This window comes from Mesoplodon densirostris, chromosome 1 (genome assembly GCF_025265405.1).
Source record: "Mesoplodon densirostris isolate mMesDen1 chromosome 1, mMesDen1 primary haplotype, whole genome shotgun sequence".
NCBI lineage: Eukaryota > Metazoa > Chordata > Mammalia > Artiodactyla > Ziphiidae > Mesoplodon > Mesoplodon densirostris.
Window position 1 is genome coordinate 102223566 of NC_082661.1, and position 72089 is coordinate 102295654.

The following is a 72089-nucleotide window of genomic DNA, read 5'->3' on the forward strand; positions in this document are numbered from 1 at the left end:
CAGTAACTGGCACATATAAGGCCCTCAATAAATGCTTGCTGAAATGACTGAACAAACACACCATTTTTCATCAACATGGTTTCCAGACTCTTGCCTTCCTTTGCTTGTAGGCCACTGGATGTTGTGTAATCTCCGTATGAACATGGGGGTGCTTAGAACTAAGCATAATATTACAGAGCAGTTCAGCCAGTAGTATTAGCCAACCCTTTGTGGGTCAATATTTGGAAGCCACAATGCAAGGCTCACATCTAACTTACCATCAAATAAAATGGCAGGTTTTCTTTTGTTTGGCTTGTGCTTTTGGTAATAAATTTATGAAAGTCATTTTTTTTCACTCTCTTGTTCATTGCCTTTTTTTTCTTTATAAGTTTGATACTTTCATTTCATTCCATTAGTATACCTTATTAATTTAGACCCATATCTTGGATTCTGAACCTCTCATTCAGTGTTATCACTACTCTCAGTTGAAGACATCTGCATATTAGATAAGCATTTATTTTATGTATTAATCCAAGTTATTAGAAAAAAAAATTAGGAACAGAATCTTGAAGGATGCTGCTAAACAACTGTCTCTAGATTAACACTAATCAACTAATCCTCATTCTTGGTGTAAATTTCTTTAATCTTTTGGTTTCAGCCCACACTCATGAGGTATCCTGAAAATACCTCTTCATGAAGTATCCTGAAAAAGCCCTATAAAATGATGCTGTGGCATGTAACCGATCTAAGTCTGTTAATTCTATCAAATGGTATTCAAGGTTAGTTTAACATGACTTGCTTTGAGTGAACTCATACACCCTTTCAGGTTCATCTCTAAAATTGTTTGGCAGTTAACATCAAGCTACCAATAGATGCCTTGAGGACCCACATCTTTCTACTTTCTCCAAATTAGCATGTTTTCTATCTCCTGGTGCCCCCCCTCCCCCTGCCCTCAGCCAGGGTTATCAATACAGTAAGTCCCCTACATATGACTCTTCAAGTTGCAAATTTTCAAAGATGCAAACATGCGTTACATCAATGTCAGGCATGAATGAAATTGCAGCTTGCCCTCCATGTCTTATTGCTGAGGATCCTTCAGCTCTACCATCTCCCACCTCCTCTCCCTCCTCCAGTCAGGAACTCTCCTGGCCTGTTCACTCGATGCCAGCCCCTGGATGCCAGCTATTGTACTGTACTACTGTACTTTTCAAGGTACTGTAAGCTTAAAAAATGTTTTCTTTATTTTTGTGGGGTTTTTTATGTACTATTTGAGTGAAAAGTATTATAAACCTATTACAGGACAGTACTATATAGCCGATTGTGTTAGCTGGGTACCTAGGCTAACTTTGTTGGACTTACGAACAAATTGGACTTATGAACATGCTCTTGGAATGGAACTCGTTCGTATGTAGGGGACTTACTGTAGCGTATTTCATCATCACTTCTCCAAGAACCCTCAGCATCATGGGATGTGGTTCCTCCAGGCCAAAGCCTTAAACTCATTTAACACAAACAGTGATTCCCTCACTATTTCTTCAGTTACCTCTTTCCAAAATTTTCCTGCCCCTCTGGTTTTAAAATCAATCACCTTCATGGAAAGGAGAGGAGAAAATGCAAAATTATATAGTTGTGCATTCCCTCTGGTCATCCGATCAACCCTGGGCAACGATGCCCCAGGCATTCTGGCTGCCCCACCACCCTGTCCTTGCTCCAGGCAAAGCCGAAAGGTCCATTAGTGAGGGTGCCTGGATGAACCAAACATTCTGATTCAGGCTACACTGGAGCAGCTTTCTCAGTTGGGCCTGTTCTATAAACTTTATTTAGAATTGTTCTATGTCTTCCTGAAGCTCAGTTTTCCTAACACTACATGGGCAGTTTCTTAGCACTCTTTTCTTTCAGTGGTTGGTTCATACACCCTCCTTCCCTCTGTCCTGTCCTTTTAAAGGAAGGATCCATCCTATGCTCCTTCCCAGCTCCATTAGCCTCTATTTCTGAGTCCAGCATGTTTCATTCACATTTCCTGTTAAGCCTAAACTGGTCATTTATCAAACATGCATTGGGCATCTTCCTCCCCGTATTTTCCCAAGTGCTACAAACTTCACTTCCTGTAACTACTGGCACAGGCTGAAAATCTGTCCTTATTTGTACAAGCTGTGCAGAATTTCTCACCCTGCTCGGGCAGTTCCCTGAACTGGGAATCTGAAAAAAAAAAAAAAAAAAAAAAAAAAAATCGTGTTCTGAACAATTTGTTCTAGGTCATTATTTTTCATTTAAACTTGGAGCCCCTCCTTAACCCCGAGCTGTGCTCCCTATCCTATAAGCTCTCTGTATCTTAACTGCTACAAAATATTATGTACATCTGATCTTGAGACAAAAAAGTGTAAGACTACTGTTCACAGTAGAGCAAAAGGAGTTTTATTATTCCTCCCAAAAAAGCTAATGTATGGACTTTCCTTTGTATCCCAGATGCCATTTGGGGCCATCCAGTCCTGGAGACAAGGATAAAATAGGATAAACTGGGCTCAAGCCTGCGTTACTTCTCCAGAGGAAACTCCAATGCCATGATCACTGCCAAGTCTCAGCAGGTGAACATGTCCTCACAACCCCTGGCTTCAAGTTTTTACATCCACAGCATTCAGTTTAGAGATGACTTCACCAATCAATACTATGGTTAACTTTTCTTGATTTTCAGTGACAACAAAAAATTTTCCCATAAGATATTTTGTGAGGCAGCCGCAGCCTTTGTGCTGGTAGCCTCAGGATGAAGCCACCTAGAGAAAAGACTGGGAGAGAAGAGAAGGAAGGGGGTCTGGAGCCCAAAGTCCTGTGTCTGAAGCCTGCCCTGCCTCTGGACCCCCTGCTAGATGCGTATCACATCTCCTCACTACACAGGCCAATTGACTTTGGCTCTAGCAGTAATGGATACTCTCTTCACCTCTTCTTTATCTCTGTTGCAGGCTGCGCACATTCCATGTGTTACCCCCGTCTGTAGCACAATTTGTTAGGTTGACAATTCCAAGCCATGCATACCTCATATGATACCAGGTCTCCAGAATTGGGTTTGGGGACTGGTCTTTTACAGGTTTATGTCTTTTGATCGATTGCTTCTACAAATGACGGATCACCTTCATTACACGTTTTGGTTGTTGGTTTTGTTTTCCCTAAGTTTCTTCTCAGAAAGTAACTTTCACTTCAATCTTGAAGGCAGCACGTTATTACTCCCATTTAATGACCCACAAGGGGTTCAACTAAATGTTCCTTAAGGTCCTTCCCAGCAGTAAAATTTATGACTCTATAAAGGAACCAGTTTCACTGTCTGCCAGAGATTACACATAAATGCTTTTCTTTTATCTGAGCTCATGTCAGGTGGGACATCCTCTAAATCTAAAAGCAAAACCATTTTATTTAGGATCCTTTTAGAACAAACAGAAACGAAACAAAACAAAACAAGTAGCTGGAAGATAAGTCTTCGCCTGCTGTAAAAACAAAGACATGAAGTACGTGTGTCCTTTAATATATAATTTTTACTGTTGGGGAAATTATTTCATACTGTTGATTTCCTACAAAAAGAGATTCTAACAAGCATTCAGAGTAACAAACATGATGGCTCATGTTAAGAGTAAAATAATAAACTCTCAAGTGAGTGAGGTCTTGTTTCATTCATCTCACTCTAAAACCTCATTTTATTGGGCCTGAATCCCGCCGGCAAAATGAATAAGGCAACGCCTAATCCTACACGAAGGAAATTTGGAAGTACCTTGTTCCATACCTAGAAAAATCTTGCAGCTACAGAACAGAGCAGTACTATGTGTGTTCTTTTAAGGAGATGGCTTTTTTTAGTCAAAGGGAGGAGAAAAACCATGGGTAGCACGTGTCTCTCCCTTGTTTTGAGCCGTCACCGAGGCAGAGGTTGCTGGGCCATTGAGGCTGATGCTGGGTGACAGCGGCAGCGTATTGCTTGCTGGATTGTGATGATATTGAATACAGTTCAGGGAAAACCTCTGTAGCCCTCATCACCTGCCGCTGTGCTCACTCCATGCCGCCTCTGCTCCCTTCAGAATGAGGGGGAATTCTTAGATATAATTCTACTAATTACGGCTTGGTAGAAAAGTTGGATGGGTCCAGAAGCGGTGCCCCAAAGGAAGAACCACATGAGGTAAAGATTGGAGGGCTTTTATGGTGGTGCCTGAAGATAATTATAGTCATAGAAACCAATTCCAGAGAGAGAAAAAAATTCAGCCAAGCCCAGACTGTTTTCATAAGGCAGCATAGCTCCCTTTTAATGTGAAACATTAATTGGTTTTCCCCGAGGGGGAGAAATTCTTGCAATGTCAGTCTCCTGGACCAGAGATTCCAGCTTAGGGCACCAGGAGGAAAGTGGGAACTCAAAAGCTGTAAGTAAGTGCCTGCTGCAATTTTCCGTCCTTTTACCAAGGCAGCCAGGATGCAGCATCACTTATTTTGCTGCAGGTTCTCCAGCGAGCAGACAGACAGTAAAGATATCAGACCCCTTCAGTATATCCTGCAGTTTACAAAGATGATGTTACCTGTAAATTGATTCACAGGATAAAAATATAGAACCAAAAGTGGATATTGTGAATAATGATACTGACTCATCATCATGCACCGGAACATTTAATGGGCAATCAGTTAATATCAGAGAATGTAGTCCTTCTCTTTAGAATATTATGACCCAGAATGATTACTCTAATAAGCATTCTGAAGCAGAGTCACTTTAATTCTACAAAAAAGGATTACAAGTACATTTTAGATGGGCTTTTTAATGGGCTTGGAGTGGGCACTAAAACTGCATGAGGGCATTTGCCATTGGTTGGCAATAACAGGCTCTAGGTTTTTTTTTGCAATTGAAGATTCTTCTGATTTTCTTGGATTCGGAGGAACAGCCCTGGCTATAGGTGGCCATTATCTGGATGCACCATTTGAAATCCACACCTTAAAAATGGGCCTGAAGCTGTGGTTCAAATCTGTGGCAAACTATCAGGAAAAGCAAGAATCCAGGCAGAAGAGTGTATACATGTGGAATAAAATAATTCAGTGTTTCCCAAAATGTGAGACATGTTCACAATAACATTAACCAATGAGGAAGATGGTTTTCAGTATCAAGTGAATGTAAGACATGGACTTAAATACCAATGAATCACAGGATGGGAAAACTATTCTCTTTTCAATCCATCAACCCATTTTATTTAACTTTATTTAAGTTTGGTTCTTCTCTTTAGCACTTCTCTAAAACTTGCTAATTCCTCATTTCATCGAAAAGATAGCAGCTATCAGGTATCAACTTGTAATTTAATAATATTGTTTTGTCTTCCTTGGATGTACTTTTTACAATGACTTTCCTCTTATGAAAGCTACAACTGTTCAGTTTATGATAGTAATATAAAGTCTCAACTTAAAATAAATATATTTAATTTTTTCGGAGTGAGTTCCATTTGGGGAAAACACTAAGCGAAAAACAATGCAGGTTGTATGTGGATTTCGCAAAAGTCGTGAAAATGGTAGAAACGCTACAATGCCCATTGGCCTCTACCCACTGGATGCCAAAGCTTCTCTCCTTCCATTGTTGTGACACCAAAAATGTCTCCAGATATTTCCAAATGCCCCCTGGGAGGCAGGATTGCTCTGGGTGGAAAATCACTGATTTAGAGCAATGTGATCTCTGAGCAATTCTTTTAGTCAGAAGACAGATAGGGAATAATGGTGGGCTTTGTAGAAGCGACAATGTGAAGAATTCCGGGGATGAAAGCCATCAATCAAAGTGGTATAGCAAGTCAGAGAATGTGGGGAAGATACATTGTAATAAAGAGAGAAAGTCCCTATGAGGGTTTCTCCCAACCACTGGCTCATTCAAATATATTAAGATCAGCCATCCTACTTCTAATAAAGGATTCCAGGTCTGAATCCCCAAAACAAGGTTGCTGATGGCCTTTGCCTTTGTAATTTATTTCTCCATCCAACAAGACAGTAGAGGGATATGTGAACTTTCTGGGGGAAAACACAAGCCCGAGCCTGCCAATCTGGCATGCCTCAGTAGGCTGAACTGGCCTGGCTTTTTTTATGAGGTGTTTGGCAGCCTGAGTACTAAATTTCATTCTTTTATGTTTTGGGTGCATATGCTTAGAGGCCTTTGGACAGTTGCCTCTTTTTTAAATAAAGCTAATAAATGCCCATAGGAAATTTACCTATATCTAAACTGACATACAAAGCTGATACATCAGAGGGGTCAAGCATGAGGATTCCAGAAATTTATATAAACGGAGGAAGCTGGCATGAATTTGGACTGCCTGGAGTTATTACTCAGGCGTTGGCTGTCTTCCAGGCTGTTCATAATTTTAAATAAATTCTGATCTTGATGATGTATACTTATTGATAAAGTTTTCAGAAAGTCATCACCATGCACCCTTTGACTTTGTATCAGTCTGAAATCTCCACAGTTCCTGAGAGAGGTCTGGCATTACATTAGCTATTATCTGTACCACGATTCATCCTTCTATTTGAATCAAGCTTGTGGATAAGTGACTCATTCTGTTCCACTTACCATGGAAGAGACCTGGATGGTTTCAGGAAAACAAAATTCTTGGATCCTGTATCTCAATTCATCACTAATTTTCTTCGGTTCTTTCATTTCTCAAACTCTCAGTTTCTCCTTAATATTAGAAAAGTAAGTGCCTTCACCTATGGATAAGACACTCTTGGCTTTTTCATTTCAAATTCCTGTTCAAAAACATGCCACTTCTTCCATGAAGATCCTGCTACATCTCACTTGGAACTCTTACCACCCAAATCTTCAAAAAAGTTTGGCTGGGGCCTCCCTGGTGGCGCAGTGGTTGAGAGTCCGCCTGCCGATGCAGGGGACGCGGGTTCGTGCCCCGATCCCGGAGGATCCCACGTGCCGCGGAGCGGCTGGGCCCGCGAGCCATGGCCGCGGGGCCTGTGTGTCCGGAGCCTGTGCTCCGCAACGGGAGAGGCCACAGCAGTGAGAGGCCCGCGTACAGCAAAAAAAAAAAAAAAAAAAAAAAGTTTGGCTGGCCTACAGGTAGTTTTACAGGATCTGAGAAGCAAGGAACAGGTGCCTGCTATGTTAGTCACTGGCTGTCTTGCTTTCAAAGAACCGGGCTGTATTGTCTCTGAGCCCCATTCAAAGCCCCTCTGCTCAAACCTCCCTGTTCTCTAGCTTTCTCCACCATTAAAATCTACAATTATTTATATTGTCCTTAATCTCAGTTCTTTATATTTTGTTTGATGATTGTGGTAGTAGAATAATGGCTCCCCAAAGATATCCACATAATTCCCAGAACCTATATGTTAGGTTACATGGTAAAATGGAATTAGGGTTGTTAATCAGCTGACCTTAAAAGAAGGGTATTATCCTGGATTAGCTAGCAGGGACCAACGAAATCACAAGAGTCCTTTAAATGTGGATGTGAAAGGCAGAAGACTTAGCGTCTGGATGATAAAATGTGAGAAAGAATTGACCAGCCATTGCAGGCTTAGAAAACAGAAGGAGGCCACAAGACAAGGAATGCAGGCAGCCTCTAGAAACTAGAAAGGACAAGAAAATAGATTTGCCCCTAGAGCCTACAGAAAGGAATGTAGCCCTGCCAACACCTTGACTGTAGCCCAGTGAAACCTGTTATTCATGTAACCTGCAGGACTGTAAGATAAGGAACTTACATCATTTTAAGCCACTTGTGGTAATTTGTTACAGCAGCCTTAGGAAACTAATACAGTGACGTTACTCCTGAAAAGGGTAATTAATCACACAGACAAAAAAAAAAATGATTTGTGAAAGCTCTCTGACTCCCTAACAGTTAAGACAGAATGAGTTAGAATGACATCAGTAGCAACTTTTGCAGGATCTGGAGTCTACCGCGTCGTAGGACGGTTCCACCTGGCAAACCCACTTCCTCTTCACTTTCCTATTCAGTCTAAGTCCAGGCTCCCTCTGTTCCCCAATACCTCCAAGCCTCAATCATTCTCACATTCCCAATCATTCTTTGACACAATAAAAAGTGAAACACTGTTCTAGAATATACAACAGTACTTAATAAGCATTTAACATGTTTTTTACTGTAAACTCTCTCTCATTTGTGATATCTCCCATGAATTCCTATTTCCTATGTCTTTCTATCCCCAGTAATCAAGTTCTTTGGAAGTTATTTATTACCAACAATGCTGTGTAGTCTAACAATTTTATTCAGTCAGTCACTTGGCAAACTTTGAATGTATACCTGGTGCTGAGTGGACGCAGGGACAAAGAAAATAGTTTCTCCACCTCAAGAAGTTTACAATTTAAAATGGCATAAAATAGGAGAAACATTCATTCATTCCACAAATACTTACTGAACATGTAGTTTACAACAGAGAACTCTAATGCAAGACAGAAACTTGAGTTCTATAACAGAGCTACAAACAATAGTGACAGTGAAAAAGAAAGTTCTCTAAATGACAGTGATACAAGAACATGCCAAAGCCAGCTACAGACAAGAACGAGAAGGAAAAACAGAAAAACAAGAAAATATCTCATGGTCAAAAGATATACAACAAATTCTGAACACTGAAACTCAAGTATTTTGCATATAAGAAGGCCTCATACACCTTAACTCAGTGCCCATTTTCCCATATTTTATGTACCATTATAAAATGTATATTTTATATATATTTTATGTACCATTATAAAATGTATCCCGGCCCACAGATGATTAAAGAGAGAAAGTTGGAAGAGAGAAACTGCTAACAATAGTCACACCAATAGCAGAAATAAATAGCATGTTAGTGTGGCAGCCTCAGAGGAAAAGAAAAACAATCAAAAACAAATGTTTGCAAAGTGGCCAAATACGTCATAGGCGCACAGCCTGCACCAATCAATAAACCCTAAGACCATCCCATTCATACATACTACACAGTGACTGGGTTTCCAATGATCCTAAGCAAATGTTCAAGTTCTGTTCCACATATTCTATTTAGGAAAGCAAGGAAGTATGCAACCACTTTTTATAGAAACTGTATCAGAATTTGTTAAGATCTATTTTTTTAATCCATAGAAAATGTTATTTATTTGAAAACATTAATGACATTACTATAACCTTTTGGAAAACCTTAGTAAGAACAAAAAGACAACTGAAATGTCATTAGAAAAGAGGTGGGGTCATAAATACCAATAGAAAAGAGAGTAAATGTTAGAATATATATAATATTTTACAATAGCATATTTGAAAGATTGCCTGATATGAGTAATTTTCTAGGAAAATGGGAATTATACAAAAAAAATCTCAAAACAAAGTAGAAAACCGAATAAGTTAACAATACAGTGTATTGAAATGTTAAAAATCTTTTAAATTGTGGGGCTTTCTGGAGGAAAATGTTTCCATGTTCCATGCCCTATGAGCCCACGGGTCACAGACAGCTAAGGAGCATGGGCAGTGGGTCCAAGCAAATGGAAAAAGAAGATTTATTCCAGCACTAAAACATATGAAATATGTCACTGTGTCAGAAGCCAGGCAACAAGGATACCCAGAATATCAGGGCCTGCAATTAGAAAAATCATAGTTCAGAGAAAAAGATTTAAGCAATCATCCTGGGCTGGGAGCTCATTTGCAAATGTCACATCGAAAGTATAACTCTGTTATGAAAAAACTATTTAAGTTCATCACTAATGCCTGACATTTCAGGATGGTTCTTGCCCTGTTTTTACTAATCACACTCGGGGTAGCTCTGTTTTTCATAGGCCCTCTTTATAATTAGAATGCTGAACTTTGTTGAAAAAGTTCCTGGAAAAAGCTCTAGAATTTGATTTTCTAGGTAATCTTTAGCAAGTCAGCTAACAGAGGTCCATCTTCAGTTCTTTCCCTTAATATAAATGTAAGGCATTGAAGCAGCCTATGTTTGATGAAGAACCATAAATAATATCAGTGCATTCTGGAAAGAGAAGTTGCTGTGGAATCCCAGAATGGAAGAATCCACCCCTCTGTGCTTCAAAATGGGTTAGGAACATACACTTGTCTTGGTGATCTGGCTCCTACCAAAAAGTGTGCAAATCCCCATACGCAAAAAGCGAACTTTCCACATATTCTGCCTACGCCAGAGAAAAACAAACACCAGCTGACAGATCCAGAATGCATTTCTAGTATCACTAATTATCTCTATCCCCATACACAAAAAAAGAAGGAGCAAATTCTTTAATCATTCTTGTTCCTTACTCTCATCCCAATCTTAAGTACTACGTAGTGAACAATAAAAATAGCTAATATGTATAAACCACTTCCTCTGTTCCAGGCATTTTATAAGGATTATATCATTGAATTGTCACAACACCTCCATTCTGTTGATATTAATCATGTCCATTTTATAGATGAGGACACCATGAGTTGGAGGAGTTGAATACCTTGCTTAGGGCCACACAGGTCAAAAATGGCAGAATCGTACAACAAAATGCCAGAGACTGCCCTCTTAACCACTATAATATTAGTGAACGTGAACATTTTGGAAGCTGTACAATAGCCTGTTTTAACTTATAGACATAGGCACTGGCAACAATTTAAACATTTATCTCCATCTTTGCTAGAGTATTTACATGATCTAAGAGCCTTTACATGCTCTTAAAAACAATTTGCTGAAAGAAAGGAAAAGGTGCTGAAACCAAAAAAAGGAAAAAAAAAAGTATAATAGGAAAAACATGCTAACTAGTCATCCTCCAGTTCTTTCTGCTCTCAAAACTGACCCAAATTTTTAAAGAGGAAATCTTTCCCATTCCCTTAAAATCTGTACTATCTCATTGGTTTTATTGTACATTTCACCCAAGGTCTTGTGTCACCTCAGTTAATAGTCACTATTTAGGGTGTGTGCCATGCCACATGCCCAAGGTAATGAACTGAAGGGCTTCTTGGAAAGAGCATGAACTGATCATTTTCCTTGTCAAAAAAACCAATACTGTTTTGAGTCTTAATTAATTGGAGAGGTTTTACCTTTAGAAGAAGCATATGTTAGTGGAAATAGCACTGGCCCTAAAATCCAAAATTCTGTCCAGAGTGCCATCACTCAAAAGCCATCTCACCTGGGGGAGAATTCATCACCAACTTCTTTAGATTTAAGTTCCTCCTCTACAAAATGGAAATGATAATAACCCCCTTGCTATCTTCCACATTTGTAATAAGGGTCCAATCAATGTAATGTGAACCACACCTATAAAACCCTATGCAATGTAAGGTAGTACTATGATGACGATATACTAAAAATGTGTAAGAAGAAAAGATGGGATGAAAATGTACTGAAAGAGTCATGTGCAATTATAATGTGTCTCTCCTGGGAAACTGAAATATTATAATGGTCACAAGCTATTACTGTAAAGAATCATACCTAGTCCTCTAGCTTTCATGTAACAGCCTTTCACACATTGAGAAAGAGCCTTCAAGTTCACCTAAGTCTTCTCTTCTCTTTGTTAAACGTCCAGAGTTTTCCCAATTATTTCATGTGGGATAGAATTCACAGGACCTTTATCGTCTTTGTCTTTTCACTGAGTTTTGTCAGTGCCCTACTTACAATGAATACAATGTCCCAGATACAGTCAGAAGACCATAGTTATTACTGCCAACTTTGATCTAGGTTACATACTTGCATAAAATGCAAATTTTAATTGCTTTTTGTTGGAATGAACTGAATGTCCCAGGTGTCTTCATCATTTGTGTGATGAACTAACAACACTCACAAAACTTTTTTTTAAACCCTAAATCCAGGATGTCGCTTTTATCCACCTGAAATATGATCTTGTTGAGTTCCACCTATCTTTCCAATCCGATGAACTCATTTTGAATGATGATTCTCATCCATCATATAATCTGTCTCTCCCAGGTTTTGTCATCCACAAAATTGATAAGCAAAACTTTTATGTCTTTATACAAGTCATGGGTTTAAAAAAAAAAAGGTATGAGACATTTTAAACAAATTTAACTAGATTTAAACCTCTGTTTAAAAAGTTTCTAAATACTGCTTTCCAGCTGGAAAAATCCCTCATTAGACAAAATTCTTTGGGAAAGGATATGAACTAGTCATGAATCTCCCTCCTTATATTCATGGTATATTTCTAGAGCTGTGTTGAATTTCCCGGTGTCTGACAGGTTTTCCAATTTTGATAATACAGACACCATTTTCTTATGTTTGATCTTCTGGATCTTCTTCGTTTCTCCATGATTTTCAAATAATTGCCAAAAACAAAAATTCACTATTACATGTGCTAGGTCTTTTAGTGGCCTGGGATCATGTCATCCATCAAAAACTGGAGGTTTTATTTTTTAATAGTCAGAGACTGTCAAATGAGTTTTTATTTACCTCAGGTTTCAACCACGTATCAAATATTTGTGCTCTAGTTTCCCCAGTCTTAGCACCCTTCCCCCTGAGAAAACAAAATCAAAATCGAATATGAATAGTCTCTGCCTTCTCTCTTCCATCTGTTTGTATCACATTATCTACAACCAGCAGAGAGTTCTTGATTATCTCTTTTATTATTAGAACTCTAAAAGCATCCCTTTGCTGTCTTTCACATTTTTCATAAACCTTGTGGCTTTTTTTTCCCCTGTGTTTGTGCTTGTTTGTCATATTTTTCTCTTCCACCTATATCTGCTCTTTTAAAATCTGCACTCATAAAACTGCGTGTGCACCCATACTTTCCATAACTGAGCATTCCAAATTTCATCCCAAGATACCCCCCCATCCTTCTTGAACTGTCTTCCCTTTCAGAGTCACCTTTCTCTTGTAAAACAATTACCTGGTTGATATCATGTCTGAGCTTTTTGCCTTATTAGAGAACACTATCATAGGGTCATAGAATTCAGGAAAAAAAATTTTGATAGCAGTAATATAAAAGTAATTTCAAGTATTATTGTAAGTTATTATTAACTATAAATCCACTGGCTTTTAATTAAGAAGGAGAATAGGGGCTTCCCTGGTGGCACAGTGGTTGAGAGTCTGCCTGCCAATGCAGGGGACACGGGTTTGAGCCCTGGTCTAGGAAGATCCCACATGCCGCGGAGCAACTAGGCCCGTGAGCCACAACTACTGAGCCTGCGTGTCTGGAGATTGTGCTCCACAACAAGAGAGGCTGCGACAGTGAGAGGCCCATGCACCCCGATGAAGAGCGGCCCCCACTTGCCACAACTAGAGAAAGCCCTCGCACAGAAACGAAGACCCAACATAGCCATAAATAAATAAATAAATAAATAAATAAGATGCCTCGCTTTAAAAAAAAAAAAAAAAGGAGAGTAAAAGGAGCAGAAGTATATGTACATATTAATGTAGAAAATATCACCTTAGGAAAATCCTAACTGCCAAATAAACAACCTCAGTATCCAGAAAGAATCCATCAAATTGAAATCACATTCAAAGCGAAATTATAATATATGAGTCCTTCACAGGGAGCTAGATGGTGTAGGGATTATAGTGGTAAATGAGAGAGAAAATATCCCTTTCCTAATGGAATTTATATTCTAGTGAAAAGACATGTAAGAATAAGTAAATAAGCCATCAAAGTAAACAGATTGGGAATAAGGATAGTGTTCTTTTAGATAAGCTGGTCAGAGAAGGCCCTCTGAAAAAGTGATATTTGAATTTCAATCTAAAGCATGAGAATGGTCCAGTTATGCAAAGATCTGGGGAAAGAGCACTTCAGGGAAAGGGACAGTCAGGGACAGCATCCCATAGCTCAAAAGGAACAAGAGGCATCAGTCAAAGCAAACCTGTTTGGAAAATAAAGTAAAAGTTCAGGAATCCGAAATATTAGAAATCCCTGTGTTTAAGCCTCGAAAACTGCCAAGGAAGGTGATATAAACTAAAAGCACAGTGAAAGAAATACTTGAGAATAAAGTCACATCAAAGTGATCCATATATACATCAACTCTAGTAACTAGCATACCAGCAGATACGTTGCTCACACATGACTGCAAACTTCAAATCTATCTTTGATAATTACACGTTTAATGCTTGGGTTGATTGATCACTGGACCAACTCAAACACCAGGTTTCTCTGCCGCTTCTCCACAGTTGCTGAGAACGGCTATCTGACAGGCAAAAATATTACACACCGAGCGTCTGCTATCTTTCCCTCTGTCCTGCCTTCTCAAGAGAATTCTCTGCTGGTGACACTCAAGTCCTGGGCATTTGCTGAAATGATGAAAGTTATGAGTAGAGAAGGGAATTGGAGACAGTCCAGAAAGAGAAAACTGATTTATATAAAATAGGCCAAAGAATCATCCTCAAAAGTGAAGTGAAGGGCTTCCCTGGTGGCGCAGTGGTTGAGAGTCCACCTGCCGATGCAGGGGACACGAGTTTGTGCCCCGGTCTGGGAAGATCCCACGTGCCGCGGAGCGGCTGGGCCCGTGAGCCATGGCCGCTGAGCCTGCGTGTCCGGAGCCTGTGCTCTGCAGCAGGCGGGGGAGGCCACAACAGTGAGAGGCCCGCATGCCGCAAAAAAAAAAAGTGAAGTGAAAAATCTAAGAGGTCGAGGAGGCAGTGGGAAAGAAGGGACAGCAGAATGAGGACAAAGCAAAGCTGGGTGGAGTTTTAGAAAAGAGAAAAGAGAGATGTGTGGTACCACAGCCATAACAAGTGACCTCAAGGAGGAAAAACACTAAAATTTATTTTTAAGAACTTTTACTGTATATTGTGTGACGAAATTGCTCCCTCTCTGCCTTCTCAAGAGACCATCAGCTTGCTTTACTTTTCAAGGTTTAACGGAATATGATTGCGAATGATAGCCCATTCTGTTGCTATTTTACATGCATGTTGGATGTTCTACAAATTCGTGCAACACAGCCTCAGTTGGGCCCCAGCTAGCTGTTGCTTGAAAATATTTCACTTTGCTCCCAACGGATTCTCTTTTCTACCTTCCAGAATGTGGTTTTCAAGCCTTTTCCCTTATTTCCTGACTTTTTAAAAATATATATATTTATTTATTTATTTTTGGCTGCGTTGGGTCTTCGTTGCTGCACGCAGGCTTTCTCTAGTTGCAGCGAGCGGGGGCTACTCTTCGTTGCAGTGCACGGGCTTCTCATTGCGGTGGCTTCTCTTGTTGCGGAGCATGGTCTCTAGGCACGTGGGCTTCAGTAGTTGTGGCACGTGGGCTCTGTAGTTGTGGCTCATGGGCTCTAGAGCGCAGGCTCAGTAGTTGTGGTTCACGGGCTTAGTTGCTCCCCGGCATGTGGGGTCTTCCCGGCCCAGGGCTCAAACCCGTGTCCCCTGCATTGGCAGGCAGATTCTTCACCACTGCACCACCAGGGAAGCCCTCCCCCACATTTCTAACCCTACTGATTCTTAGCCAAGTATTTTGATGATTAATTGAAATAATTGAGGATATCAGAATCACTCACCTTCCAGCCCCTCTTCCCATTCCTTCACCCATCATTTCCTCCTTCTTATTGGCTTTAGAGGGAACACTGGCTGTCTCCTTTCCTAGTTAACCCCGTACTCCGCATCGCCATCCCAGCATTTCATGGCTCACCCAAGATAAGGTGCCATCGGTCCATCCATTTTTTCTTTTCCATACTCTGTCTCTGGGGCAGCCTCTTCTTTTCCTTGTTCTCACCCTGCTTCTTTACAAAATGGAAGTGACCCTTTAGCCCAACAGTTTCATGCCTGCAAACGTATCTTAGAGCAACACTCGCACGATACGCAAACCCGTAATCCAGATACCTTTTCCAGGGTTTCTCCCCCAAAATATTACCAAGGACACAGAGGTTGTCTCTGAGGGACTTTAACTTCTCTCATTTTATATTTGACGGTATTTGAATTTTTACATCCAGGATTTAATTACCTTTTTAAGAAAAACATTAAGGATTTTTTGAGTGCCAACAACCCTTCACCTGTATCCAATTAGCCATCCAATGCTATGGACTCTACTTTTGAGACGATGTTCAAATCTAACCATCCCCTCACATTGTCCTCACTCCTGCCAATGCTCAGCATGTCCCAGATATTAACAGATCAGCCCAGGAGCTCGGTGATTGATTGAGCTTTCCGACTCTGCTTCTGTCCTTGGCAATTCACCTTCCACAAAGCTATCTCTTCTAAAATTCTAATTGGACCATGTCCTTGTTAGCCTCAAGGACCTTCACTGGCTTCCCATTACCTCCTAACTAAAATAGAAACTTCTTACAAGGTACGTAAAGCCTTGAGAATATGACCCCAACATCTTTTCATCTCCATTCATCTCCCTTTGTAAAAATTCATTGTGGCCAGACCAGATCTCTCCTTTGAACATGAGCTTCCACTATTTCATCCTTTGCTAGAGCTTCTCCCTAATCTGGAATTCCCGTCCTCTCTGTGTCTGACTACATCCAAACCCTACTCATCCAAACCACACCCACCACCTTGTGAAGCTACACTCATGCCACCCACTCATTAGAATCAACCATTCCTTCTTTGTACTCCAATAGTATCCTGTCTCCAACACTGGACTTATCATATTGTGTAGCATAGTTAGGTATAAAGCCTTACCTCCCTCAAGATGGTGAGTTTTTTGAATCCAGAGACTAATTTTACTCATGTGTGCATATTCTTTCTACACGTGGCATGTATTAGTTGTTGAATCAATGTTTATTCTGATGAGTTTGATAGAATCACTCATATCAGCTTTGAAGGTAGTTATCTGCTATTAAGAGCATTATTTTCTATTTTGACTGCTTTAATTTTCAAGCTTTGCACAAAAGTACTACATTTAAAAGCTTAAGTATGCTTTTGAGCTTTGTTTTTAACTTGAGAGGAAAAGGAGCAGAATTGATGAACATTTTGCTCATAAATTTGACTCTTTGAAACTACGTTTAACATGAACAATAACAGCTGCCTTTTATTGAGTATCTATTATATACCAGGCACTGATTTAGCATTATGCATTCATTATATCACTGCATCTGCTAAAGAAACGTGTGAAGTACAGCAAATACAATTTTATACCCATTTGACATATAAAGAAACTGAGTCTCAGGGAAGTAATCAGTCCCAGATCACAGGGCTCTGTGGGACTGCCAGGCACCAAAGCCAAATTAGCCTGATCCTAGAACCCATGCTCTCTCGAGTCTGTCCCACCATGTCCTCATCTACTGCTCTGGACGGAGAATTATGATGGCTGGGCAGGGACTCCACAAAAGAGAGTAGACTGGAGTGGGCTGGCATCACAGGCTGTGCCCCAGAATGTCCCAAGAAAAATCTTTCGTATTGATTAGCGAAGCATGGAGTAAAGACAGGGGGAAAGTTTGGGGACAGCCATTATGTAACCAGGTATTTGATAATACAAGAAAACCCTTGTCATTTGCAAATTCGTGGTTTGGAACACTTAGTGTGATGAAATCTGCCCCTTCCTATCCAGTGTTCCCTGGTTTAAGCCCCAACCCCTCCCCATCACCTACCTTGAGAAAACCTCAAAAACTGCCCAGAAAATGGCATGGGAGCCCATATACATTTTGGTCATTTTTATCCTTATACTAAACTGCAGATCAAAGGAGGGACTAGGAAATTTACATTAAAATTTTAATGTAAAAGTAGTGTGATTATTTCACGAGTCTCTCAATGTGGCAACCAGGTTTGTGATGTTTTTCCAACCTTGTTTGAAAATGTTCCTGCACTAGATACGAGATGTCTTCAGACTAACACTCTTGAGATAACAAATAGAGAGAGAAGAAATGTTCCGGAGCAAACATTTATAAAACATTTGAGATCACTTGCTCTGTGTTCATTGAGCTTTCATTTCTAGGTGGGCCATTTTGTCACGTGTAAACCAAGAAAGGGCTCTGTTTTATTTCACACAGCCTAAGCCTAAGCTTCTGCTCTATATCCAAATCTAAAGCGATTCCCCTTTTTCCCCTTCTTTAAACTTCTCCTCAGAAGTCCTTCCCTCCTTCCCCTTAAATGTCTCTCCCATAACTAAGTGGGGTGGGGTCGGGGGTGGGAGGAAATCAGAAGGTTCAACAGAGAAAAATGCCTCTGAACACGAAGCTAGATGCCAAATATGTCTACTGGAGTAGGATTACCCAACTTTTCCTTATTCATTTTCTGCCTTTATGGTCTTATATGTCTCATTAGATCATAAGCCCCCAGGGAGAACTTGTGCTTTTAGGATTTATTCAGTACGTAGTACATTACAAATGCAAAAAAAAAAAAAAAAAGATGCTTATCTTTAGGAATATGCGATGATGTAAAGTTATAATAGTCATGGAGGAAAAGGACTGACTTATTTCTTGTTAAAATTATCAGCAGTTTCATGTCTAAAAGAGATTAAAGTGTTTTATTCCACATATTAACCTCCAGAAAACCTCACAGGCTAATGGAAGGAGCCTTGGCTGGGTGTCAGAAAATCAAGTTCTAATCCTAATTCTTCCACCGACTCATCCTGTGAAACTGGACCAGTTATTTTACCCATTTAACCCCTTCTTACCACCTCACAGGCATTTCTAAGCATCAAATGAAGTGAATTATGTGAAAGTCCATTCATTAGCTTAAATCAATAATTGATTGACACAGCGGTTGTTATCATTATGCAGTTTGCTTTTTTGGTGATTTCCAAGCGTTTCCCTCTACTCCCTAAAATAACACCAAACTACTAATAATACTGTTTAACAGATACAAATCCACAAAGCACAAAGACAAAGAAACAGCAGGAGATGAGAAATATCAACAAATGTTTGGAAGAGGTAAAGCTAATCAAAGAACCAGAGTGAGAAGAAAGCTGAGTGTGAAGTGGCTAGAGATACAATCAATTCATACCCCCAAACTAGGAAAGGCTCAAGAGCTAGAGGCATTAGTCATCTCCGGAGGGGAGAGTGAGGTAGGGGCTCCACTAAGGGAGTTGAATATGAAATCACTTATACGTGGAATCTAAAAAAATGATACAAATGAACTTATTTACAAAACAGAAATAGACCCACAGACATAGAAAACAAACTTATGGTTACCAAAGGGGAAAATGGGGGGAGGGATAAATTAGGAGCTTGAGATTGACAGATACACACTACTATATATAAAATAGATAAACAACAAAGACCTACTGTATAGCACAGGGAACTATACTCAATATCTTGTAACAACCTATAAGGGAAAACAATCTGAAAATGAATATATGTATGTGTATGTATATATGTATGTGTGTATATATAGATATGTATATATGTGTGTGTGTATAACTGAATCACTTTGCTGTACACCTGAAACTAATACAACATTGTAAATCAGCTATACTTTAATTAAAAATTAAAAAAAAAAGTCTGAGTATCAGGAGTAATTAGACCTCCTGTAGTCACTTCTACTGTGTATAGAGAAGATCCAGTTTCATGGTAACAGGCATGGTATAGAGAAGGAGATGCTAGCCAGAGATCAACAGAGTTAAGTGCAGGTCCAAGTACTGAATGGTACTTCTGCTCCACTCCACAAATTCCTGACCACCTGATACATCCCATGAAGACAAGCATAAAACATGTCCTACCTATGCACGTACCAGTGGTTTAGAAATATGGCAGTAAATGCCAGAAGAACAGCCAAAAACATGAAGAGTGGTTGCCCAACAGGGCTGGGGACCCCTATATTGACAGTAAAATTCTTGAAATACTAATAAATCACTTATGTGTATTACTTGGAAATTTTTAAAAATAATTTTTTAAAGATTTACCTTTCAAAGAAACCAGAGTATAGACTATTAAGAGGAGTGAACATATTTCCCACTTTTGATCTTATTAGCAAAACAAGATTAAATCTAACAGATGGGGACTATATTAAAATTTACACAAAATGACACATGCAAGTTCACAACATTTTAGGTTAAGTCAGCCCAGTCAGGGCAGAATCACATGTGCTTGACAGCATTTGCTTGATAGTTTATCACCTGTGGAAAGAATGTCTTAGAGACAGGACCATGGGTATTCTGGGACCCGTCCCCCCCGGATGGCCCTGGTGCCAACTTCCTGACCTGCCTTGTCTGCAGAGAACTTGCCCACTAATTAACTCCCTTCCTCTGGCCTCACCTCCTTCTGATTCACTGCTACCCAAGCTATTTCCAAAATGTGGATCTGATCGAGTCACCGTTCTATAAATCCTTTGATGGCCTTGCCTATCCAGCCTGTCTCCTGAGCCTCTCCACCCACTGGGCATACCAGTCAGAAACTACTTACCGTCCCATAAACTTTCCATGTGCTTTCATGCCTCCCTATTTCATGTAAGCTCTTTCCCCTCCCTGCAATGTTCTTTTCTGTCCTTCCTGGCAAAGACTCACTCCTTTAAAATGCCAGTTTAAAAATCATCATCCAGTTTCAACCCAACAGGGCCAATTACTTGCTCATTATTCTATACTCCCTACCTTTATATTCTGTGTTGCAATTCTTTGCTTCAATATCTGTCTCCCCTCCTAGACTAGGAGTTCCCAAGAGCAGGGATCGGGTTTAATCATCTTTGTATCCTCAGTACAAAGCAAAGTGCCAGACACACAGTTAGCCCTCAAGGGGAGTTTGCTGAATGTACCAGTAAGGAGTGAATTAATCTCACATTAATTTGGACCTTGGCCTACCTTATGTTTGAATGTCTATATAATGCTAATGTGAGAAGCTATGATTTACATTCCCTTAGTTGGCTAACATCTGAGCTCCCAGGGCATGAAGTCTAAATATCACCTCAAACACTGGGACCATATGAATGTTCTTCTGCCCTGAGAGATAATAGGGAAGAATACAACCCAGCGGTGAAGCTGGTATGTTTAGCTCTTGGAACAGGTCATTTTTTAATATCCCTCTCCCCCATACAACAAAATTGTTTTCTGACATAAGCATTATTTTCTTGAAGTGCTCTACGGTTCTAGAAAATTACCAATTTAAAATGAAGAATAAATCTTCCTTTTAATTTTCATGATAGAATTCAAATTCAGTAAAATAGTTTATGGATGAACTAGAAGGTCCACTTACCAAACAAAAATATTACACCTTGAAGTCCATACTCAGTTTTCCCTTTAAAATATTAACTACAGACAAAAACTCCAAGCGGTCACAAAGCATGACAGAATTGAAATAACTCAAGTTCCCTTTTTTCTTCTTTATAGTTACATGCTGTCGTGGTTAATTTCTAACCTACTGGGTTTTTGTTTTTTTATTGAAGTAGAGCTGATTTACAATGTAGTGTACAGCTTTATACATATATATATATATATATATATATATATATATATATATACATACACATACATATATTCTTTTTCAGATTCTTTTCCATTATAGGTTACTACAAGATATTGAATACAGTTCCCTGTGCTATACAGTAGGACCTTGATGTTTATCTATTTTATATAGAGCAGTGTGTATCTGTTTATCTCAAACTCCTAATTTATCCTTCCCCTTCCCCTTTTCCTCTTTGATAACCATAAGTTTGTTCTCTATGTCTGTGTGATTTACATTTAACCTACTGTTTAAAAGCAGGAGTATGAAGTACCACTGGGCTGGGAGACAGAACCTGTGCTCCAAGCGAGCTGGAACAATTCCGAACCCTAGTGAACTCACCCTCCAAACCAACATGTGTAGCTGATTCGGCCTGTGGACAGGGCTGACTATATAACCAGGACTTCTCCAAATTCACTTCTATGCAGAATGCAATTTTTATTAAAGGAGAGGTAATAAAAACATGTGCAATGGGAAGCTTAGACATATATTCAGAAAACTCAATGGTAACCACAGCAATTGTGGTTACTTAGGGCAACAAAATGTGTGCTTTGGCTGGGGGCTGGGGAGTGGGCCGGAGGCAGGAGTATCTCACCACTGGCCTTGCTTAACATTCCTGGAGCGTGGAGACAGTGAGAAACACGCCAACTCACAGAGGGTTTTATTATTGGTTTTCAACTCTCTGTAGGCAATACATCCCTTTACGGCCTTTCCCCCGGGGAAGACTACAGGAAACCTCTCCTTCCCCCTTCCTCCACTGCATTATAGCCTCTCCCCACTTCCTTCTAAGAGGCAGGGGGTAGGGGGGAGCAGGTATACGACGGGGAGGATCAAAGCTGTCCCAGGGAGAGCAGGGCCAGAGTAGCCCAGCCTGCGGAGTCAGAGCTGAGTTTGTACAGCCTTCCAAATCAGTGTGACAGCCTCCGCATTCAGACCTCAGCCATCCGCATGCCACCTGCCGCAGGGACCCTGGACAAACTGCAGAGAAGACCAACTTTATCAGCCTCCTGTCTCCCCAGGTCCTATTGTATCAGTTGGCTAGGGCTGCCATAATATTGGGTTGGCCAAAAATTTTGTTCAGGTTTTTCCATTACATCTTACGGAAAAACCTGAACGAACGTTCTGGCCAACCCAATAAAATACCCCGGACAGCGTGGCTTAAACAATAGAAATTCATTTTCTCACAATTCTGGAGTCTGGAAATCCGAGATCAAGGTGTCAGCAGGGTTGTTTCTTCTCAGCCTTCTCTCCTTTTCTCTCAGATGGTGGCTTCTCCCTCTGTCTTCATATGGCCCTCCCTCTGTGTGTGTGTGTGTGTGTGTGTGTGTGTGTGTGTTTGTGTTGGCCTAATTTCCTCTTCTTGAAGGACATCAGTTATGTTAGATTAGGGCCCATCCATATGACCTCATTTTACCTTTATTACCTCTTTAAAGGCCTTATCTCAAAATACAGTCACATTCTGAGGTCCTAGAGGTTAGGACTTCAATATATGAATTTGGGAGGATACGCTTTAGACTCTAGCACCTACCCTCTGACCCCAAGGCATTCAACCCAACACCCTCTCCTCCCCTCCAGGTCCAAAGCTCACCATTCACTTTCCACACCTGGATCATCTCATTTACCTACTTCTCATTTCCTAAACTCATGTTCTTTGGGTCTCCTATCCCTTTGTCTTGCTGATATGATTAGAGGAATAACCAGCCTTAGCTCACCCAGAATAAATAGCAGGTTTAGAGAAGCTGGATAACTACAGTGACATGATAGCAGAACATACAGTTGATGGGGATGGAGGTAAGAAGTGTTGGTCTTTCAGGTGCTTTCTGCCCCTTCTACTTCATTTCACTGCCATCCCCTTGCTGCCCATCTCATCCCCCAACAAGCACACAGAGTTTTCAGGATGAAAATAAAGAGGCTTCTTTCAATACCACGTCTCCTCTGCCCCTTCCCACTCAAAGCCTCCATTACCTCTCTCCTAGGCAGTGGACATGGAGTTCAATAAAACATGGAATGTCATCTCTTGGAGAGAAAGATTAGGATCATTCAAGAATTACATTGCAAAACACAAGTTCCCACCCTTATAAGTTCTCTTAGATATAATGTTTCAAAAGCTACAGTTTGACCCTAAGCACATTGGAATCCTGCCAGCCTCAGGTGTGGCATCTAGTGCCTAAGACGATCATGCCTCTTCACTTTATTTTTTATTATGTAATTAGCAAACTGTAGGGACAGAAAAGTTAGGACTGCATCAAAAAGAAGAACACATTCCCAAACGGGCATTGCCACATGCCACATTATATTTTCTCTCTCAGCCTTTTTGTTATCCAAAAAACTACTCTGAAAAGCATATTAAAATAATGAAAAACGAGGAGGAAAAGAAGTGCCGAGTACTTTTGGCACCTTAAACCATAGCTTTCCACCATCACATATGCAGTTTTCTTCTTAAGCTTCCTGAGGAAAGGGACTGAGTCTTTCAGTATCATCAGAAACCTTAGCAAAACAAGGTGCTCTGTAGCTATGCAGATCTGAACTAAATTGAATGGAATGAGCATTTATTGGCTGGCCCATAAACACATAAATAGCTTATCAATCTTCACCAGTTAAGTCAGTGACAGAGGATCAGAACAGAGATTTCCATGTGATTATTTCAAACACTAAAACGCTCCAGATTTCTGAGTTTAAATAATACTTTCCACATTTCAGAAGTGGGAAATTTAAATAGAGGAGAGTTTTTCTTTTATCTATTATTATACCTCTTATCATTATCCCTAAATTCTTTTCCACTCTCAAGCTTGATCTATTCAGCATTTAATTATCCCTCTTGCACCTGAAGTCATCTGTATCCAAGAAAAACATTAGACTCACAATTTAGAGAAGAAAAACATGACATTCTGTATTGTCTTACTTTCAGAAAATAATTCTGTATGCATGTAGAGCTTACTATGAACTAGGGAATAATTTAACTGTCTGACCCTCATATCTAGTTGTTAATTACTTTTTCATTGGCCTCAATATATTTCTATTGTATCAGTGGAAAACTGTAGCAGTCCTCCAGTGACCAAAATTATACATATCAATTGTTATGAATATGAATTAAAAGCTTTGTGTCTTCATGGAAAACCATCTACTTCCTGCTTCAAAGGCACTGAGTTTCAGCGCTATAAAATATTCACTTCAGTTAAATTTTTTTTAATTTATTTATTTTATTTATTTATTTTTGGCTGCATTGGGTCTGCATTGCTGCATGTGGGCTTTCTCTAGTTGCTGCGAGCAGGGGCTACTCTTCCTTGCGGTGTGTGGGCTTCTCATTGCAGTGGCTTCTCTTGTCGCGGAGCACGGGCTCTAGGTGCACGGGCTTCAGTAGTTGTGGCACGTGGGCTCAGTAGTTGTGGCTCGTGGGCTCTAGAGCGCAGGCCCAGTAGTTGTGGCGCACAGGCTTAGTTGCTTCACTCTATGTGGGATCTTCTCGGACCAGGGCCCAAACCCGTGTCCCCTGCATTGGCAGGCAGATTCTTAACCACTGCGCCCCCAGGGAAGTCCCAAATTCAGTTAAAATGTTTAATTGATAAGATTATAGGTTCTTTTGCTGCTGTGTTGTTCCACTTCTGGCAAAGACAAATCTTTTTAAATGAAGTAATTGATCTACAACATCTTGTCTGTAAAAGAGCCTATTTCAAAAGAAAATAAATGTTCCAACTCTGACTTCTGAAAAAATACATATTACAGAAAGAAAGCTGTTTGGTTATCAAGGCTTTTAACAACCGAGCGAGCAGAAGCTGGGAGAATCAATCAACCGTGTTTCTTGTGTGTCCAACCCCACCATGGCAGAGACCATAGAGGGGCTTATGAAGAGTTTTCATAATCTTGTACTCACGATGCTTACAGAACACGCTTCAGCGTCTGCAAACACATGCACACAAATATAAGACCGTCTGGTAAAGCATTAAGGTGTCTGGAAGGGAAGACACTAACTCTTATTCTTCTGGGCTTTGTCCTTCTCTCTTATTTCCTTCCTTGTCCTTTGAGAACAGAACAGTCAACCAGACAATATGAGGTGAACAGGACTGAGGCCATATCGGGCCTGAATATTATTGTACAAAACAGTCGTTCTTAATCTTTTTTTTTTTTTTTTTTTTCCGTACGCGGGCCTCTTACTGTTGTGGCCTCTCCCGTTGCAGAGCACAGGCTCCGGATGCGCAGGCTCAGCAGCCATGTCTCACGGGCCTAGCCGCTCTACAGCATGTGGGATCCTCCCGGACCGGGGCATGAACCCGTGTCCCCTGCATCGGCAGGAGGACTCTCAACCACTGCGCCACCAGGGAAGCCCCGTTCTTAATCTTAATTGGTTTTGTTACCTCCTGGAATAAATTCAATCATGCCAACCACATAACAAAATATGCAAAAATTTATCAAAGCAAAATTAGTAAGTCATTTTATTCAAAATACGTGTGTATCATTTACCTTTGCCAGGAAGAGGGTCTTCGTTTTAAGGATAACTGCAAATGTGGTATTCTTTATGTGTTTTGTAAAAAGAAATTCAAGGGGAAGAAATCAACAATTACTGGGTAGCTGGGACACACCAGTAATCCTTCTAAGTGTATGACTCGTATCTTCAAGGTATCACCCAGATACCGATCTAAACAGCCAGGCCCAATTCTCCATCGGAGACTTTCTGAGCACTCTGCCCCTGGGATTCTGTTCTCAAAGTACCTGGTGCTGATGTGAGCCTTGCACAGTCCCACTTGTGGCGTCCCACTTTCCTCTCCCAGGACCAGGCCTCAGCAGAAATGGGGTCTGGCACCCACCCCTTTCCCTAAGCCCACTGCACAAACCTTTTTATTTTTTTTGGCTGTGCCATGTGGCTTGTGGGATCTTAATTCCCCAAGCAGAGATTGAGCCCAGGCCCTCGGCAGTGAAAGCGCGGAGTCCTAACCACTGGACCATCAGGGAACTCCCCACTCACCATGTATGATATTGAAAACTTTACTGAATGTTGGACAGATCAGTGGTAATCATATCACGGAACAGCAACAAAACTCAGAAATTAATATCTGACTTTTCTGTTCTTAAACATTTGTCAGCAGACAATGACAAGTGTTGGTGATGGTGTGGAGAAGTTGGAACTTTCATATGTTGCTTATGGGAATATAAAATGCTTCAGCCACTTTGGAAAACAGTTAGGCAGCTCCTCAAAATGTTAAATACACAGTTACTATATGACCTAGCAATTCCACTCCTAGTTATATTCCCAAGAGAAATGAAAACATATATCCTGTTAAAGAAGAAATTATTCGACACTTGTTAAAACGGTAAGGAAGATTAGTCAGGACTATTGCAGTAGGGACCAAGACTGTCACTATAGGAGAAAGAGATGGGGCTCAACTCCAAATACAGCAAAGACAGCTGGGGATTTATAGTCAACGACCAAAGTGAGGGAGCCAGTGGACGGAAAATTATTAAAAGAATACATGAAGGGTAGAGGGAGTCCTGCTAAACTAACTTAAGAGGGTTCCTGCTGAAGGCAGATCAAGGACTTACCCATCAAAAGTGAGGTTGAGGAATCTGAGCAGATATCAAGGGTTGGAGGATTCTTGCTAAACAGACTTAGCAAGATACTTGCTACAACTGAGCTATGCCGGCCTGGCAAGGACAGGGCCAAGGTCAAAGCCTAGTCAAGAAGAGGGATCAGAGGAGCCTGACTAAAATGTTGTCAAGGAGAGGGTTTTGTCCACACAAAAACTCGTACATTAATGCTCTCAGGAGCAGTATTCATAATAACCAAAAAGCAGAAACAACCCAAGTGTCCATCAACAGATGAATGGATGAATAAAATGTGGTTTCTTCATACAATGGAATATTATTCCACCAAAAAAAAAAAAGAAAAGAAAAAAGAAAGTGCCAATATGTGCCACAACATGGGTGAACCTTGAAACATGATGCTAAGTGACAGAAGCCAATCACAAAAGATCACATACTGTATGATCCCATTTATATGAAATGGGCAGGAAAGGCCAATCCATAGAAACAAAAACTAAATGAGCAGTTTCCAGAGGCAGAGGAAGGGAGAGAGGGGAGTCACTGGTAATGGGTTCAGGGTTCCCTTTGAGGGTAATGAAAATGCTCTAAAATTACACAGTGGTGATAGTTGCCTAACACTATAAACATACTAAAAACATTGACTTGCATGCTTTAAAAAAAAAAAGGGAATTTTATGGTATGTGAATTATATATCCATAAAGCCATTATATTAAAGAAGTTCTCAGATGTTTCCACAAGTGAGCTCCAGACACACACTAATTTGCTCAGTCCTCCCTTCCCCTCTCTTCTCCCTCCCCAGCAACAGAAAAATAATTATCCTCATGTTACCTTGGACAGCATATCCACTATCTCCAGTTCCTGCTTCCATTCTGAGTTCTCTTCATCAACGCATTCTGATTACAAAACAAGCATTCTGCTGGCACTCTCCTTATACCCCAACAGTCACTAACATGTCCCCCTCTTAAAAAGAGGAAATGACAACTGTTAGATTTGACTTCTATATTTTGCGGGTTAACTCAATAGCAAAAAATTTGTATTAAAATGAAGTGTCTGCTGTAGTTTCAAAGCATGCAATAGGGTTATCTCAAACTTTTAAAAATATCAAAACATGAACAAGATGAGGAATATCATGCAATAACTACAAGGGTGCTTAATACTTCTGATAATAAATATAACCAAAGGAACACAATAATCATTTATTCAAAATGGAACAACTATAGTCTTAAAGCACTATGATTAAATCTCATTTAACACCTATCAGTATTTATGCCCATTCAGGTTATCTTGAGGACATATTAATAAAATAGTAAATGTATAAATAATAACTATACTGAGGGGGAAAAACTGTTATATACAAATCAAATGGAGCGTGACATATGGCTATGTCATAAAATAATTCAGCTGACTACGTACAATCAGCCACAAAATGCTTCTTTTAATGAAATGGCAATGACTCCAGGTGTTTAATTAGACTGTTAGCATGTTAAAATTACAACCATCCATTATGCTTAGCTTTAGAGAGACTCTATCCTGAACCCTGACTTGTTCCATGTAATCTGAACACTTCAGATGGTGCTGAATTGAAGAACAGGAAATCAGGGATACTGGGATCAGTTAACTCAGAGAAATTTGCCAACAGTAGCTAATAAGGATATATAATCTTATGGAAAGGTCAAATACAGAAACTGCCCATTAATTATTTTCTTGGTTTACTAAAGAAAGAATAACTGCAAATAGAGTCAAACAATCTGAGAGTTTCACTTAGGATTATATTCTTCTGAAAATAACAGAAAACCCTGCTATATTAACTTAAACAGATAGAGGTCTCCACGACTAGAGTCCAGAAGTAGATAATCCAGGGCTGATAAAGTGGCTCAATGATGTCATTAGGAATCAAACTCATCCATCTTTCCACTCTACCATCCTAGCATGTGGGCCTTTGTTCTCATACTTGTTGCCTCATTGTTGCAGAATGGCTACTGTACCTCCAGGCATCACATTCAAGTCTCACACAAGAAAAGAAGGAGTGAAGGCTGAAAGAACTGCAAAACTTTCTCTGAAATGTCTAACAGGTTTCTGCTTGCATCTCATTAGTCAAAACTATGCCAACAGGTATACCCCTTAATGTAAAGTAATATGGGAGGGAGAATTTTTAAAAATCAAGGTCCTCAAGGAAGAAGGATAGAATGGATATTGGGTAGGCAACTAGCACTGGGTTTTACAAATACATTCTTGGTGGTTTGAACGTTTTCTACAAAAACTTTTACATTTTAATTTTTAGGTTTTCATATTGATCATAACATTAATATAATTTGAATATTGAGCTAGATGACCACCTTATAGTTATTGGAGCCAGAACTGCAGTGTCATTTGTTTGCCCATGTTTAAATCTATATTTACGGTGGAACTGTTGCTAAATATCATTACTTTAATTGTCATGACCAATGAGAAAAGTAAAAAAAACAGAAGGCAAACAAGATGTAAGTGATGTACTTGGACAAGATATAGATCAGATGACATTATGGCATGCTATACTGTTAGAAAAAGTAGATAAAATAATCTGCAACATCATTAGACAAGACTGCCTTTGGTGAATCTCTTGAAAATGCACATTTCCAGGCAACGACAAAGAGGTATTTGGAACAGTTTCTTTATTGTTTCCAGTGTTTCAAATCTAGGTAGTCAGAAGAGCCATGCATCTAGAGCAGCACCAGCCCTCTAATTTAGGCATTTCATTAACAACTGTGTATGTTACTGTTCCAAAAGCATAAAAACCCAGAAGTTGTAAAAAAAGAAAGAAAAGAAAAATCGGGCATATGCACATTATTGTGCCTAGCAAAAAAAAAAAAAAACTTTCTTCTGTAGCTTTTTAGTATAGTCCCATGGTGGCTTCTTGGAAAAAAGGACTATCAACCATAGGTAAAGAGAAAAAAATCACCAACTTCAAAGTCACTTCAAAACCGGCTGAGAAATCTGATGAGCTTCCATCTTGCTGTCCAAGAAGGGTGGCACTGTGTTGTTACTGAGATCTTGCCCGGTCTCAGAGCGTTTTCCCTTCCATGGTAAACAGAACTGGTACAGGCATCAGTGCCAAGCATTTTATTCCTCTGACCAAGATAGCTCGTGGAATCAAACTAACTGTGTCAACCTGCCTGGATTACCAAACGATCATATAACAATGGACAGTGACAGAGCCTCCAAAAGTACAAAGCATAGTGGCTCCAATTTTTAAAATCTAGGAAAGGAAGGGCTTCCTTTTATTTCCTCCCTTTGGAGAAAGCCATTCTTTGAAAGCTCTACAGCCTCCTGGAGCAGTTTCAGTGGTTTTGAACACTCTGCTCTTCTGTTGAAAGCCCCTAAAATTGAAAAATGCCATTATATGAAGAACTAGCCACCATCAGTGGGACCATGCCAAGTACCAGGTTTCAAAATGAACATAAAATGGCAGATTTTTCCATCTAAGAGTCATCTGCCTAATGAGCCCCAAGCCATGTTCTAAATCCCCCCAAGCCAATCAGTCTTTTCTTTCTATCTGAGTTATATTTTAATCTTTTTCTTGGATAAATGTTCGTGAGTCATCCCCTGCCATGTGCTTCACTGGTGTACAGCCTCACCCTCCCCCATGCCACCCCACCCCCTATTCTTCTGCCATGGAAGAAAGCATGTAAGCCATTTAGAAGCTGTAAACACTCAGGCTTCATGAAAATTTCATATGGATAGTATGAGGGAAAGATGTTAACCAACACACCACTACTTAATTCCTGGTGGAAATGAGCTTCTAGCTGAGAGTTTCAATTCTTCTGGGGTCCCAGAATACACAAGAAGATCCATTTATCACTGTGAGCAACTCTGTGTAAAATCCCATTGACTTTACTCCTTTTATTTTTTAGATTTTTCATACCAAAACTGGTTTAAATCTTCTCGGTCTCTCCTCCTCATCCATAATTTCCTACGCAATCTCTTCCAGAGGCTCCAAAGACTCCTTTATTTTCTCCCTGCTCCTCTGCCCTCTCCCCCTTTTTTCCCCAGCTGGACCAATCTGAGCGCTCTCCAATGCAAATCCACCATTTTGGAACCTTTTTTCACTTCACCCAGCTGATCAACTCAATCTACATAATGGAAGGCAGGGTGTAATACCAAACAGGTATCTGCAAAGTTTACCTGAGGATAGTGGAGGGGGGAGAGGCATTTATATTGAAACTTCATTAAATCTTTGTTCACATATGGCTTTGTAATACCATCTGGACTTCCGTTGATCCAAGGGCATCTTTTCCACATGAAGGCCACCTCTCTTCTTTATTCACCAGCCAGCATAATTAAAGTCATAATGTTTACTGTCAACTTGGCCATCAATACCATCAGACACTGAAAGAGCAGGATTTGGTAATAACGTGGTCAGTCAGAATATGGCCTGAGTCTTGTTTTAGGCTATTATCTAAGTAAAAACTCAAAGTTTAAAAAGTTCTAGTGGATAACTCACAAATCCCCAAGATTGTGTGACCAGCTTGAGAAACTGTGTGTTAGAGGGTCTCTAAGGTCTTTGCCAGCTCAGATGTTTGCTGTCTCTGAGTGAACTGAGGTAAGTCAACCCAGAAAGATGGTCTGACGCCTGAATGCCACCGTCGACCCTCTTAAACCTTAAATCACTTCTTTCTTCATGGACTCTGAAGTCGAATCCAGAGATTAAACAGCTTTCTTAGCAGAAATAACAGGAGATACATCTCACAACTGGCTCTAAGCAAGCTCTGTGGAGTTTCACAATGACACGTTTCTAAGGCAATGAGAGGGAGGAACGCTTCCATTTTATAAGACTTTGTTCATAGAGTGCCATGGGAAGTGGCTGACCAGTCAGGCTTCTCTACAGGATTCACTGCAGGCGTTGGTGGAGAATCTACCACGGAAAGGAGGACAGGCTTCCCATGCAAATACTTTCCACCCACCTGTCCTGGAGCCTGAAATTCATACCATAAAAACTTTGATTATTCCACTTCCAGTTCTTCCTTGTAAACAAATACTCTGGGGAGGGGTGACACTTTCACAAAACATTAGCTACGTCCTATTGCCAAGCCCTCATTGTGCTCTGTTGCTTCGCCACATCACTCCCACAATCCCGTGTGCACTCCTCTCCCCTTATCATCATCCAGTAGACCCTCCAGGGTTCCGCTCAGATGCTCACCTCCTACTGGGACCTTCTTCCACTGCAGTTTAGAATGAACCTCCCTCTTCGCTCACTGTTTACACTTTTAATCACACATTGCTTGTAGTTGTTAACTTTTTTCTCTCTCTCCAGCTAAATCTCAAATATGCTGTAAGGTCTTTGAATTCAGACTTTAAGTTGTTGTTGTTATTCCTTTTTTTTTTTTTTTTTTTTTTTAATGTCCTAGAGCTAAAAGTTAATCACAGGGGAGAAAATCAGGACTGGGTGGGCCCCGTAGCATTACCACCACAGTGGACAGAATTAGAGGAGGCAAGAGGGGACCCTCCCCACCATCCTGCCTACGGCTCCTCTGAGCTTCTGATTTTCTTTTTCCCTGCAGATTTGGCTGAGAGGAAATGCCAAGGCTGCCCCAATGTGACAACCTAATGCTACCCTGAAATGTTTGGCCCTTTTCTTTCTCCTGGCTTAATCAAGATTTGTCATCAAGAACTACCTAGGAAAATGTATCTGCTACCTTACTGTTTGCCTCACCTTCAAGGCAGATAAGCCATTTCCAGGACAGAAAGGCTAAGAAGCTGCTTTTGTAAAGAATATAACGCTAGCTTGGCAACCACACATTTGCACAGACCTCTTTCCTCTGGTCAAGAAACAGACCCAGGAACACAAAGTACCGTACATTCAGAAAAGGTCCAAGTCCTTCATCCATCCAAAAAGTCTCGCAGTTTGACTCCCTGACCTGTATTGTGAAGGGTCAGGGAAACTTTCTGCATTAATTATGTATGAGGAATCCTGGGGAAAGATTGAGCCAACAGCCAAATACACACATGCTGTTCCTCAGGCCCCTACAACCCCCTCCAGAGCAGTGACTCGGGGAAGCACTTAAGACCGTCCTCAATTTCAGCACAGCCGCATAGAGCGGGGAATGTGAATAAGCAGAGGAAGATCAAAGAGCAAGAGATAAAGCCAGGGGAAGAGGCAGAGGCACAGAGAGAGGCAGATAAAAGAGAAATGAGGGCAAAGGAGAGCAAGGGAGAGGAGGAGGAGGGAGGGAGCCTGGGACAGAGAGAGACAGGGCAGTAATAAGGTAGTTCAGCCTATTTCATTTCCTCTCCTTGATATTTAACCATTTTTCCCCAGAGCTCTCGTCTTCCTGGCTGAAGTGGGTGGGACGCACTGGGAGTGAGTCTGGGGCTCTGGGTTCCGGTCCTCACTGGATCTTCACTGGGTCCTGCGAAGGCTTCTCTGAAGTCCAGACACTTGAAAGTATCCACTCCAGTCGGCTCAGCTATTCCAACGAAATCCATTTCCATCAAATTATCACTTCTAACAGTGATCGAAAAATTAACAATTTCTTGAAGGGACTATTGTATTTAAACATTTCCAGCCTGTTGGTGTGATGTGTGTCAGCGAGAAAGAAACATTGACTTGGAGCTGCAGCTAATGCTGGCTTTTATAAATATCCTGTCAGATAAATAATGGCTCTCAATGGATCCAATATGATGTACAGTTCTAAAGCAAGCAGGGTTCTGCCGAGAAGCTCAAAGGAAAGTGCTATCACAATACCGTGGGCTGAATAATGGGATTTTCGTTTATCTTTCCTACCAGAGAAAGGAGCAGTGGAGGGGGCTGGCTCAGCAGGCACCAAGGAGAAGGTAGATTGATCATCAGATTCCTCCAAAGGTCCAAGTCTCGAAGGCCTCGAGCTGAGAGTCTCCAGAATACCAAAGAGCAAGCAATGTCCATATGTGAGTGCATCTGACAACTGGGCAGCCAGGCAGGGCACTCGTGGGTTGCTCCTGCTAGAAGGAGCAGGAGCCCCTCTCCGCTGCAGAGATCTGTGGGCCAAGCAGGAAAAGCCCCAGGGCCTGGGGAGCTGCCATCAGGATCGAACACTGTAGTGACTGGGGCAGTGTAGACATTTCAACTGTTAGGGAACCGCTGACCAGATCTGCCCACCTGGGCCAGGCAGGATGATAATGCTGGCCTGAGCTGTCTCGCAATAGGAGGTCCCCATAAAGAACGCGCTGCTGCTGCTGCTGCTGAAACTAACCAGGAGAATTTGGGAGGGGCCAAAAGGAGGAGGGAAGAGACGCTCTGCCCTACCAACCTCCCAGGATCCCCCTCGCTGGAATCCGTCTTGGCTGAGTAATGCACGCACCACCAGGAAGAACCCTGAGTCAGAGCGATTGGCCAGAGACAAGCGGGGAAACTCACCCCCTCACCATAAAACCCGAGACTGCGAGCCACGTGTCAGAGCAGTCCTCCTGGGTCCCCTCACCCTCCGGCTCTCCACCCGGGCGCCCCTTCCCAATAAAGTCTCTTGCTTTGTCAGCACGTGTGTCTCCTTGGACAATTCATTTCCGAGGGTTAGACTAGAGACCTAACTCTCCTGTTAGACTAGAGTCCCCCTTCCTCAACGCGACCACCTATGTTAGGTCTCATCGTCCCTCTTTCCTGTCCTCCCTCCTATCATTTACCCTTTCTTCCATTTCACTGCACATAAGAGAACAATTCTTGCTATGGACTGAATCATATGTTGAACCCTAACCTCCAATGTGAAGGTATTGGGAGGTGGGGTTTTCAGGGAGGTAATTAGGTGGTGACGGTGGAGCCCACGTGGACGGAATTAGCACCCTTATGAGAGAGACTCCAAAGAGCTCCCTCACTCCATCCTCCACGTGAGGACATAGTGAGAAACAGTCTGCTGTCTGTGAACCAGGAAGCAGGCTCTCACCAACCACTGAATCTGCTCACACCTTGATCTTCAGCTTTCTAGCCTCCTCCGAGAAATAAATTTATGTTGTGTACAAGTCACCCAGTCTGTGGTGTTCTGTTTTAGCAACCTGAACAGACTAAGGAAACCTCATCAGGAAACGCAAACAACGTCATTTTGCTTCCTGTTTAGAGTTCCCACAAGTATTAGGTGAGGGGGGCAGGTAGATGGAGGAATTACAACTGTTGGATGCAGAGGAGATGGTGCTATTGTCTGTGGACTTCAATTACCCATGGACAGTTGAGGACTGACCCTGTTACACTGGCATGCCCACACTTCATCTTCAGAAGACATTTGAAGATGAGAAGTCAGAGGACTTTAAAATCCTAAACAACCTCATTCAAAGTGAAACAGTCACTTAGTCTGGACTTGGCTGAGCTACTCTGGGTTTTAATGTAGCCTTCTATTTAAAGCAATTGAGAATCTCTGCTCTAACAGATAAAAAGAGTTGAAAGATTAATTAAAATGTGGGGCAGAGAATGCTCTACCATATTTCACATGGCGACGTGGCAAAAAGGGACCATGCAAATCAACAGTAATTCAAAAGACCTCATCTTAACTGAAATCATTTTTGTTCAAAAGTTAAACTTCTGAACAAAACTTTTCAGAATAAAAGTCCCACTTGCTAGAAGGCTACCACTGTACTAAATTTCCTCACTTAAGTTAGATGTCCCTATGTTCCTGCTAAGGATTCTTCTAGGCTGCTAGTGACTAGAAGGGAAGAGAAACAATTTTCACACCCATTTTCTGGGTGTGTATTTGGCTGAAGCAAGAGAAACTTCACTTCTCCCACCTTCCCAGACATCGCGACCTTGAGTTTACAGAATGACCGTGGCATCACTGTGTATCTATCTATATTTATAATGCCTTCTGCGAGGCAGCTCTTGCCAGTGGTGTGGCCTTTGCACAGCCGGCGAAGACACAAAGTTTCACACTGCTTCTTGTACCAGGCACGGTCACACTGCAGAACCAGGAGAGATGACTCTTCTACCCTGTACAACTGATGCCAAGGGGCCTCAGTCCCAGACAAACTCTGATGGCTTTCAGAAGAGAAACATGACGGACACATCACTTGCCTGGGTATTTCATGTTTGTAAAGGAATTGGTCTCCAATGGCTCCCTGCCTCCCAGGTGCTTGGCTCTTTGGACACATTTTTAAAAGTTAAAGAAAGAAAGAAAAGAAACTGGTTTATATTTCTAAGGCATCTACCCACCTGTCTGAATTGCGCTCATACAGTCTGAAAGCTAGGAGTTGCCTTGAAACCCTCGCTGTTCACGTCTCTGGCCCTCTACTTTGGTGACCACTAACTGTCCCATCACGCAGAGAGTGGGAACATCCTCCCATCTTCCATGAAGCCATCCTTTCAAATTCTCACTGCTCATCTTGCAGACACAAGGTCGTCATATGCTGGGAAAGAATGTTGGCCCCTGGCAGCCGCACAACCGGTGGGTGGAATCCTGACCCCAGCTCCAGCAGTAGCCTCTCCTGACACTCAGCAACCCGCCCTCCCATGCCAAATGGGACTGATGCCCACCCCATCCTCCTGCTTTCCTCTTGAGGACTCTGAGGGGTGGGCAGCATCAAGCAAATGTGTGGTCCACCCAGGCTGGTCATCCTTACAAAGATGAGAGCCTGGCGTCCAACAACCACTTCCTCCTGGATGTTTGAGGCTCTATTGCCACACACTTCCCTTTCTCTTCATTCTCTGGCCTTGGGTACTTTTCTAAATTGAGACACAGTTTCTGGAAAGTCATGTCGCGTGACTGGCAAGGGGAAAAATGTTTCCTCCAAAAGTTATGGAAAGACAGCTCTGAGGGACGGCAGTCCTGTTCACTCATTAAACCACTCTCTATAGTACTGTGAGCTGCACTAAAGATACAGCAAGGGACAACAGGCAAGGTCCCCACTCTGGTGCAACCTACATCCTAATTTGAGGGGAGGACAGGAGAGAAATAGAGAGTCAAAAAGGAATAAGGGTTTCCCTGGTGGCGCAGTGGTTGAGAGTCCGCCTGCCGATGCAGGGGACACGGGTTCGTGCCCTGGTCCGGGAGGATCCCACGTGCCGCGGAGCGGCTGGGCCGTGAGCCATGGCCGCTGAGCCTGCGCGTCCGGAGCCAGTGCTCCGCAACGGGAGAGGCCACAACAGTGAGAGGCCCGTGTACCGCAAAAAAAAAAAAAAAAAAAAAAAGGAAATAAAAGTAAACCGGATGACCACACGCTGTGATAATCCCTAAAGGCAGACACAAGCCCCAAGTCTGTCACCACTTTGGGGAAGGGGCAACAGCAGCACACATAACAAATTCCGTGGTCACCCTGCAGTGACCCTTCCACTCCTCAAAAAGTGACTTTATGGGGGTTCCTTTTTGATGGGCAGAGGAATGTCCTGCTGTGATCCCATCAACCACTGGGGGTCGGCAGGGGGGTGAGAAGCTGGTAAATGAAGTGACCTCTCTCTCTGTAAGCAAAATGCCCAAAAGTAGGGTTTAGCATAGTCTCTTCATCATATTTGTGTTCATCCACAAGCTTATGGGCCAAGAAAGTAATAAGGGCTAAAAAAATGCATTCTTTCTCTTGCTTTCACGATTTCATCCCCATTCCTAGAGACCTTCCCCAATTTTTCTATCAGACTTTAGGGATATCAAAATAAAATGTTGAAGGGTTATTTCCCTTTTGCTTAGTTTTCTATGTCTTCATAGCTCTCAAAGCATTTTATCTTTTCCTTCAAAACGTTTGCAGGCCTTGCTATCACCCACAAACGATCTAATTTTGACCCTCTTATTTCCCTTTGAAGTGATTTTCTATACTCTTTATCACAGTTCCTCTGGTTATGGTATTATCTTCTAACTTGAAATAATCACTGACACTCTCCCTCTACCCTCAGCCCTAAAACCACAAAGGAACCCCCAGCTATCCTGACTTCTAATTTGAAAAATACTTTTCTCTGTTGTCCCCAGCATAGATTATATCTGCTTCTTTGTTCTTCTCCAAGATCCTGCGGTCAACTGGCAGCAGAGCTGGGAACGGCAGCCACTTTTCCAGGTCCTCAGCCCCATATCCTGCTCGCCCTTCCCCAGCTGACCGTAGGCATCTTACCCAAAGTGAGCAATAGCTGTTCTGGAAAGCTTTTCCACACCAGCAGGCAGGCTTTTGAGACGCCAAAAGGAAAGCCTAGGAAAAGGCGATAATCCTCACTCAAAGTTTTCAGCAGGAAATGGAATCTCTCTAAGAGCAGACAGCCACACCGGCTCTAAACAAGGACAACAAGAAGAAACGCACCAGGTCTCTAGCTGCTCCCCACTGTAAGACGATATCTCCTTTCACGGCAGCTGTGGATGGCATTTCAGAGCTTCCCATTACTATGAGCTCAGAACAAATCTTTAGTCTCAAATAAAATATGAGAACTTTTAAGTATTCCAAAGCCTTAAAAATACAGTTCCGGGGGACTTCCCTGGTGGTCCAGTGAGTAAGACTCCACACTCTCAATGCAGGGGGCCCGGGTTTGATCCCTGGTCGGGGAACTATATCCCACAGGCATGCCGCAACCAACAGTTTGCATGCCACAACTAAGAAGTCCACATGCCACAACTAAGAAGTCCACATACTGCAATGAAGATCCTGTGTGCCACAACTAAGACCCGGTGCAGCCAAAGTAAATAAAGAAAGAAAGAAAGAAAGAAAGAAAATCTTAAAAAAAAAAAAAAAATTCCAGGACCTTCCTAACAAGGCCCCAAGCTATCTTTCCAACATTATCTTCTTTAGCTCCCCTGCACGCGCACCAAACTCCCGCCAAAACACCTGAAGCGTCCTTCACTAAACAAACCAGCACTTTCCAACCGCTGAGCGTCTGCTCAACAGACTCCTGTCTTGGAAGGTTCCTCATTTTCAGCATTCATCTGAGGGTCCTTCAACTGCCGCCTCCCCTGTGAATCCTTCCCCACCCCTCAGCCAAATCAGTCTCCCCCATTCTGTGCTCTCCTAAGATGCTGCTTATAGGTCTACAATAAAACCGGTCAAATTCTGTCTTGTAAAATAGCTGTTGACTATAAACTCACTGAGGGTAAGTCCTGGGTCTTAATGATCCTGGTTTTCCCTCTAGCATTCGGCACATGTAGTCAGCAATATCTAAATATTTGTTGAATGCAAGCGATAGTAAACAGTGACTCTTTCTCTTTAACGATAGTTTGTGGAGGAAATAAATCTTCTCTTGTGAATGTGTGATCGTCTCTTCTCCGTTATGAGCTGCTAGGACACTAAGCAGAGTGCCTGGTGCATAGTAATAATTTCATACATGTTTGTCACTGTTGAAGGGAGGAATAGGATGGTGATAGAATAAAGAGAAAGGGAAAAAGAGAGAAATGGCCACTGTGATGGTTTAAAGATGACCATAAATTCTTCAATGCTCCTCCCATGAAGAGGTGTGGTCTATGTCCCCGCCCTCTGAATGTGGGCAGGCTCTGCTTTGACCAATGAAATGAAGTGAAACTGACACTGTGCAACTTTCCAAGCCAAGCTCTTAGGAGACTCTCGCAGCTTTCACTGCCTGTCTGGAACACTCATTCTTGGAACCCGGTTGCCATGCTGTGGGACCTCCCGCAGCCCAAGGAGAGGCCTCTGTGAAAATGAATCAAGGCTCCAATCCAATGGCCCCAGCGGCGGCCCCAGCTGACAGCGCACCAACTTGACAGGCATCTGAGTGAACCATCTTGGAAGTCAATGTTCCAGCCCCTGTTGAGCTGCCCCAGCCTGAGGCCACTGGAGCAAAGCTGTCCCCACCCAAACTGCAATTCAGGAGCAAATTCAATGAGTGTTGTGATTTCAAGCGGTTGAAGTATTCGGATGACTTGTTAAAGAACAGCAAATGAGGGCTTCCCTGGTGGCGCAGTCCTTGAGAGTCCGCCTGCCGATGCAGGGGACTCCGTGCTCCGGTCTGGGAAGATCCCACATGCTGCGGAGCGGCTGGGCCCGTGAGCCATGGCCGCTGAGCCTGCGCGTCCAGAGCCTGTGCGTCCGGAGCCTGTGCTCTGCAACGGGAGAGGCCACAACAGTGAGAGGCCCGCGTACTGCAAAAAAATAAAAAAGAACAGCAAATGATTGGGAAAACTACTTCGCTAACTTTCTTTTCATCTTTTAAGGCTGTAGTCTCGTATTTTGAAAATCTAAACGTTTCCTAGATTTTTTCAATGTTCATCACATATTCATAATATATCAGCCTGGCCGATTAATGAATGAGCTACTCTTTTTGAGTGAATTATAAGCCGGGTGTGGTATTTAAACTGCCCTCCATCAAAAACTCTCTCTGGGTGGAGGATGAGCCTGAGCAGGATGTGGGCCTCCCACCCCCACTTCAGCTAAAGCTGCTTCTCACCCCTCTGTTGTTATACAGTGAGTTCCCCTTAGGAATCCATTTGAACAAAGAATTCTACTGCAAAACGTCTGAAAATTGCTGTTCTAGAGCATTAGGCCCGGCAAATCTGAGGCTATGTTCTCTGCTAGTAGGTCCGATGACTTTCACGAACCAGCGGAGCAACTGCTTAAATTGTTTTCCATTTACAGGCAAAACTCAACTGAAACCCTTGTTACGGTTTCTACAATCTTTCCTGTGCTGGGTGGGCATTTTTGCTTCTGCCTGGGATACCTGGGACATGAAAGGCAACTCCTGTTGCTTTCAGAATCTCCCTCTATAATTGGCAAAGCAGTGACACCTGCTTGGAAAACTTCCTCACAGGAGTCATGGATGACATTTCTGGGAAAGATTCCAGAATGGCACATTGGAAATTAATAAGTGTACCAAGCAAATGGCTCCTGTGGAAGATGTACCCTCTCGTTCATCCAGCAGAATGGTACCGTTAGTGTAATGACCTTGTTGTCTCCTTGGGCCATCACTAACTCTACACTGAAGCCATTTGACATTATTTCTTCTAGGCTTGCTTTAGACATGAGGACCCTATATATCCCCAGTCAGGGGTGATTTAAAGACATACAGGTCAGAAATGTAAGTGTTTGGGATGGAAAATGACCTTGATAGTCTCATCTGACTTTAGGGTCAGATTCTAGTAACAGGACCCGACCCTCCTCCCATAACTAGGTACCCATATTCCTCCCCAGTTTCCAACCACTGAGTCTCAGCCTTGGTCCCTACCTCATCCTGAGTTTCCTGCAAACCAGAGTCCTATCGTTTTTTTGTCATTCAGTCTGGGCTCTGACAGACTCCTTGACAATGGTGGATGCCTTCCTGAGTCTGAGCATCTTGTTTCTTCTAGACTTCTTGCCCTTGGGCTGCACCTCCCTGCAAGGACACCAGTGGTCACCTCTTGCTGGCCGGCTTTGACACTGGCACTTCTCCAGCCTGGCACACAGGGTGGCTTGCTCCACCTCTTGGGGCCCACCACAAGCGTGTGAACTGTTCCTGGGATGTTGTAGGGCTACGAGGGCTGCCGTAATGAAGAACCACAGACCAGGTGGCTTAAACAACAGAAATGTATCATCTCCCAGCTCTGGAGGCTAGTAATCAAGATGTCAAGATCAAGGTGCTGACAGGGTTGGTTCCTTCTGAGGGCTGTGAGGGAAGGATCTGTCCCAGGTCTCTCACCTTGGCTTGCAGATGGCTGTCTTCTCCCTGTGTCTTCATATCATATTGCCTCTATGTGGTATCTCTGTGCCCGAATTTCTTTTTCTTATAAGGGTACCAGCCATACCGGATTAGAGCCCACATTAAATGACCACATTTTAATTTAATTACCTCTGTAAAGACCTCATCTCAGGCTTCCCTGGTGGCACAGTGGTTAAGAATCTGCCTGCCAATGCAGGGAACACAGGTCTGAGCCCCGGTGCAGGAAGATCCCACATGCCATGGGGCAACTAAGTCCGTGCGCCACAACTACTGAGCCTGCCCTCTAGAGCCTGCGAGCCACAACTACTGAAGCCTGTGGCTCCTAGAGCCCATGCTCTGCAACAAGAGAAGCCACCACAATGAGAAGCCCGCACAGTGCAACAAAGAGCAGCCCCCGCTCGCCGCTACTAGAGAAAGCCCACGCACAGCAATGAAGACCCAATGCAGCCAAAAATAAATCAATAGAAAAAAAAAAAAGACCTCATCTCAAATACAGTGACATTCTAAGATACTGGAGAGGGTGGGAGGGAGGGAGATGCAAGAGGGAAGGGATGTGGGAACAGATGTATATGTATGACTGATTCACTTTGTTATAAAGCAGAAACTAAAAAAAAAAAAAAAAAAAAAGATACTGGAGATTAGGACCTCAGCACATGAATGAGGGGTTGCACACAGCATCCTGTAATAGATGCCGCCCCTCTGGTTTGCTTCATCCCACTGTCTACTTAGGCCTGAGCTTGAGAGAGTTTAAAAGCACTGATTTTCAACTCAACCTCACTCCTGTGATGGGGAAATCCCAGCTTAAATTTAAATGGTGTCCACAGCTTGGCCTCAGATACGAGTGTGTCTGATCGTATGGTGAGGATTGCCGAGAGCCTATTTACACCTGACAGGCTGGGTAATTTCCTGGAGTAACTGACCCAAAAAAGGACTGGAAGACATGTGGCCAGTGGGAAAGAGCATGGTGGCTGTCACCTGGGTACTTCTTTCAACTCCCATAAATTCATATGGTAGGGGATTCCCTGGTGGCACAGTGGTTGAGAGTCCACCTGTTGATGCAGGGGACATGGGTGCGTGCCCCGGTCCGGGAAGATCCCACATGTCGCAGAGCAGCTGGGTCCGTGAGCCATGGCCGCTGAGCCTGCGTGTCCGGAGCCTGTGCTCCGCAACGGGAGAGGCCGCAGCGGTGAGAGGCCCGCGTACCGCAAAGAAAAAAAAAATTCATATGGTGGGGTGGGGGGGTGAGAATAGACTTCAAATTAAAACTGAAGGAGCTATGTTTATTTTTAAAATATTTTTATTTTACGTTTTGTATTTAATTAATATTTATATTTTAAATATTTTTTAGTTTTTGAAGCATAAGCAGTGCTGCCTTGCTACCTGGCTAATAGAGAATAACATTATTCTTATTTCCGTGCTTAAATTAGCATAGCTGGGTACACTGATGCCTCAGAGAGCACAGTAAAGCTTTGATGACAAGCCACTCCAGTATATCAGCTAGATGTGAGGCCAGCAGCGGCATCTGCTGGCTGCAGTAATACCCAGCCAAACGGGAGCAGGTAGTTCAGTACCTACCAGACACCTCGCCACCCTGGTTCATGAGCACACATAAGTCACATCATAGAAACTTCCAGAAATTTGGGGGGGAGATGGGGTGATTCGGCAAGGAGCTAGTTGTACATGTCATAGCAGGTAAGAGCAAGAGTTAACAAAATGCAAATTGTCTCCAAAAAATGAGTTTTTTTGTGCCTGGCTAGATAACTAGGGCTACCAAAGTCACAGTTAAAGAAAGGATTTCTAGAAAACTGAGATTGTAAAAAGAGGAGCTCCTGACTGATGGCAATGCAATTTCAATTTGGCTGTAGCTAAGTCAGAAAGGTTGTGATTTAATGTTAGCATCTGGTCAGTACCTTTCTTCCAGTAACACCTTGTTACAGAGATGCATCCTTCCCGTGTCTTTGAACACTGTAGGCTGTCTTCTTCATTTGGGCCATGGAATTGGGTGTTAGGAAAGTCTGGCAAAGAGATACGTTTGCCATCCAACCCTGTTTTTAAGATTTCATTGAAGAAAAGTGATCGTAGTTGCAAACCTCTTTGGTTGGCTTCATTTGGAAAAACAAAACTCCCGGAAGAGGGGCCACATGAGCCTCAAGAGACCTCCAACAAATCCAGTGGCCACCCAGTCCAACTGCATAAAATCCAATAGTATCATTGTGCCCCACTGTCTCTTATTTGTAGTTGGTAGTAAAAACCGGTGCTACTTGCAATGAATCCACTATCCAAGGTGGAAGGCTTATGACCACCTTATTTTCCTCGTCACAAAGTACGTGAGAAAACCAAGTTGAGAAGGGAAACAAAGGGCAGAAACCCTGAGGCTAAATTACAGGTTTATAGACCCATGAAATATTATTAGCCTAGTCAAATTCCTACTAAGCTTCTGCATTCCGTCTATTTAGATTTCTCTGCGGCATCAATGGGGCACGATGCTCTATGTCTGGCTGCCTCGTGAAGTTATTTAACCATCGACACATTCTAGCCAGCTGTGGCAACAATTCCCACAGAGGTTTTACATTAGTTTAAGTTTTCAAAGCTTTGCAAAATTCTTTAGTCTTATAGAAGTATACTACTACACAGAGATGGAAAGTTTTATCAAGGTTGTTTTTTAACAGAGCTATGACTGACTGGTGATGACTAACGTGGACCCCCAAGTTCAATTACCTGAGCACTTCAGTCTTGTAAAACACCTGACCTAGAACCTGAACACGATAGGCATGCAACCAGCATCACTTCCCTTCCCGTTCAAGGTGACCAGAGCATGGGCTTCTATTCAATCATGGCATAAATTTTTAAATAAAGCCCTTACTTCTGTCTGAGACTTTACGTTTTCTGATCAAATTTCACGTCACTTATTTTTATATACAGTATGTCCTTGTTGGTTATCTATTTTAAATAGAGCAGTGTGTATAGGTCAATCCCAAACTCCCAATCTATCCCTCCCCCTCCCCCCCCTTGGTAACCATAAATTCATTCTCTAAGTCTGTGGGGCCGTTTCTGTTTTGTAAATAAGTTCTAAGGAGGTCCTTCTGCTCTGCTACTGTATGAATAAAGCACCCAACTGAATTCACCCTTGGCTACAGAGCCAGGCTTGTCAGTCGGTTCTGCAGAGATCAGAGAGTAGGGCTGCAGCTCTGGAGAGCAGGACACAGAATTGTCCAAGTCTAATTTGAAGCCTGGATAGCCTTGAGGCAGCAGCTGAAGCGGAAGATTAGGGCAAACTATAGTCCAGGGAGGGGGACTTCCATTTGCCTCCACATGCCTTCCGATCTTGAGTAAAAAAGGCAGAGCCACAGAAAGTGGAAGGCATACCCTTGTCCTCTGCCTGGGAGGGGCCACAGGCTCCCTTGACCTTCAGCTTCTGGTGGAATTTAGCCAACAGGGAGGCCTGCTAGAAGATGGAGGGAGAGAGGAGAGTCATGGCAAGGTATCCATCCCCTTGGGTTCTTCCAGCTGCCTGCAAACCTCCACTGGAGGTTACAGGGCCTGTCAAGGCAGCCCAGCCTACAGAACTTTCCCCCTCCAGACTGCAGGAGCACCGTCTCCCCTCACCTTTGGGGTTTATAGGGATGAGAACTGTCCCTGGGCACTTTACCATTACGTGCAGACTCCCTGTACCCTACCCACATCTTTGTAGCTTATCTCTTTATCAAACCATCCTCAAGTTACCCTTTACAAATGGTAGAAAATAAGTGCTCCATTTATTAGGAAATTCTTATTGTACATGTCAGTACAGTGAAGACTTGTCAGCAACATTTAGATGTATGACATGAAATGAGTCACTGCAGACATCTTTGGACATGATGTCCAACTCTCCCATGCATTGTTTCAACCCGTATTTATTGGCTGATGTCTCTGTGATGAATCAGGCACAGCTTTATGCGTACTGGTGAGCACAGCACACTAGCGGGGCAGCCCCAGCTCTCACATGCTGGAGAGAAGTCACTTGGCTGGCCATGTATCTAATCTCCATGCCCTCTTCTCCATGTCCTGCTGGAGTCAGGCCTTCATGACTAGAAGCATCTACATCTGTGTCCCCACCTGGCATCTCCCCAGTCCATCCTTGGCACTGCCACAGCACAGCCTTGAAAGCACAGAGCTCATGGTGGCACAGCTGATACAGGGAGAATTATCAATTCCTGAGCATGCTGGGAGGTCCTTGCCCATCCTTCCATGCCATGCTTCCATCATACCAACACTTGTCATTCCTCCAAGCTGCCAGGCTTTTGCACGCCTCTGTGATTTTCACACACTGTTCTAGCTGCTGTTTCTCCATTATCTTCCTGGAAAATTCCTAACTCAAGTCAGTCTACAAAACCTTCCAGGGACCAGTGGGTGGGACTTAAACACCCCTTCCTGTGTGGTCCTAGAGCAGCCCGTGCACACCCCTGTCCCGTCACTTATAGTTTGCTGCAAAGTTGGTTTATTCTTTGTCTTTCCTACTATGCTCAGGTTGTGAGCAGGGATCCTGTCATCTTAATTATGAAGCAAAATGCAACTGTAAAAGCTTCCTATAGCTGTCTCTGCATTCTAGGTGGTGCAACTGATTTATCTTTCAGGAAAACTTGTTTTTTTTTAAATTTGGGCTAACACTGTAGTGTGCTTTTTAACTTGCAAACCAAATGCCCAGTGTCAGATATGAAAAGACAGATGAAGACAATAAGAAACCAAACAGTGTTAAAAATCAAGCCCTTGGGGGGCCTGGGGCACCCCTGGAGAATTTATCTGGCTGCTAAGATAGTTTTCCCTGCTCTTTCCTTATGAGGAGCCTGAGGCTAAGGAAAGGGAAAGCCTGGATGGGTGGGAACTGACCCACTAGGAACATCGGTTACTGTTGGAGCAGTGATAGCCAACATCTCACTAAGGTGTTCCTCTTCTATGTTATAATTCTCTCACAAGGACTTCTAAGATACCACTGTGACCTATTCAGCCCTACCCCCCAATAGCAGTCTTGGGGGGCAGTGAAGGAAGACAATGTGTTTATGCTTTGGAACAAACCAGACCACAGACAACTGGAGCATCAGAGGTAGAAGGGAAAGGAGAGGAGGTGATGAGGGGAGCCCAAGACAGAGCAGAGCCCAGAGAAAGAGGTGACCCAGGTGCCAGCAGCAGGCGTAGGTGCATCCTCACACAGTCCTTAGAAAGGGTGACTGGATTCCTGCAGTTCACAGAATAAAGGCTCAGGTCACTTTGGCTCACAAAGTGAAGAGTGACCCTGGAAGGCTGAAAATCTTTTATACAGTTGAGTTACATTCATACTTTGAACATTTCACATGATTCTGGGCACTTTGAACATGCTTAAAAAACTATTTGACAACAGGATGGATAGATGGATGGATGGAGGCATGGATGATAAAGGAATGGAAGCTTTGCTTCAATGCAATCTCAAGCATTTACTCTTCCTGACAGCCCCACCATGTTTCTCTTTCTTCTCGTTACTTTGTTCTTAAAGGCCCCAAGGAGCTGGAGAAGAGGCCGAAAATACAGAGCACAGGACCCCGCAGTGACAGGTCCAGGGTAATAACCTTGGTAAAAATGGGGGAAATGATCACCTAATTAGTACAAGACATCTAAGAGCTCGTCTGGATCCCAACAGGCTCTCGCTCTCACCCAGGCCACCAACCAGCCTCACCTCCGCAGCTGGAGCAGACAAAGCGGGTCATCCTTTCAGAGGCAGCAACCAGTTTGTTCCTGGTTCTCACTTTCCTGGACCACTAGAATGATGCTGAGAGGCTGAAGGTCTAATCTCTGCAAGCCATGGGGACAAAGAAACAGAAAGCAGCCCTGAGGAGAGGGAAATGCTGTATGTTTTGGGAGGCTCTGGGGAAGGAGAGCTGGGCTGGAGAGCTTCTAGGCCAGAGGTTTCAAGAGCCTGGGGTCAGTAATTCAGTGCTGGGGAGCAACTCTTTGGAAGTCATTGCATTTTGTCCTGGGAAGCCCAAAAGTTTTGCCCTCTCCGAAGTGGCTGAGAAGGCCAAGGCGCAGGAAATGACAGCCCACACAGGAGGCCCAGATGCCCTGTGTGCTCAGAAGGATGGCTGGGACCCGGCTGAGTTGTCCGGGCCAGGGCTCGGCCAGGGGCTCGCTCACGTCCACACACCCGAGCTGCCTGGGAATCGAACTCAGGCCTGGCAAAGGAGGCTGGCATCCGAGCTGTCCCACCAAGGGCAGTTCTCCACTCAGCTCTCTACTGTTGTAAGTACTTCTGCCAAAGAATGTGAAAAGCAGAAAAGGTCAGAGTTGTGAGCTGCCCATTACTGCTCATGGCTCAAAGTCTTGACAAGAAATAGGAAAATGACAGAATTAGCGATGAAACAGGAGACAGAACACAGGCGAAATGACAGACAGGTAAGGTTTGACAGTATGTTTAGATATTATACTCACTGCCTCTCAACACAGATGGGGGCAGAGTGACAGATACTGGGACACAGGAGAGACCCTTATGGTAAACGCATCCCAATACTTTAATCTCTCAGGACAATAACATTGAAGCACAGGTGAATGTTATCAGCAAAAGGTTAGTTGTTGGTTAAAAGAATTCATATTTGGAATTTGTTCCTGTGAGCACTCTCTTTTTCCAAGAACACAAAGAACTTCACTTTCTAATGTATTTAGAACTGTTTCTCAGTAGATTTCCAAGTTACAAACCTGAAAGTATAAATCCTATGTTTGGATTTTCCTAGCTACAAAAAAAAAAAAAAATCCAAGATGAGAGACTGGCACCTGTTTGAGAATATAAGTGAAGTCTTGAGTAGAAAATAAAACTCATGTATCCATGACAAATATAAATTCATCCCAAAATCCAAAGTGGTTAATATGTACTGAAGTATTATAGAGATAGGAGGGAAGAAAGGGAGGGAGGAGGGAGGGGAGGAGGGAGGGAGGGAAGGAAAGCATAGGTTTTAGAAATCTCTAGACCCAGGATTGATTCCTGAACTCCCCATCTCCTTTGCAGCCACCATCAACATGTCACTGACCCTCTCCAAGCCCCACATCCTTCCCCGTGATAATGGTGATCATGACGTCTAAGAAGATAAGGTTGGGGCTTCCCTGGTGGAGCAGTGGTTGAGAGTCCACCTGCCGATGCAGGGGACACGGGTTCGTGCCCCGGTCCAGGAAGATCCCACATGCTGCGAAGCGGCTGGGCCCGTGAGCCATGGCCGCTGAGCCTGCGCGTCTGGAGCCTGTGCTCTGCAATGGGAGAGTCCACAGCAGTGAGAGGCCCGCATACCGCAAAAAAAAAAAAAAAAAAAAAAAGAAAAGAAGAAAGAAGGTAAGTTTAACACCTAGCATGTAGCAGGCACTCAGGAAGTATGAGTCCCCTCATTTATTCCTTCAGAGTGGCTTTGGTAAGCAACGCTGGATTCTTTTCATAAGGTCCTAAACTTCAGTTTGTGGAGGCTGAGCAGTCATGAGCCAGCAAACAGAAGTGAACTAATGAGTAAAAATGAGGCAAGCAATCCTCAGAAATGGAAAATTGTTCTCGGTCACTACAAAAATGGAATGAGTATTTTGTGCTGTTCTCTCCCAGCAGACGGAGCAAAATGCCCACGGATGCATGGAGAGCTTACTAAGGAGGCCCTTGAAGCCCCCCCGAATTGTGACAGGAGGTACCCCCTTCTCAGCATCCACTGCTGCTTGGAAGCAGCTGACCAATGAGCCATCTCCCTTTCACGTGTAGAAATGGAAGCAGAGACATCCTAATAACCAACACGTTCATGATATAAGTAAGGGGGTAGACTCAAAACACTTATTTGGTGTAGACTCAAAGCACTTTTTTGGTCATCCAACTTTAGTTTAGGACAGGGGTTCCCAATATTGAAAAATATGAAATGTCTCTTGCCATACCAACTCCCCACATGATAGGAGCTGGCCTTTTACTAGCTATCCATTAAGAAAATCTATAATCTTGAAAAACAATTGTGAATCTCCATTTTCTTTAACCCCAGGGTATACACATAAGTTGAAAAATAATCTTGACATTTGTGTGTAAAATATGATTTATCCCACCAACAGAAGACACTTAGTGCGAATACAGCTTTCTGGACCCATCGCAGTAATGTTGTAGACAAACTCCTTCCAACTGGAGATGCAGAGCCCACAGATGACAGGCCACCCACTGGGGCACTGAGCCTCTGGCTTCTTTTATATGAATCTCCATCAAAAAAAAAAAAAAAAGCTGAGGATGAGTAAGAATTTGGGCAGTTTTGAAGCAAAGGTTTAAAAATAGGAAAATGAGGATGGACCTAGAGATGATCATACTAAGTGAATTAAGTCAGACAGAGAAAGACAAATATCATATGATATCACTTATATGTGAAATCTAAAAAAATGATATAAATGAACTTATTTACAAAACAGACTCATAGACTTCAAAAACAAACTCACGGTTACCAAAGGGGAAGGAGAGGAGGGATAAATTAGGAGTTTGGGATTAACATATATAAACTACTGTATATAAAATAGATAATCAACAAGGACCTATTGTATAGCACAGGGAACTCTACTCAATATTCTGTAATAACCTATATGGGAAAATAATCTGAAAAAGGATGGAAATATGTATATGTCTAACTGAATCACTTTGCCGTACACCTGAAACTAACACAACATTGTAAATCAACTATACTCCAATATAGAATTAAAAAAATTTTAAATAGGAAAATGAGAACATTCAAATACTGAGAGTATTTTTATCCCTGATATCATTAATGAACCAAAGAGGTTTTTTGTAAGACCAATGTTTAAGATTATTCTCTTTTTTTAAAGAAGAGATCAAACATTGCAGTATCTGTTTTCTGAAGCACTAGAAGAAAACAACAATGAAGAAAAGACCACTGTTTTCAAAAGGACTTGTTGTCACAATAACATAGCTGATCTCAGTGTCTTGGAAAGAATGCTGATTAATTCTTATCAATTATAACTGCTAAAAATGAAGTTCTGTATTGTTGGGTGAAATTTAAATTTGCCCTAAGAGGCAACAACTCATAAACTAGCCCAGTGGAAAGTCCTTCAAATCCAGCTGTTAAAACAGAAGGAAAACCTCAGACACTCATACAATTATTCAGCATGACTGGCTAAGAGTCTCAAGGGAAAACCAAACATCTGACTAAAGACTTCCTTTTACCGCCTGAATCTCTTGAAAAGGACACACACACAAATCCCCAACAGTATCCACTTCCAGTCATCACAGGATCGAACCCTCTCCTCCAAAAAAAAAAGAGAGACAAAAATGCCACTTTCATGGGACCATTCCCAGGGACCATGTCCATGGTTTCAACACATATGGTGTGTCACACTGCATCTCCGGTTAAAGTAAAAGTTGCGCATCCATTCCATCCTGCTGGAATAACTTGAGCGTCTGCCTTCCATATTTGGTTATGGTCTCTTGTCAGCAAATACGGCAGCAGAGAAAGAAGGCCCAGCAAAATAATTCATCAGGGACCTGTTTACATTTGTACTGTCAATTCTAATAGGTTTTTTTATGGAGTTAAATTCTTCTGCCCTCATTAGAGTCATGATTGCCTGTCAGTGAGTCTGATGTGCTTGAATCCCCAAGAGGGTGTCAGACTCTCTAACTTGTTTCTTGCCCAGGAGGGATCAAGGACAAGGCACAGTTGAAAATTTTACACATCAATCCTTGAAATCATGGGATAAATCCTTCCCCACCAATAAATAATTGTGCTTCACAACAAGGCTACTCAAAGAACTCTTGGGGTCCTTCCAATCTCAGGCACGCACAACACGGAGGGTGCTGACATAACCAGGCTGACCTCACCTTATAGGGAGAGCACCTGCTGGTTTCTCGTATCTTCTTGGAACAATCAGCAACAATAGCAACAACAATAGAATATCAGTCAGTCATGGTGTCTTCGTTTATGGAGAAAATGAAGAAGGATTGCATTTTAACAGGAGGCTAAGAGAAGTGGGCTGGCTGAATGGAAACCCTCCTTCTCATCACGGTCCAAATTCTTCACCAAGAGATTTGAAATCAACTATATTGGAAAAAAAGTTCTCCTATTAAAAGAAAATGGAAGCAACCTAAAAGTCCATCAACAGATGAATGGATTAAGAAGAAATGGTACGTATATACAATGAAATATTACTCAGCAATGAAAAAGAATGAAATAATGCCATTTGCAGCAACATGGATGGACCTAGAGGTTATCATTCTAAGTGAAGTAAGTCAGAAAGAGAAAGACAAATACCATATGATATCACTTATATGTGGAATCTATAATATGACACAAGTGAACTTATTTACAAAACAGAAACAGACTCACAGACATAGAGAACAGACTTGTGGTTACCAAAGGGGATTTTGAGGGGGTGGGAGAGATAAACTAGGAAGTTGGACTTAACATATACACACTACTATGTATAAAATAGATAAACAATGAGGACCTACTGTATAGCACAGGGAACTGTACTCAATATCTTGTAATAACCTATAATGGATAAGAATCAGAAAAAGAATATATATATATATATATAACTGAATCCCTTTGCTATACACCCTAAACTAACACAACACTGTAAATTAACTATACTTCAATTTTAAAAAAAAGCAAATGTAGCCTAGAAAGAACAGATTACAAGGATATAAGGATGGGATTTGTTTGCTTGCTTGTTTATTTGTACTCATGACCTAGGCAGGGAAGCAGTTTTGCCTGAAGACTGGCTACTGTCTGGTTGTCTGTTGAAATGACTTGATATTCAGCCTCATCTCTTTAAGGATATAAAGCAAGAAAACAATGCAGATGATGTCTCTTTTCCTTCCTCTACCTCCTTTTCTCTCCTGTGAAGTCTCCTTTCTTATTCTTTCTCCCTCTCTCATGCTTCAGTCTCTGCATCCCAACTTTCTTGGACAACCTCTCCGCACTTGGCCTCCAGACAATTCCTTCTGTTTTGATTTTTTTCTTTCCTTTCTGACTTCAGGATGCCTTCTGTTCTAACATCCCTCGTTTCCCCGCCACTCACCGGCTCACGGTTTGGTACCCAAGCTGTTTTCTCTTCACTGGCAGCTAGCCTCGAATTCCATTCTGCCACAGGATTTAGCTCTAACTCAGGCAGTAAATGGGCTTTTTACAAATCTAGCTTAAAGAACACTCTCCATGAGCTGCATTCCTGGGGACATTTTTCAAGGGTGTTAGCAACTAGGCTGTATGCACTTGCTTGTACGACAGCAGACTGGTTGCTGCTTCTGTCGCCTGAAAGAGCCACGTTAGGGCTCCAATTAACTAGCAAGTGTAAACCCCAGGAATCAAGAGACTTTCTTCAGACTTTTTTTTTCTCTTCTGTGTTTGTATTATTGTAGCGAGTAGGGCGTGAGGTGCACAGGTCTGAGTGTCAGCATGGTGGAGGCAGCAGGAAAAGAACGAGTTGACAGGTCAGGTAGGATGCTGGAGGATGGGGAAGACGGACGTCATTGATTGTGACTTCAGACCTCAACCTGGATGACTCAGCCATTTTTCTTCCATTCTTACCTACGTGATATTTTATGTCCTATCCCTTTCTTATTGGGTCTAGAGTGGACCATGGACATTTGGATCCTAAGGCACTCTTTTTAAAGGGCTCTTCTTGACACACAGGCTGTCAACTGGCCTTATATATGCATTAAATCTCTGAACAACTTTGAAAACCTACACTAAACAGAGCATCTGACTTCCAGGTTGGATCGCTATGTAGGAGGCGTCACCATGGCAAAAATCCATGGCGATGCAAGACTCCAGTGTCTAGAGAAGACACGCCAGCCTAACTCATTCTGTTTTGAGAGAGCACAGTTTCCATGGTGATTAAGGTCTTTCACCCCATGGGGAAACAAAGAACTATGGCAGAATATGTAAAACTCCATTCTCCTGTCCCTCCTTGGATGCCGATGAGGAGAGACAGGGCCAAGACGCAAACAAGAGGGCACGGTGTATGGTGAGAAACAAGAGGGCCTGGTGAGATGTGGTGAAAAAACTACATCAATAACAGAGGAACTGGGGTGCACACCATCCCTTCCATATCATAGCGCAAAACAGTCAAGCTCCATCATAAAAACTAAAATCATTCATGGAAAGGAAACATCTCCCCTGGACATTGTGGGTGCCATCTTTCACTGGCCCCAGGGAACTACTGGATTGGCCACAAATTTTGTTTGGGTTTTTCTGTAAGACAGTATGGAAAAACCCAAATGAACTTTGGGGCCAGCCCAATATTTAATTTTAAGTTAATTTAAATTAAAAATGTAGTTCTTTCATTGCACCAGCCACATTTCAAATGCAAATAGCCGCACTGGGCCAATGCCTGCCATGTTGGACAGAGCAGATACAGAATATCTTTATCAGCACAGCAGGTCCTATGGGAGGGTGCTGCCCTCGTGTATTCTGATCCAATGGTGTGCTCTGACCTGTAGCTCATTTGGTAACCATTCTCAAGACAAAAGAAATCTATGTGTGAGAGGGAAAAAGCATCCACTACACGTAGCACAGTCTGAAAGGCTCCAACGAAAGCACTGAGAATTTGTGGGGACACACCCACCCTGGGAGGATGCAGAGATGGGAACACTTCCTCGCAAAATGGATTGCTCCTTCTCTTCTGCCCGAGGGTCCAACTGGGAGCAGAGAGGTGAGGATTAATTCCTCATATAAATGAAGTGGGAAGGGAGGGCTATCCCAGCACTGAAGGCCTCAGAAGCCAAGAGCGCCGATGTGATTAAATAACTGAACGGTCTCACCCTTCCCAGTCAAGCTAGATTCCAACGAGGGTAACGAATCTCCACAGTGCCTGCTATTCCCTGCCCTGTGCATACTTCTGCTCTTGTTCAAAGTCAAGTTTCCCAACCTGCCTGTTTCTTGCAAAGAAGAAAAGGGAGGAAGAAGTGAAATAGACTTCCTTATAGAAGGACATAAACAGAAAATTACTTTCAAACCTAGTGTTTATGAATCTCCCTCCAAAAATGGTGGAATTCACACTGTAAGTGTATGTAATGTTATAAGCACATTTCAGAGAAACAAAGATGTTTGGGGTTTATAGTTATTCTTGGAGGATGAATTTCAGAACTTTCCTTCAAGAAACCCTCAGCCCTTGGAATTCCATGAGCTCAGAAACAAAACAAAGGCTGGAACAAGGAAGGAAGACAAGGCAGGTGCCAAGGTTAGCCTCAGTACCCGAGAGAATCATTGCTCAAGAGCAAAGTCAGAAGGTGGGGAGGGGCCGTCATGGCACATGTGTTTAAATTCATTTATTCACTCAACGAATTCATTGAGTGCCTTCCACGCCAGGCATATTCTAAGAACTTGGGACACAATCCCCATACTGGTGGAACTTACATTCCTAAAGCCGATGGTTAAATTTGTTTTGAATCCACCCACACTTTATCCAGTAATAATATGAGTCAATTTAAAAGATGCAACATTTGAGCATCTATTTATTTTGTATCACTCCCTATAAAGTGATGGCTTGACTCCTATAAAGGTGTGTTTGTGTGGGTGCATGAAAGTAACTGTGACCCCCAGGAACTTCCCAGAATCATGCAAATTGTGAGCCTGACTTCACACCAAGAAGGAGAGAGGACAGAGCTTTCCAGTCAGCTCTATACACATCTACCAGCTCCACAAAATGACCAGCAATGCCAAGGCACAGCCAGCTGCCAGGTCTGTCTCTTCCTGGTGGGAAGTAGGTAGGCAGGTAGCTGCTTTCCACAAGACAAGGACAGTGAGAAAAGATGCGAGAGCCAAACAAAAAGTGAGAAAAGGAAAAATAATCTTACTGCATTTTCCACCACCCCTAAGTATGTATTAATGAACCGATAAGGTATGCCCTGGAGAGTCTTAATACTACAATATTAAACTCTGTACACCAAGAAAAGCAAAGATGGCACTTTATAACAAATAGAGTTTGGGTTCGGTGTTTTTGGTTTTCTGGTTCTCACGAATGTTCTGGTTTTTAGCTTTGCTCACTTGGATGTATTTTCCTTTAAAGGGCTGCTGGCCCAACATAGGAGCACCTCAATACATAAGGCAAATACTAACAGCCATAAAAGGAGAAATCGACAGTAACACAATCATAGTAGGGGACTTTAACACCCCACTTTCACCAATGGACAGATCATCCAAAATGAAAATAAATAAGGAAACACAAGCTTTAAATGATACATTAAATAAGATGGACTTAATTGATATTTATAGGACATTCCATCCAAAAACAACAGAATACACATTTTTCTCAAGTGCTCATGGAACATTCTCCAGGATAGATCATATCTTGGGTCACAAATCAAGCCTTGGTAAATTTAAGAAAATTGAAATTGTATCAAGTATCTTTTCTGACCACAATGCTATGAGACTAGATATCAATTACAGGAAAAGAGCTGTAAAAAATACAAACACATGGAGGCTAAACAATACACTACTTAATAACAAAGTGATCACTGAAGAAATCAAAGGGGAAATTAAAAAATACCTAGAAACAAATGACAATGGAGACACGACGACCCAAAACCTATGGGATGCAGCATAAGCAGTTCTAAGAGGGAAGTTTATAGCAATACAATCCCACCTTAAGAAACAGGAAACATCTCGGATAAACAACCTAACCTTGCACCTAAAGCAATTAGAGAAAGAAGAACAAAAACATCCCAAAGTTAGCAGAAGAAAAGAAATCATTAAAATCAGATCAGAAATAAATGAAAAAGAAATGAAGGAAATGATAGCTAAGATCAATAAAACTAAAAGCTGGTTCTTTGAGAAGATAAACAAAATTGATAAACCATTAGCCAGACACATCAAGAAAAAAAGGGAGAAGACTCAAAGCAATAGAATTACAAATGAAAAAGGAGAAGTAACAACTGACACTGCAGAAATACAAAAGATCATGAGAGATTACTACAAGCAACTCTATGCCAATAAAATGGACAACCTGGAAGAAATGGACAAATTCTTAGAAATGCACAACCTGGGCCTCCCTGGTGGCGCAGTGGTTGAGAGTCCGCCTGCCGATGCAGGGGATACGGGTTCGTGCCCCGGTCTGGGAGGATCCCATATGCCGCGGAGCGGCTGGGCCCGTGAGCCATGGCCGCTGGGCCTGCACGTCCGGAGCCTGTGCTCCGCAACGGGAGAGGCCACAACAGTGAGAGGCCCGCATACCGCAAAAAGAAAAAAAAAAAAAAAAAAGAAATGCACAACCTGCCAAGACTGAATCAGGAAGAAACAGAAAATATGAACAGACCAATCACAAGCACTGAAATTGAAACTGTGATAAAAAATCTTCCAACAAACAAAAGCCCAGGACCAGATGGCTTCACAGGCGAATTCTATCAAGCATTTAGAGAAGAGCTAACACCTATCCTTCTCAAACTCTTCCAAAATATAGCAGAGGGAGGAACACTCCCAAACTCATTCTACGAGGCCACCATCACCTTGATACCAAAACCAGACAAGGATGTCACAAAGAAAGAAAACTACAGGCCAATATCACTGATGAACATAGATGCAAAAATCCTCAACAAAATACTAGCAAACAGAATCCAACAGCACATTAAAAGGATCATACACCATGATCAAGTGGGGTTTATTCCAGGAATGCAAGGATTCTTCAATATATGCAAATCAATCAACGTGATACACCATATTAACAAATTGAAGGAGAAAAAACATACGACCATCTCAATAGATGCAGAGAAAGCTTTTGACAAAATTCAACACCCATTTATGATAAAAACCCTGCAGAAAGTAGGCATAGAGGGAACTTTCCTCAACATAATAAAGGCCATATATGACAAACCCACAGCCAGCATCGTCCTCAATGGTGAAAAACTGAAACCATTTCCACTAAGATCAGGAACAAGACAAGGTTGCCCACTCTCACCACTCTTATTCAACATAGTTTTGGAAGTTTTAGCCACAGCAATCAGAGAAGAAAAGGAAATAAAAGGAATCCAAATCGGAATAAAGAAGTAAAGCTGTCACTGTTTGCAGATGACATGATACTATACATAGAGAATCCTAAAGATGCTACCAGAAAACTACTAGAGCTAATCAATGAATTTGGTAAAGTTGCAGGATACAAAATTAATGCACAGAAATCTCTGGCATTCCTGTACACTAATGATGAAAAATCTGAAAATGAAATCAAGAAAACACTCCCATTTACCGTTGCAACAAAAAGAATAAAATATCTAGGAATAAACCTACCTAAGGAGACAAAAGACCTGTATGCAGAAAATTATAAGACACTGATGAAAGAAATTAAAGATGATACAAATAGATGGAGAGATGTACCATGTTCTTGGATTGGAAGAATCAATATTGTGAAAATGACTCTACTACTCAAAGCAATCTACAGATTCAATGCAATCCTTATCAAACTACCACTGGCATTTTTCACAGAACTAGAGCAAAAAAATTCGCAATTTGTATGGAAACACAAAAGACCCCGAATAGCCAAAGCAATCTTGAGAACGAAAAATGGAGCTGGAGGAATCAGGCTCCCTGACTTCAGACTATACTACAAAGCTACAGTAATCAAGACAGTATGGTACTGGCACAAAAACAGAAAGATAGATCAATGGAACAGGATAGAAAGCCCAGAGATAAACCCATGCACATATGGTCACCTTATCTTTGATAAAGGAGGTAGGAATGTACAGTGGAGAAAGGACAGTCTCTTCAATAAGTGGTACTGGGAAAACTGGATAGGGACATGTAAAAGTATGAGATTAGATCACTCCCTAACACCATACACAAAAATAAGCTCAAAATGGATTAAAGACCTAAATGTAAGGCCAGACACTATCAAACTCTTAGAGGAAAACATAGGTAGAACACTCTATGACATAAATCACAGCAAGATCCTTTTTGACCCACCTCCAAGAGAAATGGAAATAAAGACAAAAATAAACACATGGGACCTAATGAAACTTAAAAGCTTTTGCACAGCAAAGGAAACCATAAACAAGACCAAAAGACGACCCTCAGAATGGGAGAAAATATTTGTAAATGAAGCAACTGACAAAGGATTAATCTCCAAAATTTATAAGCAGCTCATGCACCTCAATAACAAAAAAACAAACAACCCAATCCAAAAATGGGCAGAAGACCTAAATAGACATTTCTCCACAGAAGATATACAGACTGCCAACAAACACATGAAAGGATGCTCAACATCTTTACTCATTAGAGAAATGCAAATCAAAACTACAATGAGATATCATCTCACACCAGTCAGAATGGCCATCATCAAAAAATCTACAAACAATAAATCCTGGAGAGGGTGTGGAAAAAAAGGAACACTCTTGCACTGCTGGTGGGAATGTGAATTGGTACAGCCACTATGGAGAACGGTATGGAGGTTCCTTAAAAAACTACAAATAGAACTACCATATGACCCAGCAATCCCACTACTGGGCATATACCCTGAGAAAACCATAATTCAAAAAGAAACATGTACCAAAATGTTCATTGCAGCCCTATTTACAATAGCCCGGAGATGGAAACAACCTAAGTGTCCATCATCGGATGAATGGGTAAAGAAGATGTGGCACATATATACAATGGAATATTACTCAGCCATAAAAAGAAATGAAATTGAGCTATTTGTAATGAGGTGGATGGACCTAGAGTCTGTCATAGAGAGTGAAGTAAGTCAGAAAGAGAAAGACAAATACTCTATGCTGACACATATATATGGAATTTAAGAAAAAAAATGTCATGAAGAACATAGGGGTAAGACAGGAATACAGACACAGACCTACTAGAGAATGGACTTGAGGATATGGGGAGGGGGAAGGGTAAGCTGTGACAAAGTGAAAGAGCGGCATGGACATACATACACTACCAAACGTAAGGTAGATAGCTAGTGGGAAGCAGCCGCATAGCACAGGGAGATCAGCTTGGTGCTTTGTGACCGCCTGGAGGGGTGGGATAGGGAGGGTGGGAGGGAGACGCAAAAGGGAGGGGATATGGGAACATATGTATATGTATAACTGATTAAATTTGTTATAAAGCAAAAAATAAAAATAAAAATAAAATAAAATAAAATAAAAAATAAAGGGCTGCTGGCCACAGAGACCATTTCCAACCGAAGTGCAATGCTGCCCCCTGGTGATAGAACAACGTAAGAGCACCTGTAGAAATCAAGAATCTCCGAGGCAAACTTCCCTACAGTTCTGCCTAGATTTCATTTTTGCTATCTTTTCATCCTCCAAAGTGCAAATAGTTCATCCTTAAAGATCCTCTGAACAGAGATATTTTCTGGCTCAACCTGGTTCACAGCAGTAATCAACATAGCGTTTTCTTCTAAAATATGAACTGTGTGGTGATTACAAAACCAGCAGTGGTGAGGAGAGGATTTCTCTCCCTTTTTGCTTATAAATTAAGTGATCTCCCCAGAGAAAGCTCAGAAATCAGGCCTATTTCATATAACCTTTAGAATCCTGATTGGAATTCTCACTGGTAAGACATTTACTGAGAACTCAAGCTCAAGGAAATCAATGCCTGAGTCTGATAGACATTCAGCTCCCAGACAAATGTATCTGATTTCAGATCTTCCTTCAGTCTTTGCAGTGGGAGTAAACCTGAGACCGAAAACTCTGAAAACAACAATGCAGGTGATACACTGCACTATAAAAAACCGCCTTCCTGTGTTGCATGAAACTACAACTGCTATCTTAGAGAAAATTATGTCATATGAAAACATGTGAGGGGTTCAGTGGAGAACTCCTCCCTCCATGATTAGCCAAGGTCAAGTATTATATGATCTCCGTTTTCCTCAAACCATGACTCCAACTACCTGCATCAAAATAATCTGGGAGTTTGATAAAAATGCAAACTTGGGGGCCCAATCAAGCTCTATTAACTCTGAAACTCTGGGTATACGATCTAGAAGCTTCTTGGTAAAATGTGCATACTAAACTTTGAGAACCAATGAGTAAAATTTAATAAAATTTTTAAAATTTCCATTAAGGAAATTTTCCTATTCAGGAATTCTCAAACATTATAAAGCTACAGAATAACCAAAAAAAATTAAAATGATACCTATCAATTAACACATTTCCTTGATTTTCTACAAAATTAAAGGGTATCACTTGGCCATGCAAGGCACTCTCCAACCAGTAGACAATGATAACAGCCAACCCAAATCACAAATACCATTTGGTCGTTGCTGGTGATCATTTCTAACTGTACTTCTTACCCTAAAGCCGTTCTTTCAAAAAGTCCCATCAGGAAGTCACATGAAATGATTCATTAGGCAGAAACATTCACTAAATCAGAAGATAAGACAGCCTTGAGTACCACACAGCTCTCTGCCCTCATAGAGAAAGACCTGACAAAACCAAACAAAAAAGAAAAGGAAACAAAAAATATATATATCCAAGCAGCTAGCACTCCCTATTTTTCACCCCTTCTGAACTCCATGGCTGGCCCTGGTGCTACCTCCTGCTTCCCTACCTTCCCCCTGAGCCACAGTTCTCAACCTCTCTCTGTCCATATTTCATGGCCACTTGTCACTGGGTCCGGTTCCAGGGCTTGGTGAAAATGGAGTGTACTCTGGTCCTGCCAAGCCTGGGCTGAGATGCCAGCCCAGTCAGACTATCTCCTTGCAGGCTGTAGTGCTTGGACGGGTGCCAGTACCAATGGGTTGTATTTCATGTTCCCCTTGACTGCCTGACGAGCCACAGAAGGGGGCAGCGAGAGGTGGAAAAGAGCTGTGTCTTTGCCTCAGGGAAACTGTGTGAGGCTTAAAGAGGGTCTACCAGCTCTGTGGGCCATCCCCCTCAGCCGGCTCTCAGCCACCAGCTGAAACAGCCAAGTCCCCCAAGTTTCACAGCCCGTGTGTGGGGAGGGCAGTGCCTCAGCTCCACCAGGCTGGGGTGGCCAAAGAAGCCAACCATGAAAAGGAGTCTCCCTCACACTCACACAACAGGGAGAGCAGCCTGATGGGGAAAACTAGAAAGATCCACAGTGGTCAAGCTGATGTCCAAGAGCAACAGCTGCAAGGGAAGTTCTAAAAGCATGAATGACATTAAGAGCCTTGGGCTTCCCTGGTGGTGCAGTGGTTAAGAATCTGCCTGCCAATGCAGGGGACACAGGTTCCAGTCCTGGTCCGGGAAGATCCCACATGCCACGGAGCAACTAAGCCCGTGTGCCACAACTACTGAGCCTGCACTCTAGAGTCCACAAGCCACAGCTACTGAGCCCACATGCCACAACTACTGAAGCCCACGGGCCTGGAGCCCGTGCTCCACAACAAGAGAAGCCACCACAATCAGAAACGTGTGCACCACAACGAAGAGTAGCCCCCCACTCGCCGCAACTAGAGAAAGCCCACGTGCAGCAACAAAGACCCAATGCAGCCAAAAACAAATAAATTAAATAATTTTTTTTTAAAAAAAGAGCCTTTTGGAGGATGTGGAGAAAAGGGAACCATCATACACTGTTGGTAGGGATGTAAATTGGTGCAGCCCTGTGGAAAACGGTAGGGACATTTCACAAAAAACTAAAAATAGAGTTACCATATGATCCAGCAATTCCACCCCCGGGTATATATCCAGAAAAGAGGAAAACTCTAATTCGAAAAGATACATGAACCCCAATGTTCATAGCAGTACTATTTACAATTGCCAAGGTATGGAAGCAACCTAAGTGTCCATCAACAGAGGAATAGATAAAGACGATGGAATACTACTCAGCTATAAAAAGGAATGAAATTTTGCCATTTGCAGCAACATGGATGGACTTGGAGGACATTATCCTAAGTGAAATAAGTCAGACAGAGAAAGACAAATACTGTATGATATCACTTAGATGTGGAGTCTAAAAAATACAACAAACTAGTGAATAAAACAAAACAGAAGCAGACTCAGATATAGAGAACAAACTAGTGGTTACCAGTGGGGAGGGGCAATATAGGGATGGGGGAAAAAAGGGTTATTATGGGACTATATGAAATCACGTGTGTGAAACTTTTGAAAATTGTAAAGCACTATAAAATTTAAAGAATCTTTCATTCGATAAAAATGAAAAAAAGAAAATAAACTTTTGGTTTATTCTGAGGAGAGATACTGGGGCCATGTCAGGTCTGTTTGTTCTGGGAGAGAGATCAAATACTACAGAGTACCCTTTAACTTAATATAGAATTTCAATACATCTGCTGAAGTGGTTTCTAAGTCACAGCTACCCAGTGACAGCAATGAGAGGCCTAGGACAAGAATTTACCTCAGAGGTTGGCTGTTAGGGTTTATGTCTGGCTACAAAGAGAAGCAAATTGCAAATTTAATGATAAAACATTTTAGAAGAGAGAGGCTTTTTTATGAATTACAATAAATATATATCAATCCAAGTATTTTCCCAGAGGTAGGATTTGAATTTTCCTAAACCAGCTAATGTCTTTGTCAATTCTCCATTTGTATCTGGCCTATGTCACATCTTAAAATCCATACCACTTTATATCTCTCCTTAATTGCTCCACATGGGTAACTTGCATTTAAAACTAGTTCCCTTTGCCACCTGACCTTTAAAAAAAGATTAGAAAGTAAATTTTTCATCCTGAAAAACTACTATACTTTCATACACATGAAATAAACCATGAAGAGCACAGTCGAACAGAAATTCGATTAATGTTTTTGCCATTTTCAAGCCTGTATGAGACTGAAAACAACTGTTTCAAGCAAAGATTTTAAAAAAAAAGGAATCCAAAATTGTATTAATATTGCTTATTTGTAAAAACAGATGTTCTGGTCTGCTTTTGCTTTTTGTTCCTTCGATAGGCAAAATAATGCCTCCCCTCCCCCGCCCGCCAAGACTATCCACATCCTAAACCCTGGAATCTGTGAATATAGGCAGATTGCCCTTACATGGCAAAGGGACTTTGCAGATATGATTAAGTCCAGGACCTTGAGTTGGGAAGATTATCCTGGATTATCTAGTGGCTTCAATGTAATTACAAGGGTCCCTCTAAGAGGGAGGCAGGGCAGTTGTTCAAAGGAGCTGTCATGGTGGAAGCAGAGGGAAGAGTGATGCACTTGTCAGCTTTGAAGATGGAAGGGGGCCCCCATCCAAGGAATCTGGGTGCTTCCAGGAACACAGCCCTGCTGACACTTGATTTTTGTCCCGTGAGACCCATTTTGGACTTCAGACCTCCAGAGCTACAGAATACTAAATCTGTGATTTTTTTAAGCTGTTAAGTTTGTGGTCATTTTTTCAGCGGCAGTAAGAATAGAGTCTCCAAGCCCTTTCTGAAAGGAATGATGACAACCATTCTCTATGTAGCAAAAACTGATAATACAGCAGTGGTCAAACATTCAAAGTCGGTCATATTCCTGGGCATAATTAGAATCTGACACATACGTTATAGCTATAGGTGCCGACTACCAGCGAAAAAACAAACTACCACTGAACATTTTACTTTTTAAAGTAAAAATTATTAAGGATTCATCAGAGACAGCACTGGAATGATGAAATCCGTTCATGGAAACTGACTTGGCAGTTGTTCTGGTGATTTTATCATTTCTTCTGATCTTCATGATTAACAAAGAGTGGGCAATTGACCCAGAAATAGGTCTTTTTTGTTTGTTTGTGTGTTTGTTTTATTGAAGCATAGTTGATTTACAATGTTGTGTTAGTTTCAGGTGTATAGCAAAGTGATTCAGTTACACACACACACACACACTCTTTTTTATATTCTTTTCTGTTACAAGTTATTATAAGATGTTGAATATAGTTCCCTGTTCTATACAGTAGGTCCTTGTTTTTTGTTGTGGTTTTTTTTTTTTTTTTTGAGTATAGTTGCTTTATACTGCTGTGTCAGCTTTTGCCATACAGTAGTTCCTTGTTGATTATCTATTTTATATATAGTAGCATGTATCTGTTAATCCCAAACCCTTAATTTATCCCTCTCCTTCCTTCCCCTTTGGGAACCACAAGTTTGTTTTCTTTGCCTGTGAATCTGTAGAAACAGGTTTTTTTTTTTTTTTCAAATGAGGGAGAGAGCTCCACTAAAATGGACTTCCCGACCTGTATATCTACCAGATGAACAAGAATTCATTTTGTTGCTAAAAACGGAAGAGGTACATGCATCCCAGTCATAGAAGACCATGGAAGGGATGAGCACGAGGGAGAAACATCACAGAGCACGTACCTCCCTTCCACAGAAGGAAGATGACGGCCACGCCCTCACCAAGAAGGGACACCAGGGTCTGACTTGACATGAGGAACCCTGTCTTTGAACTGGACTCTTAAATATAGACTCTTTCATGCTTCCCTGGGGGCACAGTGGTTGAGAGTCCGCCTACCGATGCAGGGGATATGGGTTCGTGTCCCGGTCCGGGAAGATCCCACATGCCGCGGAGCGGCTGGGCCCGTGAGCTATGGCCGCCGAGCCTGCGCGTCCAGAGCCTGTGCTCCGCGACGGGAGAGGCCACAGGAGTGAGAGGCCTGCGTACCGCAAAAAAAAAAAAAAAAAAAGGACTCTTTCTAGGCTAGCTCAGGGAGAATAGGCTGGGAGGTAATAACCCAGAGTGAAGGGCTATCGGATACCTCTCTCTTTTTTTTTCTTTTTTAATTAAAGATTTCTTTTTTTGATGTGGACCTTTTTTTAAATTTTTTAATTTAATTTAATTTTTTTATACAGCAGGTTCTTATTAGTTATCCATTTTATACATATTAGTGTATATATGTCAATCCTGATGTCCCAATTCATCACACCACCACCAGATGGACCATTTTTAAAGTCTGCACTGAATTTATTACAATATTGCCTCTGTTTTATGTTTTGGTTTTTTGGCCACGTGGCATGTGGGATCTTAGCTCCCCGACCAGGGATCGAACCCACACCCTCTGCATTGGAAGGCAAACTCTTAACCACTGGACTGCCAGGGAAGTCCCACCTTTCTCTTTTATAATCAAGATCCTGGACACTCCACTGATGCACAAATACTTACTCTGATATTTGAAAGTGGGAAATACTCTTCAGTGTCTTTTAAAGACTATTTTGGTCCTTCCCAAGCCCCACTGAAATATTAAACTCCTAAAAGCTTTCGTTTTCAGTAAAGTTTCACTTCCCAAACAGTTTGACTTTTGTTTTTCTATCCAATTTTGTTTTCTTGGTTTTTAGATTAATGGTGTCTTGAGAGCTGGCCAGGAGTAAGAAGGGTGTTTTTGGGAGAGAAGGTGGAAAATGAAGAGGCAGTGAGGGACCCACTCAAGCAATCATACAAATAAATCATCTGTCTTGGGGCTCAGATGGGGAAGGAGGGAGAGAGCTGCATCCTGCCCTCAGCCCAGAGTAGGTCTGGTGCAGCAGATGCTCTCCAGTTCTGAGGGAGAGAGAGAAAACCCTCCTTTCTCCTGAAGCAGTAAGTACAGAAGAGGAGGTCGTGTCCATCTCATTAGGAATAATAGAGAGAAATTGCTTACAATCATCTCTAATGGGTTGCCAGTTTTCCAACAATGGGTTCAGCAATTAGTTTGTTGATTTTTAACCTAATGCAAAAATAATAATCACCCTCTGAGTGAGCCTTGGATCTGCCCTTCCACCTTTCACCTGAGGCTCCCGAGGCCCCAGGTGCCCTGCATTGGTCTTTTGACATTTGCCACATCTGCTTCTGACCAAGGAACTCATCCACCTCGTACGAGGTCTCTCAGGAAATCCAGTGGAAAAACAGAAAGAGACTCACATAGACAACAAACTTATGGTGACCAAAGGTGAAAGTAGGGGGGAGGGAGAAATTAGGAGTTTGGGATTAACAGATACACACTACCATACCTAAAATAGATAAACAACAAGGACCAACTGAATAGCACAGGGAACTATATTCGATATCTTGTAATAACCTATAATGGAAAAGAATCTGAAAAAGAATACGTGTGTGTGTGTGTGTGTGTGTGTGTGTGTGTGCATGACTGGATCACCTTGCTGCACACCAGAAACTGACACAACATTGTAAATTTACTATACTTCAATTTCTAAACATGGTTTTAAAAAAAGGAAATCCAGTGGGAAATCCTGGATGTCCACCCTTCCCACTCTGGTTCCTCCAAACCTTCCAAAAAATACATTTTCCCTACCTTTTGAACCATAAGTTGTCTTTGGTTTTAGCCTAGGCTAAACCAGAGATTGGCCTCTTAAAGTTTCCGACCTCTGACCTCTTCATATTAATTTCATGGTTAAGAAGCTGCGGCTTTCTTAACCATGTCAAGAAAATCTCTCCATCTCGCTTCCCAGTCCTCTGACTATCCTAAGAAGAAAGTGCAGCCCTGTCTAACCCTGGTGGGGAGCTGACAAGCCCAGACAGGACCTCCGGGCTGTGGGCTGGCTGAGCCTGGAGAGGATGAGGACGAAGTAGCCAGAGGAGAAGGAGGTGGCATCCAAGTAGCCACCTAAAGCAAAGAGCCCAGTGGTTCATGTCCTGCACTGGCAACAAGAACCCACATGAAAGGCCTGGCTGATTCCAGCCATGAAATTTCTAGCAAATGCCTTCAGTGCCTTGGTGTTCCTCTTTCTCTCCCAGGAGACAATAATGACAAACCCTGTTACCATCTCTCCTCTGAGCACTTGAGAGAAAACACACCGTGAATCCAAAGCCCAGTAACCATGTTATTAATATTGCCACTGCACTGGTTGCCTTCTTTCCAAGGTCGAGATGCTTGAAGGGCACCCTGTCCACCTCATCACAATGGTGGATGGCACACTAATGGAGTAGAGAAGGTGTTCCGGCCAAGGACACGTGGTGAACCAACAAATTCCTCCTCTTCCTCCGCCTATACGTGAACCTACCTTTCTAGAAAAAAAAGGGCATGATGGGAAAGCAGGAGAGTCCACTGCTACAACAGTCCCCCTTGCTACCAGATGTGCTCTTCTCCCACAGCCCTTCTGTAATTCTCCCGTCCTCGTGCAAGTGTCCCTTAGAGAAAATCATCTACCAAGAGCTGATTTTACTCCGTGCCAGGAGATGTGATGACATTCCCACATCCTAGGAAACTTCTCTGACCACTCTGTGGAAACCACCGACACCATTATTCTGTTTGCATCCTTCCTGGCTCATACTAGAGTTTTAATTATGTGCTTGTGCACTTATCCCGCAACAATGGAAGACAGTTATGATTACACCCATCTTACAGGAGAGAAGCCTGAGTCTCAGAGAGCTGGAGTAATTTTGCCAACAGAGCTAAACGAATGTGGAGGCCAAGATACAACCCCAGACCTCTGGGACTATAACCCTGGACCATCTTTGTCAACACAGGATATTCTTCCCCCTTCCATCAGCCAACCCCATCCCTCCCAGAGTATGTATGTAATAGATATATACACCCCATCACTCCCAGAATATGTATGTATGTGTGTATATATATATATATATATATATATATATATATATATACACCCCATCCCTCCCAGAATGTGTGTGTGTGTGTGTGTGTGTATAACTGAGTCACTTTGCCGTACACCTAACACAACATTGTAAATCAACTATACTTCATTTTAAAAACTTAAAATTAAAAACATAAAAATAAAATGAAGGTCACCTTCAAAATAAATAAATTAAAAAATAAAAGAAGCCCAAGGTCCACCTCCTCCCTGAAGCTTTGCCCATTAATTTCTCCACAATCGCTGACCTTTTCAGTAGACTCTCATCTTTACTTACATAATAGCTTACATGTGGGCTATTTGTCTACCTGAGTTATATAATGATTACAAAAGAAAGGAAACTGGAGGGAGGGAGGGACTCAGGAAGAGAATATGGAGGTAAATGGATTTCAGAACAGGAGGAGGTACTTGTGCAATGCAGCCTTGAGAGAGATAAAGGATGCTGAGGAGAGAGGCCAGCTGAGTCCAGAGAGCTCCTTCTTCCCAGGGGGGAGGAAGGAGCTGGGATATACAGACTCACATTCACACAAGGGTTCATTCTGCCTGGTTCTGCTGTATCCCCAAACGGAGTTCCCACGGATGGATGTACAGCGAGGCGACCCTGAATAGTGGGCAGGGAGAGGGGAGAAATTCCTGGCTTAAAGAGAGATACTTCCTGAAGCTACACCAAACCATGGCACCACCTGAGGTTCCCCACATTCTTTCTGTTGGAATCATCCCAATCCCTCAGCGCTTCAAGTCTACAAACAGCCTGGGGTGGGGAGGGAGGGAAAAAGCAGGGGAGGCAAAGGCAACAGACTGTAAAGTCAAGAGGGCAGAAACCCTGTGCCTTCTTAGCGCACACCTGAAATGTTGAGGGCAGGGTTGTGCTCCATAACTGCTCTGCGTCTGTGTTTTCCTATCAACCCCTGCTGACCGCCTGACCATCTGCACTTTAGCAGAGGACTTCTGATAGGTACAGACACAGAGCCACTAGTTCTTCACGCTCCCTGGCTCCTGCATCTCAAGACAGCACCATTACTTCTTCAGATCCCTTTACTCCGCCCCAGTGGAGGGCTTAGCTCTCTCAAGAGTGAGCAGAGAAAGTAGGACTTAAAATGCAAAGTGGAAAACAGCTCTCTGGCTATTCCACACGTTATTATAGTGTGGCGAGATTTCAGGAGCATCTGCACATGCAGCTCAGCCCTATCACAGCATAAAGCAAGCCCAGAATCATTTATGGGTCGAATGCCCCCATCGCCACCTTAACAGAGGTGGGCTCGTCCGTTTGGTCCACATTATGCAGCACGAAAGAGAGAGACGTAAAGAATCACCAGCTCTTGATTCCATTACATTTGGGAAGAAGCTGACACTGACAAGGACCCTTTTCAGCAAGGGATTATATATCACACCAGAGAAATGCATAAAAGACAAATGATCCCTGACATCATTGTGCCTCCATTGACCTGCTCAAGGTTTAAAGGCGGCTGCAATTAGAGACCATGGTCACAGATCTGCTGGCAGCTCAGAGCGCCTGCATTTACTTTAATCCTGCAGAAATGAACCGGGATGAATTTGGTGGGCACAGACTTGGTCTAAGTTTGAATTCTGTGGGTCTGATTCCGATTTCTGGGAGTTTGGTAATTTGTTTTTGTTAACAAGATCTTTCTCAGCTTCTTCAGTGTTTACAACATAAGATCTAATTTGGGCTTAAAACGCTCATGAAAATTAAGTGCATTACTTTAAGAAACGCAATCGGGGAGAGATGGAGAGGGAAAACGACGCCACATGCCACAGATTTAGCACATTTGCACATTTGCAGAGGTCCTCCCAGCTGACGGCAACCGACAATCATAGACACCACCGCTCCAGCCCTTCCGTCAGACCTGACTCTCCAACCTGGGGACGTGTTAAGAGATCTATTTTACTGCTTTGCATCCTAAGAGACCTTGAAAATCTATTTGGGGTGGGAGCATCAAAGTTTTCTTTATTATAGCACTTAAAAAGCATACAAGCCACCTGAAACAAAGCTTCTGGAGCACAGTGGAAACGGCTGCAATATGAATGGTTATTGTGGTGCCTTTCTTCTATAATAAGAGTAGTTTTCACGTATTGAGTGCTTTCACGTGCCAGGCATCACTGAGCACTTTCTTTTTCCCAACAACCTATGAGGAGGTTGAAGCACAGAGCAGGAAAGGAATCTTAGCAAGCCACACAGCTACTCAATGGCAGATCTAGAATTCAAGCCCAGCTTCACTGGCCCTTAACCCCTCACCCATCACTCTGATATGCTGCTTGCTCTAAATGTCTTCTTACACCACCACCCCCCCAAAAATTAGAGAAGATCCATTAGATTATGACAGCCACATCCACTGCACATAAACAATACTTAAAACACCTTTCATTCATGAGTTTAGTAAAAGCCAGCCAGGTGAATTTCAAGCCTATAATGCAAAGGATGGATCGGTCCAAACAGATTCCAGAAATATGGGTGTGGATTTTTAAAGAAAAAAATCCAGCTTATTCAGAGCACAGCGAGTTAGTGTGTTGCCTCCAGGGAATGGTCAGCCGACTGTCTCCAAAGAGACACTTCACTACACAAAGAGTGGACGCCGGTCTATCTCAGAAGTAGCCGAGGAATAGCAATCATGTAGAAAAACAGAATCCCAAAGCATTAATTTCCAGCAAAAATTGACCTGCCTGTGAAAACTGTCCACTTCAGTCTCCCTTTTCTGCTGACCCATAGGGAAGTCAGCCCGTAACCAGTAGGGGGTTGGTGAACATGGAATCAGAATATACGTCCTGAGATGCAGCTTTCATGGCATCTCATGATCATGGCTCACCAAGGATCTAGTTCCACAATAGGGATGGCCTCGTGAATCAGGCCTGAATTCGACTGGCTGAGATTTCCTCTCGCTTGGACGAGACTTTGAGGTGGGGAGATTTCTGTGAGCATCTGTGCTCTCTCTACCCGTGACTGAACAACCCTCTTCCTCCTTAAGAAATTCTGTCAAGTTACAACCGATTCCTTGCTTTCCTAGGAATCGGTCTGTTTTTATTAAGTGATGTTCATATATCTGTACTCTGTTCTCACGGGGTGAATTTTAAGGGTATCCTAAGTTAGGTTCCTGCGGAAGGTAACTTTGAGGGAGAACGCTGGTTAAGGGGCACCCTTGGGAACACCACCCGTACAAGGTGGGGGGAAGAAGCATGAGGGGGCAGAGGAAGACACCGGGCAGCAGTGCGGCCCAGTGAGGACCTCAGCCACCCCCTCAGGGTGCCCTGGAGCTGGGAAGCTGGGATGACCCTTCAGAGTTGTCCCAGGTTGGGATGAGGAGGTCAGGCCTTTACACTCCTGTAGCCCTCAGTCACGGGCTGTGGACCACCCTGGAAGTGGGCAAGGTGGATCTCTAGAGCCCAAGCAGTCCCCAAAGGAAGCAGAAAGCTGAGCTCTCTGTCAGCAGCATCTGGGCAGTTGGGAAAATAAGTCTTTCACTCCTGGAGGGGCAGATGGGCAACACATCACAGCATCCTCCATGAAGGAGAACCCTAGATTCCTGGAGAAAGCCTCACTCGTTCCCTACCAAACTGAGAACTGGAGAAGAACTGAAGAGGCGGTGGGGATGGGAAGGGCTAACCAGGGATCAAGTCCGCCCAGCCCCAAAGGCTCAGAAGGATAGGAATGCCTTCCTCGGGCCAGGGCTGCCCAGGTCGTCTCCCCTCCCAGGTCTAGGGCTGCCCAGGTCTAGTCTCCCCTCCCAGGTCTAGGGCTCCCCCAATCCGCCCTCTGGCACATCTCACCTTCTGCCCATCCCTCCGAGGGCTAGGCTCTCCTTCACCTCGAGACCTTCTCACACGCCATGCCTCTCCCTCCGCCTGGGACGGCCGGCCGTCGCCTCTCCCCTCACCCCACCTGAATCCTATTCCCCCTCAGGTGTCAGCTCAGAGCCCAAACCCCTCCCCTGAAGAGATGAAGTCCACCTGCTGGATGATCTCAGCTCCCTTCACTTCTCCATCCTGGGTAGTTCTTCTGTTTATTTCTAGACCATCCCAATTTCCGCTAACCCCATCAGCTTGGTAAAGGAAGGGACGGCGTCTGTTTTACTCACCATGGTTTTCCCGGTGCTTGGCACAAAGCCTGGCAACGAGCAGGCACTGATGAACACTGAGTGAATGAATGAATGCATGCATGAATGATTGAAGGCATAAATGAATGAACTCTCGCAATTCAGGGCAGCACCAGCAGGGTGAGAAGGGCCCCAGAACAGACCTCCAGTTCTCAGATGGTTCTAAAAATGATCCCACTCCAGAGATAACCCTCCAAACCCTGAGTTAGGTGCCCCAGCAAAATGCTCCAGCAGCGTCATTCTCCTGCCAGAGCCCTCGATTCATTCATTGCCTTGTAATTGCCTGTTCACTGATATTTTTTCGTTCCCACTACATTGCAATATCCATGAAAG